Source organism: Procambarus clarkii, chromosome 43 (assembly GCF_040958095.1).
Source record: "Procambarus clarkii isolate CNS0578487 chromosome 43, FALCON_Pclarkii_2.0, whole genome shotgun sequence".
Classification (NCBI taxonomy): domain Eukaryota; kingdom Metazoa; phylum Arthropoda; class Malacostraca; order Decapoda; family Cambaridae; genus Procambarus; species Procambarus clarkii.
In genome coordinates, this window is record NC_091192.1 from 13114836 (window position 1) to 13181429 (window position 66594).

The following is a 66594-nucleotide window of genomic DNA, read 5'->3' on the forward strand; positions in this document are numbered from 1 at the left end:
TAACAAGGATGGTCCCAGTACTGCGAGCCAGTAACAATGATGGTCCCAGTACTGTGAGCCAGTAACAATGATGGTCCCAGTACTGTGAGCCAGTAACAAGGATGGTCCCAGTACTGTGAGCCAGTAACAAGGATGGTCCCAGTACTGCGAGCCAGTAACAAGGATGACCCCAGTACTGTGAACAAGCAGAGAATGCCAATGCTATAATCAAGTAATAAAAGGTAAGTTCCACACCACACTCCCGGCATGGTGGATGGTTCCATCCTAACAACTGGACCAGAGTAGGATGGTCTTGTACTCAAGGAACAACAGGTGGCACAAGGACCAGGAACAAAGGCTGGTACAAGTATAATATTCCAGGAACCCCCTCCCCCTCCCCCCCTTTTCAGAAAGAGCAGATTGCATCAGAATTCATGACAATAATACACTTTGTTTTCATCTTCATGGGCCCGTGGGAGCTCCTCTCAGGTTCGTCTGAAATATATATTTAGGGACTTACGATGGAATCGAACCTGCGTCTCTCGGCTCCGAGAGTCTCACTGTTTATTCGTTATCTCGTGTTCTAGTGATTTTATTGTGGCTCGACTAGAGGTTTTGCCCGACAGCGTTTGGGCATGACACTATCTATGGGGAAACATTTCTGGGTTACGTGTTGCATGTTAAGAACGTGTTGCATGTTAAGAACGTGTTGCATGTTTAGAACGTGTTGCATGTTTAGAACGTGTTGCATGTTAAGAACGTGTTGCATGTTAAGAACGTGTTGCATGTTAAGAACGTGTTGCATGTTAAGAACGTGTTGCATGTTAAGAACGTGTTGCATGTTAAGAACGTGTTGCATGTTTAGAACGTGTTGCATGTTAAGAACGTGTTGCATGTTAAGAACGTGTTGCATGTTAAGAACGTGTTGCATGTTAAGAACGTGTTGCATGTTAAGAACGTGTTGCATGTTTAGAACGTGTTGCATGTTAAGAACGTGTTGCATGTTAAGAACGTGTTGCATGTTAAGAACGTGTTGCATGTTAAGAACGTGTTGCATGTTAAGAACGTGTTGCATGTTAAGAACGTGTTGCATGTTAAGAACGTGTTGCATGTTAAGAACGTGTTGCATGTTTAGAACGTGTTGCATGTTAAGAACGTGTTGCATGTTTAGAACGTGTTGCATGTTAAGAACGTGTTGCATGTTAAGAACGTGTTGCATGTTAAGAACGTGTTGCATGTTTAGAACGTGTTGCATGTTAAGAACGTGTTGCATGTTTAGAACGTGTTGCATGTTAAGAACGTGTTGCATGTTTAGAACGTGTTGCATGTTAAGAACGTGTTGCATGTTAAGAACGTGTTGCATGTTAAGAACGTGTTGCATGTTAAGAACGTGTTGCATGTTTAGAACGTGTTGCATGTTAAGAACGTGTTGCATGTTAAGAACGTGTTGCATGTTAAGAACGTGTTGCATGTTAAGAACGTGTTGCATGTTTAGAACGTGTTGCATGTTAAGAACGTGTTGCATGTTAAGAACGTGTTGCATGTTTAGAACGTGTTGCCCTGAGAACGTTCATATCTCAACCCGTCCTCCTGACAGAGCGACGTTCACTCTACTCACTAAAGCCAAAAACTGTCGTAATAGAAAATGGAAGAGACTCACGAAACTGACGTAATGTCCCGTTTTCCGTTCGTGGGTCCTGTTATAGGTTAGGATAAGGGCATTTTAGTACGACAGTTTCTTGACGTTGGGAAACCTTAGTTTCGTTAGACGTTGGGGAGGGTGGAGATGAGAGAGATGACGAGGGTGGAGATGAGAGAGATGACGAGGGTGGAGGTGAGAGAGATGACGAGGGTGGAGATGAGAGAGATCACGAGGGTGGAGATGAGAGAGATGACGAGGGTGGAGGTGAGAGAGATGACGAGGGTGGAGGTGAGAGAGATGACGAGGGTGGAGATGAGAGAGATGACGAGGGTGGAGATGAGAGAGATCACGAGGGTGGAGGTGAGAGAGATGGCGAGGGTGGAGGTGAGAGAGATGACGAGGGTGGAGATGAGAGAGATGACGAGGGTGGAGATGAGAGAGATGACGAGGGTGGAGATGAGAGAGATGACGAGGGTGGAGATGAGAGAGATGACGAGGGTGGAGATGAGAGAGATGACGAGGGTATAGGTGAGAGAGATGACGAGGGTGGAGATGAGAGAGATGACGAGGGTGGAGATGAGAGAGATGACGAGGGTGGAGGTGAGAGAGATGACGAGGGTGGAGGTGAGAGAGATGACGAGGGTGGAGATGAGAGAGATGACGAGGGTGGAGGTGAGAGAGATGACGAGGGTGGAGATGAGAGAGATGACGAGGGTGGAGATGAGAGAGATGACGAGGGTGGAGATGAGAGAGATGACGAGGGTGGAGGTGAGAGAGATGACGAGGGTGGAGATGAGAGAGATGACGAGGGTGGAGGTGAGAGAGATGACGAGGGTGGAGATGAGAGAGATGACGAGGGTGGAGGTGAGAGAGATGACGAGGGTGGAGATGAGAGAGATGACGAGGGTGGAGGTGAGAGAGATGACGAGGGTGGAGGTGAGAGAGATGACGAGGGTGGAGATGAGAGAGATCACGAGGGTGGAGGTGAGAGAGATGGCGAGGGTGGAGATGAGAGAGATGACGAGGGTGGAGGTGAGAGAGATGACAAGGGTGGAGATGAGAGAGATGACGAGGGTGGAGGTGTACTCACGTGCCAGCAGGAGAAGCAGCACCACCAGTATAGAGAGGGACGTGAGGGGGACGCTCGGGTGCATCATCATCTTCGTGTGGTCACCGTCGGTGGCGGGAGTCCTACTCCAGCAGGTGGTGGTGGCGCTGGTGGTGCTGGTAGTGGTGGTGGTGGTGGTGGCGCTGGTGGTGCTGGTAGTGGTGGTGGTGGTGGTGGTGGTGGTTGTAGTGGTGGTAGCAGCAGTAGTCGAAGGTAGCCTAGGGGACGTTGCTTTCTGTGCCAGAGTGGTAAGTGGTGTTAAGTTAGACTACTTAATGATCTTAAGTAGTCTATCTTAATACTAACTTAATACTTAAGACCTTAACTCATACTGTTAAAGTTATTGACGCTCGTGTTTCGTGTTTGTGAGTACTCGCCTAGTTGTGCTTGAAGGGGTTGAACTTGCGCTCTTTGGGCCCCGTCACTCAATCTTAAATTGAATGGTTTGCTACTTGCCAGAATCGTTGGCCTCTCAAGTTTACATTTGGGTCCGGGTGTGAAATCAAACTCTACCACAGTCACACACACACACACACGCACACACACGCACACACACACACACACACACACACACGCACACACACACACACACACACACAGAGCTAAGGCTAAGCTCTGTTGAGCACCTGGAGAGCATTGGGTTTGTAAACAAGCACCAACATGGGTTCTGGACAGGGAAATCATGCCTAACAAACCTTTTAGAATTCTATGACAAAGTAACAAGGATAAGGCAGGACAGAGAAGGCTGGGCAGACTGCATATTTCTTGACTGCCAAAAGGCCTTTGATACAGTACCGCACATGAGACTGCTATACTAACTTGAGAGGCAGGCAGGAGTAAGCGGAAAGGCCCTAGTATGGGTGAAGAACTACCTAACAGGAAGGAGCCAGAGGGTAATGGTAAGGGGCGAGAAGTCAGACTGGCGAACAGTAACAAGTGGAGTACCTCAAGGATCGGTGCTGGGACCAATCCTCTTTCTAATTTACGTAAATGATATGTTTACAGGAGTGGAATCATATATGTCAATGTTTGCGGATGACGCAAAATTAATGAGAAGAGTTGTGACAGACGAGGATTGTAGGATCCTCCAAGAGGACTTAAACAGGCTGCAGAGATGGTCAGGGAAATGGCTACTAGAGTTTAACACCAGTAAATGTAAAGTTATGGAAATGGGATCAGGTGATAGGAGACCAAAGGAACAGTACACAATGAAGGGGAACAGCCTACCTATAACGATTCGAGAAAGAGACCTGGGAGTGGATGTGACACCTAATCTAACTCCTGAGGCACATATAAATAGGATAACGACAGCAGCGTACTCTACACTGGCGAAAATTAGAACTTCATTCAGAAACCTAAATGAGGAAGCTTTTAGGGCGCTTTATACTGCCTACGTGAGACCCGTCTTAGAGCATGCCGCGCCATCATGGAGCCCCCACCTGAAGAAACACATAAAGAAACTGGAGAAGGTTCAGAGGTTTGCGACGAGGCTTGTCCCAGAGCTACGAGGGATGGGATATGAAGAGCGGCTGAAGGAACTGAACCTTACGACACTAGAGAAAAGAAGGGAGAGAGGAGATATGATAGGGACATATAAAATACTCAGGGGAATTGACAAAGTGGAAATAGATAAAATGTTCACACGTAATAATAACAGAACGAGGGGACATGGGTGGAAACTGGAAACTCAGATGAGTCACAGAGATGTTAGGAAGTTTTCTTTTAGCGTGAGAGTAGTGGAAAAATGGAATGCACTTGGGGAACAGGTTGTGGAAGCAAATACTATTCATACTTTTAAAACTAGGTATGATAGGGAAATGGGACAGGAGTCATTGCTGTAAACAACCGAAAGCTGGAAAGGCGGGATCCAAGAGTCAATGCTCGATCCTGCAAGCACAAATAGGTGAGTACAAATAGGTGAGCACACACACACACACACACAGAGAAAGGGAATAGACAGGAGGCACTGAACTACAGGCCAGTGTCCCTAACCTGCATACCATGCAAGCTGATGGAGAAGATTGTGCGAAAAAACTAGTGGAACATCTGGAGCGAAGGAACTTTGTAACACAGCATCAACATGGGTTCAGGGATGGCAGGTCCTGCCTCACAGGGTTACTTGAATTCTAAGACCAGGCAACAAAAATAAGGCAAGAAAGAGAAGAGTGGGTGTGCATATTTCTGGATTGTCAGAAAGCCTTTGATACAGTGCCACACAAGAGGCTAGTGCGAAAGTGGGAGATGCAGGCTGGGGTGAAAGGGAAGGTACTCCGGTGGATAGAGGAGTACCTAAGCAACAGGAGACAACGAGTCTGTGTGAGGGGTGAGGTCTCAGATTGGCGAGACGTTCCAAGTGGAGTCCCACAGGGGTCAGTCCTTGGACCTATACTGTTTCTGGTATATGTAAATGATCTCCCAGAGGGTATAGATTCGTTCCTCTCAGTGTTTGCCGACGATGCAAAAATTATGAGGAGGATTGAAACAGAGGATGATAGTAGGAGGCTACAAGATGACCTAGATAGACTGAGTGAATGGTCCAATAAATGGCTGTTGAAGTTCAACCCGAGTAAATGCAAAGTAATGAAACTAGGCAGTGGAAACAGGAGGCCAGACACAGGATACAGAATAGGAGATGAAGTACTTAATGAAACAGACAGAGAGAAAGATCTAGGAGTTGATATCACACCAAACCTGTCTCCTTAAGCCCACATAAAGAGAATAACGTCTGCGGCATATGCGAGGCTGGCTAACATCAGAACGGCGTTCAGGAACCTGTGTAAGGAATCATTCAGAATCTTGTACACCACATATGTAAGACCAATCCTGGAGTATGCGGCCCCAGTATGGAGCCCGTACCTTGTCAAGCACAAGACGAAGCTGGAAAAAGTCCAAAGATATGCTACTAGACTATTCCCAGAACTAAGAGGCATGAGTTATGAGGAAAGGCTGCGGGAAATGCACCTTACGACACTGGAAGACAGAAGAGTAAGGGGGGACATGATCACAACCTACAAAATCCTCAGGGGAATCGACCGGGTAAACAATGATGAACTATTCAACACTGGAGGGACGCGAACAAGGGGACACAGGTGGAAGCTGAGTACCCAAATGAGCCATAGAGACATTAGAAAGAACTTTTTCAGTGTCAGAGTAGTTAGTAAATGGAATGCACTAGGAAGTGATGTGGTGGAGGCTGACTCCATTCACAGTTTCAAATGTAGATATGATTGAGCCCAGTAGGCTCAGGAATCTGTACACCTGTTGATTGACAGTTGAGAGGCGGGACCAAAGAGCCAGAGCTCAAGCCCCGCAAGCACAATTAGGTGAGTACAATTAGGTGAGTACACATACACACACAACTCTGTTACCACTGTAACTGTTACCAGAATTTCCAAAGAGAGTCTCAAGGTTTGGTACACAAATGCTGGTGGGGTATCCAATAAAGCAGAAGAAATAAAAGAAAGAGTTGGTGAGGCAGAACCTGTCATAATTGCAATAGTGGAAACTAAAATAAATTACATGATCTTGAATGCAATCTTCCAGGAGGGGTACCAAGTGATGAGGAAATAAAGAACATAGAGACATGGAGGGGGAGTGGAACTCCTAATAAAGTGTAAATGGAAGTTTGAAGACATGGAAAATCGGGGATACTAATGAAAACACAAGCTCAATACTTAGGACTCTGACAGCAGATGAAAAGAACATTGTGATATTAATAATCTACAATTCCCCCACCAAAAAGTAGAAGGCCCAGACAGGAGTATGATAACAGCAAGGCATGTATAGATGAACTGCAGAGGGCAGCAACAACAGCTCACAGAATGAGATCGAAACTGCTGGTCATGGGGGACCTAAATCACGGAGAGATCAAATGGGAATTAAGGAATCTCCATGGAGTGGAGGAAACGTGGGGAGCAAAGTTAATGGACGATAGACAGGAATTTCCTAACACAGTATGTGAATGAAGACATAAGGGGAAGAGGCGGGATATGCCGAGCCCATTGAACCTGATTTTTAACCAGAACGAAATAGACATCGAGAATTTGGAACATGAAATACCACTAGAGGCCAGTGACCATTGTGTCCTAGTCTTTGACTACATGATGGAACTTAAAATTTTGACCACGGGACAAGAGGTCTGGGAAAGGAGAGTTGACTACAGGAAAGGGGACTACAGGAGGATAAGGGACTATCTGGGAGAAGTGCAGTGGGAGGAAAAATTAGAGGAAAAACAGTGCAAGATATGATGGACCTAGTCGTACGGAAATGCAATGTGGCCGAAGATAGTTTTATACCAACAGTAAAGGAAAAAAGTAGGAGAGAATACAATAATACATTGTTTAATACACAGTGTCAGGCAGCAAAAATGAGAAGCAGCCGGGAGTTCTCTTTCTAATATACGTAAACGACATGTCTACAGGAGTAGAGTCCTATATGTCGATGTTCGCGGATGACGCAAAATTAATGAGACGAGTTGTGACAGAGGAGGAGTGCAGGATCCTCCAAGAGGACTTGAACAGGTTGCAGGGATGGTCAGAGAAATGGCTACTGGAGTTCAATACGAGCAAATGAAAAGTTATGGAAATGGGATTAGGTGGCAGGAGACCAAAGGGACAGTACACAAAAGAGGGGAACTGCCTAAATGTGACGATTCGAGAGAGAGAGACCTGAGAGTGGACGTAACATCTAATCTAACTCCTGAAGCACATATAAATAAAATATCGACAGCAGCGTACTCTACGCTAGCAAAAGTTAGAACATCATTCAGAAATCTAAGTGAGGAGGCTTTTAGGGCGCTTTACACTGCCTACGTGAGACCCGTCTTAGAGTATGCCGCCCCATCATGGAGTCCCCATCCGAAGAAACACATAAGGAAACTGGAAAAGGTTCAGAAATTTGCAACGAGGCTCGTCCCAGAATTATGGGGGATGGGATATACAGAGTTTAAGCGTGAAGCGAGTATCTGTCTCCAAGTGAGTGAACGCTTCCTGCTGGCGAGTGAACACTACTTGCTGTGGAGTAAACACTATCAGCTGGCGAGTGAACGCTACCTGCTGGCGAGTGAACTCTACATGATGGCGAGTGAACGCTAACTGCTAGCGAGTGAACGCTGCCTGCTGGCGAGTGAACGCTACCTGCTGGCGAGTGAACTCTACCTGCTGGCGAGTGAACGCTACCTGCTGGCGAGTGAACGCTACCTGCTGGCGAGTGAACGCTACCTGCTGGTGAGTGAACGCTACCTGCTGGCGAGTGAACGCTACCTGCTGGCGAGTGAACGCTACCTGCTGGCGAGTGAACTCTACATGCTGGCGAGTGAACGCTAACTGCTAGCGAGTGAACGCTGCCTGCTGGCGAGTGAACGCTATCTGCTGGCGAGTGAACTCTACCTGCTGGCGAGTGAACGCTACCTGCTGGCGAGTGAACGCTGCCTGCTGGCGAGTGAACGCTACCTGCTGGTGAGTGAACGCTACCTGCTGGCGAGTGAACGCTACCTGCTGGCGAGTGAACGCTGCCTGCTGGCGAGTGAACGCTACCTGCTGGCGAGTGAACGCTACCTGCTGGCGAGTGAACTCTACATGCTGGCGAGTGAACGCTAACTGCTAGCGAGTGAACGCTGCCTGCTGGCGAGTGAACGCTATCTGCTGGCGAGTGAACTCTACCTGCTGGCGAGTGAACGCTACCTGCTGGCGAGTGAACGCTGCCTGCTGGCGAGTGAACTCTACCTGCTGGCGAGTGAACGCTACCTGCTGGCGAGTGAACGCTACCTGCTGGCGAGTGAACTCTACCTGCTGGCGAGTGAACTCTACCTGCTGGCGAGTGAACGCTACCTGCTGGCGAGTGAACGCTACCTGCTGGCGAGTGAACGCTACCTGCTGGCGAGTGAACGCTACCTGCTGGCGAGTGAACGCTACCTGCTGGCGAGTGAACGCTACCTGCTGGCGAGTGAACGCTACCTGCTGGCGAGTGAACGCTACCTGCTGGCGAGTGAACGCTACCTGCTGGCGAGTGAACGCTACCTGCTGGCGAGTGAACGCTACCTGCTGGCGAGTGAACGCTACCTGCTGGCGAGTGAACGCTACCTGCTGGCGAGTGAACGCTACCTGCTGGTGAGTGAACGCTACCTGCTGGCGAGTGAACTCTACCTGCTGGCGAGTGAACGCTACCTGCTGGTGAGTGAACGCTACCTGCTGGCGAGTGAACTCTACCTGCTGGCGAGTGAACGCTACCTGCTGGCGAGTGAACGCTACCTGCTGGCGAGTGAACGCTGCCTGCTGGCGAGTGAACGCTACCTGCTGGCGAGTGAACGCTACCTGCTGGCAAGTGAACGCTGCCTGCTGGCGAGTGAACGCTACCTGCTGGCGAGTGAACTCTACCTGCTGGCGAGTGAACGCTACCTGCTGGCGAGTGAACGCTACCTGCTGGCGAGTGAACGCTGCCTGCTGGCGAGTGAACTCTACCTGCTGGCGAGTGAACGCTACCTGCTGGCGAGTGAACTCTACCTGCTGGCGAGTGAACGCTACCTGCTGGTGAGTGAACGCTACCTGCTGGCGAGTGAACTCTACCTGCTGGCGAGTGAACGCTACCTGCTGGCGAGTGAACGCTACCTGCTGGCGAGTGAACGCTGCCTGCTGGCGAGTGAACGCTGCCTGCGAGCGAGAGGATGCCATTTAGAGTGAGTGAATGTTACCCAGGAAAGAGTCATCACTTACTAGTGAACGCTGCTCCAAAGAGAGCGATCGCTGACCCGAGGGAGAGTGAAAGTTCGCGAGTGATGTTACTTGTGAGAGTGAAAGCTTGAGACAGATGTTATTCATACGAGTGAAAGGGATGTTACTCCTGAGAGTGAATCCGTCAGTTAAGAAGGTCGCCCTTAACTGCGTCATTGTGACGCGTGAACTAGCTCACAAACATGGAAATGGGTAATAGTAGTTTGCTTCATGTAGTTCCTGGACGCAAAACAGCACCTGACGCAATACACCCAACAGCTTAACGAAATGTACTCAGAACCTTGACGCATCGATTACAACTCTGACAAGCCGCCGGGTGAGCAGAGCGTACGATACCCAGACGCAGTACGATACCCAGACGCAGTACGCAAGCTTTCACGTAGCTCACACCCTTGACGCAAAGCGTGACGCATATCCCGGTAATGAGCAGCCGGTATGTTAGCAGCTATGTGAAAAATCTGGGTAAGGTCCAATCATTCTTAGCAAGGAGGGAAGGTTCAAGGTGTTGGGCGTGCTGGAAACGATAATTAATTTATTTTTTCGTGTGAGTTTTTATGTGCGTATGGCAGGTGGCGCCAGAGGGCGCCAGCTGGTAGCGTGGGAACATATGTATATGTGTCTCATGGGGTCTGATACGTGTAATTGTGTGTCTCAGTTCTACGGTGGGTGTGGCGTGATTATTCTCCCACGGGATATTGGTCACATCCTGGGATGGGTTTGGTGACGCCCACGCTGCCTGTCCCAGGGCGTGTGCCGTGGGAGTGGTGACCCAGGGCGTGTGCCGTGGGAGTGGTGACCCAGGGCGTGTGCCGTGGGAGTGGTGACCCAGGGCGTGTGCCGTGGGAGTGGTGACCCAGGGCGTGTGCCGTGGGAGTGGTGACCCAGGGCGTGTGCCGTGGGAGTGGTGACCCAGGGCGTGTGCCGTGGGAGTGGTGACCCAGGGCGTGTGCCGTGGGAGTGGTGACCCAGGGCTTGTGCCGTGGGAGTGGTGACCCAGGGCGTGTGCCGTGGGAGTGGTGACCCAGGGCGTGTGCCGTGGGAGTGGTGACCCAGGGCGTGTGCCGTGGGAGTGGTGACCTGGCGGGGTGGTAATACTCACCCACCGCTCGGATCCGGAGAGCTCTTGGTGTTTTGGTCTCTTCCGCATTCTTGGGCGAGGCGGTGCGGGTGTAGCCTCGGAGGCCGGCCACCACGCACCCCCCCCTGCAGTGTCCTCAGTGGCAGGACGAGTCGAAGTTTTCCTCTATCGGGGTTCGAGGCTATCGATAATATCCTGTGTGAATCTGAGTCCTTTGATATCATTCGCCTTTGGTCATCCTGCTCTCGTGCTGGTATCCTGAGTGGTGGCCGTGGTTATCTTGAGATGGTTTCGGGACTTAGCGTCCCCGCGGCCCGGTCCTAGATCAGGCTTCTTTTTTGTTACACGCCCCCCCCCCAGGAAGCTGCCCGTAGCAGCTGTCTAACTCCTTGGTACCTATTTACTGCTAGGTGAACAGAAGCATCAGGGTGAAAGAAACTACCCATTTGATCCTGCCTCCAGCAGGGAATCGAACCCGAAATCTTAGGACTAAGAATCCCGAGCGCTGTCCACTCAGCCGTCAGGCCCGTGGCGCCCTGTAGGGACCCGGAGACTACCCAATATTCAGCAACACCTTCACCTTCTCTTCACTTGCCACCAAGTAAAGAGCCAACCTTTTTGCCTAATCGCAAACGTACAAACTCAAGCATCCCGCCTGCACTATTGAGTCCGATGCTTAGAAAACGAGGATATCTGTGAGCTGTTATATATGTAGGTTGGATTTGTAAAGTTAGTTACTATAACGTTAAAAACGTGACTTGTTAGCTAAGAGGATGGGTCGGCCACAGTGCTATATAGATTTTTTAGCCTAGCGGTTTCTTTTATTTAATACCCTCATTGTCAGAAATATTTACCTGAGTTTCCCCAAAGGCCACTATCTCCAGTATAGATAGTGGCTCCATTTGCCCTGATAATTTTATCGAGCTGGATGCTGAAATTCCGTAAAGCATTTACGGCTTCGGCGGGTAAGCGGTTCACCCTGTGGGTGAAATAGCATCTCCACTACTCAGTCCAACACTGTGGCTTGTTGAGCTTGAAACCGTTGCTCCTTTTTGAAGAAGTTGTTGTATGAATCAACATCCTCCAAATTGTTCAGTATTTTAAAAGTTTCAATGAGATCCGCCCTGTCATGTCTGGTATTGCCAGCCCTGTGGCCCTCATCCTGTTCTGATTCGAGAGATGACTTAGTTCTGAATTTATTTTTGTCGCCCGGTACTTGTACTTCCTCCAAACCAGACGCCTTTTTGTAGACGAGGTCTCCATACTGGGATACAATAATCCAAGTGGGGGCGCACCAGAGACGAATACTGTAGAATACCTGCTTTCTTTTCCCTGAAATCAAAGTTACGTCTGACTTTTGCTAGGTTTTGGTTGGTTTTTTTTTAATTGCAGCTCCCACTTGTTGTGCAACGTTCAGCCATTTATGGATTCTGACTCAAAGTTCTTTTGCTCATCAATCTGGTGCAAGGTAATGTTGTTGACTTGTTAGCTATGATGCGCATTGTTATGCCCCGAGGTCTTGCATTTATCGATAACAGGAAGCATTTGCCAGTCTTCTGACCATTCGCGGAGTTTTTGTAGGTCTCTTTGCAAGAGACCTACCTCAATATCTCATTACTCAATATCCTCAATATCATTTTCACTGCCTATTTTACCATAAATCTTAGTTATCTGCAAATTTTTAGACCGTGTTTGTAATATTTTCATCTATGCCATTGGTGTATATGACAAAGAGGATTGGCCCCCCAAAAAGGACCATTGTGGTACCCCACTTACCACATTTCTCCAGTCAGATTAATATCCGTTTAAGACGATGCATTGCTTTCTCTGTGTTAACCATTGTTTTATCCATTCTTTCTTCCATTTATGTTGTATGCTTGTAATTATCTTGTCAGTCTTTCTTGTGGTGCCTTACCAAAAGGTTTAGTGAAGTTCCCGTATTTACTACAGTTTGGTGGTGTTTCTAGCTATGTTTCAAGGAATGGACAAAGTTGTTCCTTTAGTCTATTTCCGTATTGCTAAAGGATGAAGTTTCTAAGGCGTAGGTTGACTGATGGTGAATCTTTTTTGCAGTGGATTGAATGTTGGCGAAATATTTGAGTGGTAGATAGAATGAGAGTGACATTTTTCGTTGCTAGATGGAATGATAGTGAAACTTTTCGTTAGTAGATGAAATGATAGTGAAATTTTTCATTGGTAGATGGAATGATAGTGAAACTTTTGAGTGGTAGATGGAATGATAGTGAACTTTTTCGTTGGTAGATGGAATGATAGTGAAACTTTTGAGTGGTAGATAAATTATAGTATATCATTTAAATGATAGATCAATTATAGTGAAGTGTTGGTATTTGAATGTTGGAATGATTTTTACGGATTTGAGTGATAAGTGGAAAATAAATGTGAAGCATTTAAGTGGGAGATTTGTTTACGGTAAAGCATTTGAGAGGTAGATGAAATGATGGTAAAGCATTTGAGAGATAGGTAAAACAATAGTGAAATATTAGTGTGGTAGATGGAATGACAGTGAACCATTTAAGTGGTAGATTGAATTATACTAAAACACTTAAGTAGTTACTGGAATGACATTGAAGAATTTGAGTGGCAGATGGATTCACGGTGAAGCATCTAACTGGTAGATAGAAGGATGGTGTAATATTTGCGTGGAAGATGGAATGATGGAATGATGGTGAGAACATTTTTGAAAAGAGAATAATTTTAAGTTGAGTACATCCACTGGACCCATGACCTACGGGGATACAACACCCACTGGACCTGTCAGTCTGTCAACTGTACGACAGTGTTGTTGTCAGTCTCTTTCTACTAAGGTGGAAACTTAGTGCCCAAATGAGCCACAGAGACATTAGAAAGAATGTCATAGTAGTTAACAGATGGAATGCATTAGGCAGTAATGTGGTGGAAGCTGACTCCATACACAGTTTCAAATGTAGATATGATAGAGCCCAATAGGCTCAGGAATCTGTACACCAGTTGGTTGACAGTTGGGAGGCGGGACCAAAGAGCCAGAGCTCAACCCCCGCAAGCACAAGTAGGTGAGTACTGACACACCTGTAGTGACTCTGACACACCTGTAGTGACTGACACACCTGTAGTGACTGACAACTGCAGTGATTCACTGACACACCTGTAAGTGACTCACTGACACACCTGTAGTGACTCACTGACATACCTGTAGTGACCCACTTGTAGTGACTCACTGACACACCTGTAGTGGCTCTCTGACACACCTGTAGTGACTCTGACACCTGTAGTGACTCACTGACACACCTGTAAGTGACTCACTGAAATACCTGTAGTGACTCACTGACACACCTGTAGTGAACCACTGACACACCTGTAGTGACTCACTGACACACTTATAGTGGCTCTCTGACACACCTGTAGTGACTCACTGACACATCTGTAGTGACCCACTGACACACCTGTAGTGACTCACTGACACACCTCTAGTGACTCACTGACACACCTGTAGTGACCCACTGACACACCTGTAGTGACTCACTGACACTCCTGTAGTGACTCACTGACACACCTGTAGTGACCCACTGACACACCTGTAGTGACTCACTGGCACACCTGTAGTGACCCACTGACACACCTGTAGTGACCCACTGACACACCTGTAGTGACTCACTGACACACCTGTAGTGACTCACTGACACCTGTAGTGACTCACTGACCCACCTGTAGTGACCCATTGACACACCTGTAGTGACTCACTAACACACCTGTAGTGGCTCTCTGACACACCTGTAGTGACTCACCTGTAAGTGACTCACTGACACACCTGTAGTGACCCACTGATACACCTGTAGTGACTCACTGACACACCTGTAGTGACTCACTGACACACCTGTAGTGACCCACTGACACACCTGTAGTGACTCACTGACACACCTGTAGTGACTCACTGACACACCTGTAGTGATCCACTGACACACCTGTAGTGACCCACTGGCACACCTGTAGTGATCCACTGACACACCTGTAGTGACCCACTGGCACACCTGTAGTGACCCACTGACACCTATAATGACCCACTTGTAGTGACTCACTGACACACCTGTAATGACCCACATGTAGTGACTCACTGGCACACCTGTAGTGACCCACTGACACCTATAATGACCCACTTGTAGTGACTCACTGACACACCTGTAATGACCCACATGTAGTGACTCACTGGCACACCTGTAGTGACCCACTGACACCTGTAATGACCCACCTGTAGTGACTCTACTGACACACCTGTAGTGACCCACTGACACACCTGTAGTGACCCACTGGCACACCTGTAGTGACCCACTGACACACCTGTAGTGACTCACTGACACACCTGTAGTGACTCACTGACACACCTGTAGTGACCTAATGACACCTGTAGAAACGTTTCTATCAAATTAAACATTAGATCAAGTTATGACAAGACGAGGTCTGTGGGGTAGAATAACTATCGAAACCCACTACAGGCAAATTCCAGGTAATACCTTCTTCAGCCTAACGAACACAATAAAGATGTAGTGTAGTCCACGTAAAGCTAAGGTTCTTCATATTCAATCGGGTTTGGACATTTCAAAGGTGAGGCTGTTGTGTCAATTCCATCAATTTCTGCTATATATATGTAGCAACTCTGCTAACTTTAGCGCATCAGGCTGTCTTCAATTGTATACAGTAAATGCACTATGTGTCTTAACCGATTTCGTTGCAAGATAATTTTAAGTAATTTTTATTTATTTGACGTGAAATACCTGTATACATAATATATATTAAAATATATAATTTTAATAATAAAACCGTTTTATATTAAAACTGGCAGATACTGTCTTTAAAAACAAATAGTTATTATGTGTTAGTTATCTGTGGTATGATTAATGTTTCTTGTAGCCAATTTAGGTAAGTTTATTCTCACCGTATATAATTACTGCTGTTCTTACCACCACATAACTAATGTTGCACTTGAGTGTAACGACCGCCAACCACCCTTTAGAAGCGTTAATAAGACCCATATATAATTAATATTTTTACAGAACAAAAAACTCATGAATGCAAATGTCATGCATTAATCACTTGGCTCACCACGCTTATATATCACTGAAAATCCCTCCGTTCACAACAAAGAAATCACAATCACGTGACTCGCGCGGGGGAACACCCACCAACCTCTCGGCAGGACTGACAGACACTAACTGAAGGCACTCTCACCGCAGGACCCCCATCCCACGCCTCGCGTCCACATCCCGGCCAATCATAGAGCACCTGACACTCCCTTCGCTTCCCTGATTGGCTATCCTGACCATGAGCAGCGTTACGTCAGCTCGCCGATTGGCTGTCACGACCATACGCAGTGGTAGGACGCAACGGGTCATTTTGCCTCGTGCCGGCGGGAGGTTATGGTGTTTGTGTAGCTCGTCCGGCGTCAGAGTATCTGTTCCAGATTTATCTGATCTGTTTCTCTCCGACCGCTCCTCTCAACGCACTATAATGCGTATATATATATATAATTTTCTATATACAAATAATCTATATTCAATAATCTATATACAATAATCTATATATCTAAAATCTATATACTTCTATATATCAAATAATCTATATACAATAATCTATATACAAAGGTGATACGCAATTTCTCCTGACGCTACATAGCAAGACTGGCGGGGGGGGGGGGGGGGGGGGGTAAGTATACCTACATACACACTTAGAAAAGGATTCGACCACACACAGAGGACAACCATAAACAAAACAAAACCATGACAACACCACACTACCACACATGACAACACTCCACACTACCACACATGACAACACTCCACACTACCACACTACCACACATGACAACACACCACACATGACAACACTACCACACATGACAACACTCCACACTACCACACATGACAACACTCCAGACAACCACACATAACAACACACCACACTACCACATATGACAACACACCACACTACCACATATGACAACACTACCACACTACCACACATGACAACACACCACACTACCACATATGACAACACACCACACTACCACACATGACAACACACCACACTACCACACATGACAACACACAACACTACCACACATGACAACACACCACACTACCACACATGACAACACTCCATACTACCACACATGACAACACACCACACTACCACACATGACAACACTACCACACTACCACACATGACAACACACCACATTACCACACATAACAACACACCACACTACCACATATGACAACACACCACACTACCACACATGACAACACACCACACTACCACACATGACAACACACAACACTACCACACATGACAACACACCACACTACCACACATGACAACACTCCATACTACCACACATGACAACACACCACACTACCACACATGACAACACTCCATACTACCACACATGACAACACTCCACACTACCACACATGCAACACTCCATACTACCACACATGACAACACTCCACATTACCACACATGACAACACTACCACACTACCACACATGACAACACACCACACTACCACACATGACAACACACCACACTACCACACATGACAACACACCACACTACCACACATGACAACACACCACACTACCACACATGACAACACACCACACTACCACACATGACAACACACCACACTACCACACATGACAACACTCCATACTACCACACATGACAACACACCACACTACCACACATGACAACACTCCACACTACCACACATGACAACACTCCATACTACCACACATGACAACACTCCACATTACCACACATGACAACACTACCACACTACCACACATAATAACACACCACACTACCACACATGACAACACGCCACACTACCACACATGACAACACTCCACACTACCACACATGACAACACACCACACTACCACACATGACAACACTCCATACTACCACACATGACAACACACCACACTACCACACATGACAACACTCCATACTACCACACATGACAACACTCCACACTACCACACATGACAACACTCCACACTACCACACATGACAACACTCCACACTACCACACATGACAACACACCACACTACCACATATGACAACACACCATACTACCACACATGACAACACACCACACTACCACACATGACAACACTCCATACTACCACACATGACAACACACCACACTACCACACATGACAACACTCCATACTACCACACATGACAACACACCACACTACCACACATGACAACACTCCACACTACCACACATGACAACACACCACACTACCACACATGACAACACACTACACTACCACACATGACAACACACCACACTACCACACATAACAACACTCCACACTACCACACATGACAACACTCCACACTACCACACATGACAACACCCCACAGTGCCACACATGACAACACACCACACTGCCACACATCACAACACACCACACTACCACACATGACAACACTCCACACTACCACACATGACAACACTCCACACTACCACACATGACAACACTCCACACTACCACACATGACAACACTCCACACTGCCACACATGACAACACTACCACACATGACAACACACCACACTACCACACATGACAACACTCCACACTACCACACATGACAACACCCCACAGTGCCACACATGACAATACTACCACACATGACAACACACCACACTACCACACATGACAACACTCCACACTACCACACATGACAACACTCCACACTACCACACATGACAACACTCCACAGTGCCACACATGACAACACCCCACAGTGCCACACATGACAACACTACCACACATGACAACACACCACACTACCACACATGACAACACTCCACACTACCACACATGACAACACTCCACACTACCACACATGACAACACCCCACACTGCCGCACATGACAACACACCACACTACCATACATGACAACACACCACACTACCACACATGACAACACACCACACTACCACACATGACAACACTCCACACTACCACACATGACAACACACCACACTACCACACATGACAACACACTACACTACCACACATGACAACACACCACACTACCACACATGACAACACTCCACACTACTACACATGACAACACTCCACACTACCACACATGACAACACCCCACAGTGCCACACATGACAACACACCACACTGCCACACATCACAACACACCACACATGACAACACACCACACTGCCACACATCACAACACACCACACATGACAACACACCACACTACCACACATGACAACACACCACACATGACAACACACTACACTACCACACATGACAACACACCACACTACCACACATGACAACACTCCACACTACCACACATGACAACACACCACACTACCTCACATGACAACACTCCACACTACCACACATGACAACACGCCACACATGACAACACTCCACACTACTACACATGACAACACGCCACACTACTACACATGACAACACGCCACACTACTACACATGACAACACGCCACACTACTACACATGACAACACGCCACACTACCACACATGACAACACTCCACACATGACAACACACTACACTACCACACATGACAACACTCCACACTACTACACATGACAACACGCCACACATGACAACACACTACACTACCACACATGACAACACTCCACACTACTACACATGACAACACGCCACACTACCACACATGACAACACACCACACATGACAACACACTACACTACCACACATGACAACACTCCACACTACTACACATGACAACACGCCACACTACCACACATGACAACACTCCACACTACCACACATGACAACACGCCACACTACCACACATGACAACACTCCACACTACTACACATGACAACACGCCACACTACCACACATGACAACACGCCACACTACCACACATGACAACACACCACACTACCACACATGACAACACGCCACACTACCACACATGAGAACACTCCACACTGCCACACATGACAACACACCACACATGACAACACACCACACATGACAACACACCACACATGACAACACACCACACATGACAACACACCACACTACTACACATGATAACACGCCACACTACCACACATGACAACACTCCACACTGCCACACATGACAACACACCACACTGCCACACATGACAACACACCACACATGACAATACACCACACTGCCACACATGACAACACACCACACATGACAACACACCACACTACCACACATGACAACACTCCACACTACCACACATGAAAACACTCCACACTACCACACATGACAATACACCACACTACCACACATGACAACACTCCACACTACCACACATGACAACACTCCACACTACCACACATGACAACACTCCACACTACCACACATGACAACACTCCACACTACCACACATGACAACACACCACACTATCACACATGACAACACTCCACACTACCACACATGACAACACTCCATACTACCACACATGACAACACTCCATACTACCACACATGACAACACTCCACACTACCACACATGACAACACTCCATACTACCACACATGACAACACTCCACACTACCACACATGACAACACTCCACACTACCACACATGACAACACTACCACACATGACAACACACCACACTACCACACATGACAACACTCCATACTACCACACATGACAACACACCACACTACCACACATTACAACACTCCATACTACCACACATGACAACACACCACACTACCACACATGACAACACTCCACACTACCACACATGACAACACTCCACACTACCACACATGACAACACTCCACACTACCACATATGACAACACTCCATACTACCACACATGACAACACTCCATACTACCACACATGACAACACACCACACTACCACACATGACAACACTCCATACTACCACACATGACAACACACCACACTACCACACATGACAACACTCCACACTACCACACATGACAACACACCACACTACCACACATGACAACACTCCACACTACCACACATGACAACACTCCATACTACCACACATGAAAACACTCCACACTACAACACATGACAACACACCACACTACCACACATGACAACACTCCACACTACCACACATGACAACACTCCACACTACCACACATAACAACACACCACACTACCACACATGACAACACTCCACACTACCACACATGACAACACTCCACACTACCACACATGACAACACTACCACACATGAAAACACTCCACACTACCACACATGACAACACTACCACACATGACAACACATCGCACTACCACACATGACAACACACCACACTACCACACATGACAACACACCACACTACCACACATGACAACACTCCATACTACCACACATGACACACCACACTACCACACATGACAACACTCCACACATGACAGCGACATGATGACAGAAGAATTAGGATAACAAGAGCACTGCCTAGTGATGACGAATATGGGGAACCAATCACAGCCCAAGAAGTAAGGGGCGCTATGAAAAAGGGTAAAAGTACAGCACCTGGTGAAGATGGCGTCACCTACGACATACTCAATGCACTGTGTGAAGTGTCTGGGAATCCACTACTCCACCTATTTAACAAGTCATTCCAAAGTGGAGTGTTGCCCACACAATGGAAACACGCAATAATTGTTCCCATACCGAAGCCTAATGACCCTGGTAATTACAGACCTATCAGTCTCGTGTCATGCACTTGCAGGATGCTTGAAAAGATCATCCTAAACCGACTGTTGCACAAAATAGGCAGGTTAGGGGAGGGGGTCAATGGATTTGTTAAAGGACGGAGCACAGCAAATTGTATAGTTGATTACTTGGCTAATGACACAGGTAGGTACTCTGTATTTGTTGACATCAAAGGAGCCTTCGACAAAGCACAGGGGATTGCGATCCTAGACGAGCTTGCATGCATGGGTGTCAGGAGGAGACTCATGAAATGGGTTGAAGACTACCTCACAGGAAGGAAAGCCAAGGTTTGCTTCAATGGAGCAGTCTCCAGAACAATGAATATGGAACTCAGGACCCCCCAAGGCGAAGTCTTAAGGCCAACACTATTCAATGTACTTATGAACGCCATTGCAAATATTGATTTTCCGGAAGGAACACAACAAGTGGGATATGCAGATGATGTCCTAATACAAGCTCTCACTTTGGGAAAAATTGAACAGTCCATTGAACTCCTTGGAAGGAAATGTATTGAGCTCGGTTTCACTCTCTCCACAAACAAGACGAAGGCATACTCCCATCACAAGAGGAGAGCAAATGAAGAACTGCAAATTAATGGTGTAACATTTGAATGGGTTGACCACTATCGGTACCTTGGCGTCACTGTCGGCTCTAACAAGAGAAAGAAAGAGGAGCTCAATCAACTCATAGGAACATGCAAAAGTCGACTCAGGGCACTGAAAGCTATGATCTGGAAAGGACATGGAGCCTCTATTGCCGTGCTTAAAATGATGTACACAGCCTATGTGCGCTCCGTCATAGACTATGCCGCACCAGTTCTGTGCACCTACTCCTAAAGCGATATGAAAAGGCTTGAAAGCATTCAAAATGAAGCCATGACAATCATTCTTGGAGTTCCAAGGACTTTCAAAACGTCTAATCTACGAGAGGAGTTATCCCTTCCTAGTGTTAAAAGCAGAATTCAGGAGCTGAATGCTACGTTTGCAATTAGGATAGCCAGAGATCCCCATTACAATGATATTGCTAAGAAAAAACTGAGCTCTGTGCTACTTTCAGGGGAAAACAGGAGAAGCAAAAAATGGCATCACAGATCAGTCTGCTACTTCGAAGAGTTTCATCTGCTTGAGCAATCCCGTGAGCTCCTGCCTGTAGAGAGGTTACCTCCCTGGGAGGATGACTCATGCAAGATCATCATCAATGAAATGGCAACGAAAAAATTCAACATGATACCACAAGAAATGAGGCACAAGTATCTCGAGGAAATTTATAAAGAAGCCGGAGATGAACTAGATCAAATCTACACTGACGGGTCATCTAATCCTGTCAATGGCAGGGCTGGTGCAGCATACACGGTAAACAAGGATAATACTTTCCAACGCAGTAATGAAGAAAAAGCACGTAATGAGAACTATGTCTGTTCAACGCAAGCAGTTTTAACCGCCATTGTTATGTCGTTAACGTTTCTTGAACGGAACACTAATGGTGCAGTGATTTGCACCGATTCAAAAGCAGCACTGCAAAGCCTAAGTAAAAATCGGGCAGAAAATCTTGCAGTAGTCGCTGAAATTAAGAGAGCTGTGAGAGTACTTACCAATCAGGGAAGAGTCATCAAGTTTCTATGGATCCCCTTCCATGTTGGAATATGTGGGAATGAACGAGCAGATGTGCTGGCTGCTGAAGGAGACCATATTGAACACTTCCTACCCAAGACTTTACTACAAATTAGAGGTATTGTCAGGCAACATCACCGTGACAAGGTAACTGAGGAAAGGAGGATAGACGCACAAACTAGTGAATCTATACGATGGTACAACATGGTTGCAGCTGGCAATCCCAATCATTATGGCGAAAACGAGGGAGAGAATCAGTAATAGCGAGAATCCGTTTTGGATACAAATATCCTTGGAGATATATAATGGAAACAACAGTAGGTCAGCGAAGTTGCAGAATCTGTTGTGAGAGTGATGGACACCGCCTTGACCACTATCTACGTGAATGTGAACACCTTAGAGACATTAGAAATATGTGTAGAATAATAAACCCCTTATTGTTTGAGTTAGGAAAACACTATTTGTCAAATATTGATACTGTTCTTAAAAGATTTCCCTATTTTGCACCCGCAAGAAAACGTAAGCTTTTAAGGGTTGATAGATGTTAATCTTCTTGTTTGAGGAGCTGTTTACTAAAGACAGTTAAGCAAGTCCCAGCTGTGTCTGAGTACAAGTACCAGGATGACCAACCCAGCAGGTTTTCTTCCTATTGGGGAGTGTTGTACATGCTGCTATGGCGGTGTCTCCACTCACAAGATGAGTGGCGCTGCCCAATAAACTCGCCCCTCGGGGCAAGATTTAAAATTTAAAACACACCACACTATCACACATGACAACACACAACACTACCACACATGACAACACACCACACTACCACACATGACAACACACTACACTACCACACATGACAACACACCACACTACCACACATGACAACACTTCACACTACCACACATGACAATACTCCATACATGACAACAATCCACACTACCACACATGAGAGCACTCCACACTACCACTCATAACAACACTCCACACTACCACACATTACAATACTCCACACTACCACACATGACAACACACCACACATGACAACACTCCACACTACCACACATGACAACACACCACACTACCACACATGCCAACACTCCACACTACCACACATGACAACACTTCACACTACCACACATGACAACACTCCACAATACCACACATGACAATAATCCACACATGACAACACTCCACACTACCACACATGACAACACTCCACGCTACCACACATAACAATACTCCACACTATCACACATGACAACACTCTACACTACCACACATGAAAACACTCCACACAACCACACATGACAACACACCACACTACCACACATGACAACACTACCACACATGACAACACACCACACTACCACACATGACAACACACTACACTACCACACATGACAACACTCCATACTACCACACGTGACAACACACCACACTACCACACATGACAACACACCACACTACCACACATGACAACACTGCACTCTACCACACATGACAGCGACATGATGACAGAAGAATTAGGATAACAAGAGCACTGTCTATTGATGACGAATATGGGGAACCAATCACAGCCCAAGAAGTAAGGGGCGCTATGAAAAAGGGTAAAAGTACAGCACCTGGTGAAGATGGCGTCACCTACGACATACTCAATGCACTGTGTGAAGTGTGTGGGAATCCACTACTCCACCTGTTTAACAAGTCATTCCTAAGTGGAGTGTTGCCCACACAATGGAAACACGCAATAATTGTTCCCATACCGAAGCCTAATGACCCTGGTAATTACAGACCTATCAGTCTCGTGTTATGCACTTGCAAGCTGCTTGAAAGGATCATCCTTAACCGACTGTTGCACAAAATAGGCAGGTTAGGGGAGTGGGTCAATGGATTTGTTAAAGGACGGAGCACAGCAAATTGTATAGTTAATTACTTGGCTAATGACACGACTAGGTACTCTGTATTTGTTGACATCAAACGAGCCTTCGACAAAGCACAGGGGGTTTCGATCCTGGACGAGCTTGCATGCATGGGTGTCAAGGGGAGACTCATGAAATGGGTTGAAGACTACCTCACAGGATGGAAAACCATGGTTTGCTTCAATGGAGCAGTCTCCAGAACAATGAATATGGAACTCGGGACCCCCCCAAGGCGGAGTCTTAAGCCCTACACTATTCAATGTACTTATGAACGCCATTGCAAATATTGATTTTCCGGAAGGAACACAACAAGTGGGATATGCAGATGATGTCCTAATACAAGCTCCCACCCTGGGAAAAATTGAACAGTCCATTGAACTCCTTAGAAGGAAATGTATTGAACTCGGTTTCACTCCACAAACAAGACGAAGGCATACTCCCATCACAAGCGGAGAGCAAATGAAGAACTGCAAATTAATGCTGTAACACTTGAATGGGTTGACCACTATCGGTACCTTGGCGTCACTGTCGGCTCTAACAAGGGAAAGAAAGAGGAGCTCAATCAACTCATAGGAACATGCAAAAGTCGACTCAGGGCACTGAAAGCTATGACCTGGAAAGGACATGGAGCCTCTATTGCCGTGCTTAAAATGATGTACACAGCCTATGTGCGCTCCGTCATAGACTATGCCGCACCAGTTCTCTGCACCTACTCCCAAAGCGATATGAAAAGGCTTGAAAGCATTCAAAATGAAGCCATGACAATCATTCTTGGAGTTCCAAGGACTGCCAAAATGTCTAATCTACGAGAGGCGTTGTCCCTTCCCAGTGTTAAAAGCAGAATTCAGGAGCTGAATGCTACGTTTGCAATTAGGATAGCCAGAGATCCCCATTTCAATGATATTGCTAAGAAAAAAACTAAGCTCTGTGCTACTTTCAGGGGGAAACAGGAGAAGCAAAAAATGGCATTCCAGATCAGTCTGCTACTTCGAAGAGCTTCACCTGCTTGAGCAATCCCGTGAGCTCCTGTTTGTAGAGAGGTTACCTCCCTGGGAGGATGACTCATGCAAGATCATCTTCAATGAAATGGCAACGAAAACATCCAACATGTTACCACAAGAAATGAGGCACAAGTATCTCGAGGAAATTTATAAAGAAGCTGGAGATGAACTAGATCAAATCTACACCGACGGGTCATCTAATCCTTTCAATGGTAGGGCTGGTGCAGCATACACGTTAATCAAGGATAATACTTACCAACGCAGAAATGAAGAAAAAGCACGTATTGAGAACTATGCCCCTTCAACGCAATCAGAGCTAACTGCCATTGATATGGCGTTAAGGTTTCTTGAACTGAACACTAATGGTGCAGTGATTTGCACCGATTCAAAAGCAGCACTGCAAAGCCTAAGTAAAAATCGGGCAGAAAATCTTGCAATAGTCGCTGAAATTAAGAGAGCTGTGAGAGTACTTACCAATCAGGGAAGAGTCATCAAGTTTCTGTGGATCCCCTCCCCCATGTTGGAATATGTGGGAATGAACGAGCAGATGTGCTGGCTGCTGAAGGAGAGCATATTGAATACTTCATACACAAGACAAGAGGTCTTGGATCCCTACTTCCCCCCCTCTCATTTTTAACCGGCCATAATAGTTCATATAGTCATAATTATAGGTTTAAGTATTCAATGAGAAAAGTTTTTGAAGTTTTTACCCTTTTCCTTACCTAAGATCATTTGATGGGATAGGTGTTCATGATAATGACACGAGGTGTAAACTATGTGGTTTGTTAAGGTCTCACACCCTTGCCCATTATGTTCTTGATTGTCCGTTGATTAATGTGTATAGAAACACTGAGATAAGGACTGTTCCTGAACAAATAGCCTGGATGTGTCACAACGGAAAGGTTGATGACATTCTTGAGAGATATAAGAATTTTGCACCAAGACTGTAATTTTTTGTTGAATGTCTCTTGCAAATTGTCTATACAGTATACCTAGGTCATAAAAGTATTTGTGTACGTCTGGTACCATACTACTTGTGTAAAGGTCGAAATGTAGATGTTTATCTCTCAGAATGTTTGGTAATATGTTTATTGTTTGTGATGTGTTTATATGTATGTATTAACACGATGTACTGAACGGGGTGAGAATAGCTTGAGCTACCTCATCCCTTTGTGTGTATTTTACCCCAATAAACTTATTTCAATTTCAATTTCAAGATCATTTTGGAAGCATATTTTTCTTTTATGTCTCATCCAGATTTAATTTAAAAATAAAACGAAACAAAAATTAAAAAGGGGTGTGAATAGCTAAGGTACACCCCTAGCTATACTTATTACTAGGTGAACAGGAGCATTTGGTGATAGAAATGCTCCCACCAGCCCAGGTTCATCACCTCTCATATTTTATGTTCACCAGTGTTTATTTACTTAATAACTACTGGTATAATATCTTGCTATTATAAAACTAATTCTAATATCATAAAAGACATATTTACTACAAGTTTCAAGCAGAGAATGCATATATAGTTAATAGTTAACATGAAGGACTCCGTTTTGAAACTCTGCTAAAATAAACAGCTAAAATGTTTTGTTTATAAGGAAAGCTATCCTCCGTGTTGTGCAGTAGAGAAAAAATGAGTTATATCCAGTTCACGTAAGGCTACGAGTGGTCGAGGCCGTCCTTAAATCGAGGCGGTGTACTTACGAAGATTTTCCTTCTTAAATGCTTACCTGAATACTAATGTAGTTGCTACGAAGGTGTTAAGAAGAAAAACATTCGTAAGTACGTACGTACGTAACTGCTTCGTGAATCTGGCCCAAGCTCTGATCAGACGTATGATATACATGAGATTTAGGTCGTGTCCTTGCTAAGGTTGCTGAAGGCTGTCTGAATGTAGGCCAGTTTAGCCAACGCAAGCTAATGTGACTGTATTGATGTGCATCCAGAGTCTCGGTGATATGACTTCTCCAAGATCTTTTACCCTCGTCTACCAGCTGATGGGTATAGTGTTGGTATTGGTGGTGTACGGAATGGGAGTGGTGCTGGTGAAGAGTAATAGTGGTGGTGAGGGGTGATAGTCGTGGTCCCCCACCTAGCTCCTAGCCTTGTGGCAAGTCCCCGCCTAGCTCCTAGCCTTGTGGCAAGTCCCCACCAAGCTCCTAGCCTTGTGGCAAGTCCCCGCCTAGCTCCTAGCCTTGTGGCAAGTCCCCACCAAGCTCCTAGCCTTGTGGCAAGTCCCCGCCTACCTCCTAGCCTTGTGGCAAGTCCCCACCAAGCTCCTAGCCTTGTGGCAAGTCCCCACCAAGCTCCTAGCCTTGTGGCAAGTCCCCACCAAGCTCCTAGCCTTGTGGCAAGTCCCCGCCTAGCTCCTAGCCTTGTGGCAAGCCCCCGCCTAGCTCCTAACCTTGTGGCAAGTCCCCACCTAGCTCCTAGCCTTGTGTAAAGTCCCCACCTAGCTCCTAGCCTTGTGGCAAGTCCCCGCCTAGCTCCTAGCCTTGTGGCAAGTCCCCGCCTAGCTCCTAGCCTTGTGGCAAGTCCCCACCAAGCTCCTAGCCTTGTGGCAAGTCCCCGCCTAGCTCCTAACCTTGTGGCAAGTCCCCACCTAGCTCCTAGCCTTGTGTAAAGTCCCCACCTAGCTCCTAGCCTTGTGTAAAGTCCCCACCTAGCTCCTAGCCTTGTGTAAAGTCCCCACCTAGCTCCTAGCCTTGTGTAAAGTCCCCACCTAGCTCCTAGCCTTGTGTAAAGTCCCCACCTAGCTCCTAGCCTTGTGTAAAGTCCCCACCTATCTCCTAGCCTTGTGTAAAGTCCCCACCTAGCTCCTAGCCTTGTGTAAAGTCCCCACCTAGCTCCTAGCCTTGTGTAAAGTCCCCACCTAGCTCCTAGCCTTGTGTAAAGTCCCCACCTAGCTCCTAGCCTTGTGTAAAGTCCCCGCCTAGCTCCTAGCCTTGTGGCAAGTCCCCGCCTAGCTCCTAGCCTTGTGTAAAGTCTCCACCTAGCTCCTAGCCTTGTGGCAAGTCCCCGCCTAGCTCCTAACCTTGTGGCAAGTCCCCGCCTAGCTCCTAGCCTTGTGTAAAGTCCCCGCCTAGCTCCTAGCCTTGTGTAAAGTCCCCACCTAGCTCCTAGCCTTGTGTAAAGTCCCAACCTAGCTCCTAGCCTTGTGTAAAGTCCCCGCCTAGCTCCTAGCCTTGTGTAAAGTCCCCACCTAGCTCCTAGCCTTGTGTAAAGTCCCCACCTAGCTCCTAGCCTTGTGTAAAGTCCCCACCTAGCTCCTAGCCTTGTGTAAAGTCCCCACCTAGCTCCTAGCCTTGTGTAAAGTCCCCGCCTAGCTCCTTGCATACAATCCGCCAACCAATAGGCGAGCCTTGGCCTCCGTAACAGGCAGTTTAATAACAGCTTGTGTTCTACACACAATCCCTTGTGTAGAGAAGCTGTTCAATTTAAGGAAAGTTTAATACACCTTGAAATTGTTGTATTTCTTTATTCACTGGAGTACAACACAATCAACAACCAATGCACATTGTTTTGAACCAGTTGCCTGAATGCAGAGAGAAAACATATTTAACAAATGTATATATGTAAGTACACATATATACATGTAACATGCGTATACATGAGTGGCTTTAATTATTGGTTTTCAGCTACATTATTGTAACGTATTCTCAGAATCAGAAGATACATGTGCTTAGCAAGCGCCTATGTGTTAAAGTTGGACTCACATAAATTTTAACAGTAATTGCCGGTGGGTGCGTGCTGGACATTAATGAATCGAGGTTGGCATTAACTTAGTGACATATAAAGTCGTGACATATAAAGTTTAATCCATCAATTAAACACTAGTTATTTAATGATGATGTATGATGCAATAAAGAAAAACACTGAAACTGTCACAACAGTTAGATCGGATGGTTAGGTTGTAGTATGTAGCCACATGTAGTATGTGACCATACTACATGTGGTTACATACTACACATGTTGATGCCTCTGACGAGAGAGCAAAGAGCAAGGAAAGCATTGCAGAGGCCAGCAGGAGGTGAGGTTAGCGTTTGAGGGCCAGCAGGAGGTAAGGTTAGCCCTTGAGGGCCAGCAGGAGGTGAGGTTAGCCCTTGAGGGCCAGCAGGAGGTAAGGTTAGCCCTTGAGGGCGGTGTGAGGGCCCGCGCAGATGTCGCTTCCCCTGCCCGCTCTACTTCTCATACTTGAAGCTCTGGGTGCCGCCTCGCCCGTAGCCTGCAACAGGAGAGTCACAATGATAAGTAAGCAAGCCTTCCGTTGATAGCTTGTGACAATATTTAGCGTGTCCTGTGGCATAATTATGGTGTATAAGATTTTGCAGTGCAACTTCGTGGCATTTTGGTTTTAATTTTTATCGAGGATTGTGTATGGGATGGTGCACGTTTTGTGGGGTTCGTTCCTTCCCGTTCATGTGTATATCCTAGCTCCCATCCTGTTTTTATATCCTTTCCATTTACTATATAATGGAACTGGCTTAGCGCTTTCTCCTGATAATATTCTATCTATATTTCCCTGAAGCAGATGCACTCGATGCAGCAGTCGGATCTGGCACACATGCATCTCAGCAGCTGCTGCAGAAGCCGCAGAGTTTGACTCTTGGCCGCTAATTACTGACAGCTGGATAACACAGCTGAAACATTAATTTATAGTCGTGTATAATGCGCCTGTTGCTGCTCCTTTGGTTTTCCATTGTCTGAATCTGGCAGTTAGTTGGAACAGTCATTACCAAACTTTGTTGTACTTCTTCCCTTTTGGTTCTAAAAGCATCTCCAGTGCCCCTACTGAAGCCAGTCCACGACCCACAAGCACTCAGGTGTTTGTGAAGTTGGGGCGTGAGGTGTGGGTCACTCTGCCCTGCCACCCGAGTGCTTGTGGGTCAGACGTTAACACTTGGGCTGGCTTCAGTTGGGATCTCCAGACTTCCTGTGATTTCAGTAGAATTCCGGTTGTATGACGTATACAAGTTAGTAAGTAATTATCAAAAAGAAGGCACCAAACCGGGAAGGTTATGTAGCACCATCAAATGTGCGGGATAATCAGAGGGTGCTAAATATCACCAAAGACGCCAATATGAGAACAGAAACGCATAAGGCGAACGATATCAAAGGTATCCGAGTCATCGAGATTACTATCGAGAGACAAGCGACCACGGGGGATGGTCGGAAAACAAGACACATGCTCGTCCCGGAAGGCAGGACACTCAACAAGGATATGCACGACCGTAAGAGGGACAATGCAATTAGGACAATAAGGAGCAGGGCGGCGCTCCATCAAGTGACCATGAGTTAAGCGAGTATGGCCAATACACAAACTCGCCAGAGCCGTTTCCCATCGCCGGTTACGATGGCAGGAGGACGGCCACGAGGACACACAACTTTTAAGAGAACGTAGTTTGTTACCAGTAGCAGACGACCAACAAGCCTGCCAACGGGTAAGAATGGAGGAATGGATAATCGGGTAAAAGTCAGAATAAGGAGTGCCTTTACGAGAGATGGGACAAGAGTGGACAGTTTCCCTGGCGGCAGCATCCGCACACTCATTTAAAGAGACACCAATATGGCTGGGAACCCAACAAAACTCAACCGACTTAAATTTACTGTGAACAAGAAACAGCCAATGCTGGATCTCGACAACCACTGGATGAACCGGATTAAAGGACCCGAGAGCCATGAGGGCACTACGAGAGTCAACAACAACAACTACAAAGGAAGATTGACAACAAGAGAGCAGGAGACGAAGAGCATAGAGAACAGCATAAAGCTCCGCTGTGAAGATGCTAGTCTCCGGAGGTAAGCGACACATATAAGTGTGATCAGGAAAAACAACAGAGTAGCCAACACCGTCCACAGACTTAGACCCATCAGTGAAGACAGAAACGGAGTGCGAGTGAGAAGAAAAGTGCTCAAGGAAAAGGAATTTTAGAACCACAGGAGGGGTAAAAGCTTTAGTGATGTGGGTCAAGGATGTACAAAACTGCGGAAGGGGGACTCTCCACGGGGGCAAAGAAGGAACAACACGGGGAGAAATATTAGAAATACGAATGGAAAGAGAATCCTGTAAGCGAGATAACCAGACAAAAAGAGGGAGTTGGTGAAGTGGAACAGGAACCGCAGGAGGGGTAAAAGTTAAAGCACGACAGAGGCGAGAGGAAGGATGTTGCAAGGATCGTGCAACATAGCGAAGACAGTAGCGATCACGGCGGTCCTGGAGAGACAGGAAGCCAGTGTCACCATACAAGCTGAGGACGGGAGTCGAACGAAAGGCACCAGAACTGAGGCGCAACCCAGTATGGTGCAAAGCATCAAGACAGCGAAGAGTAGAAGGAGAGGCAGATGAGTAAGCAGGGCAACCATAATCGAGCTTAGACAGGACGAGAGAGGAATGTAAAGCAAGGAGAGTGAGCCTATCCGCTCCCCAAGAATTATGAGACAATACCCGAAGGAGGGAAAGGGGCCTTAGTGCACTCAACACGGAGGTAAGAGATATGGGGAGACCAAGACAAACGAGTGTCAAAGAATAACCCCAAAAGCTTCGCAGAATCTTTGTACTCGAGGGGATGACCATAAAGTGACAAAGAGGGACGAAGAACGACCCGTTTCCGAGTAAAAGTCATGGCACAAGTCTTAGTAGAAGAGAACTTGAAGCCATGATTGGTGGCCCAAGACGACACGGAATCAATCGCAAGTTGAAGCCGGTGTTGAAGGAGAGGCGAATCATCACCCTGACAGCAAAGGGTTAGATCATCAACCTAGAGAGCGGAGAAGACACCTGAAGGAAGAGAGGAAAGAAGACCATTGAGGGCAACCAGAAAAAGAGTAGTGTTCAGAACACTGCCTTGGGACACACCTTCGTATTGCTGAAAAGAGGCAGAGAGGAAGGACCAAGCCTCACCTGAAAGAAACGACGAGAGAGGAAGCTGCGGAGAAAGAGAAGGAGATGACCACGAAGGCCAAAAGAATGAAGCTGGGATAGAAGATGATAACACCATGTGGTGTCTAAGCCTTTTCCAGGTCAAAAAAGGACGGCAACAACAGAGGTCTTCGCAGCAAAAGCAGTACGAATATAGACCTACAAGTTCACCAGGACATCTGTTGTGCTGCAGCACTTGCGGAAACCAAATTGAGAAGGGGAGAGGCGGTGATGGTGTTCCAGGAACCACATCAGACGAACGTTAACCATACGTTCAAAGAGTTTGCAGACACAACTTGTGAAGGCAATAGGGCGAAAGTCCTTAGGGGATGTTCCCAGAGACCCTGGTTTGCGAACAGGGAGGACAACAGCATCGAGCTGTTGTCGAGCCTCAGGGACTGACGACGACTCCCAGATCCGATTATACAGATCCGATTATACAGATTATAGACTCAGTAAATACTGAGACATGCATGGAGGGAGATGGCGAAGTATCTCATAATGAATGCCATCGGAGCCCACTGCCGTAGAACCGCAGAGGGCCAGGGCAGAACGAAATTCAGAGAGAGAGAAGGGACCGTTATAGGGAAGTCGAAGACGAGTGTAGAAATCTAATGGACGTGATTCAAGGACAGGTTTACAAAGAAGGAAAGATTGGGGAAGATGAAGAGCAGAGCTAACAGATGAAAAGTGGGAACCCAGTTCAGTAGCTACCTGCATCGGGTCCGCCACAAGAGTACCAATGAGGTGAAGGACTGGTGAAACATCGGGAAGGAACATACCCGCTATCTTGCAGATACGCTTCCAGATCTGTGGCAGAGGAGTTTTGGACGTAATGGTGAAGACATAAGATGCCCGACATTCACGTTTAGCCATACGGATGGCTCAATGGGCCCCCGCACTCGCTTTCCGAAAGAAAAGAAAAGAATCGGCCGTCTGCGGTGTTTCTTCCAGGCTGTACGCTTACAGCGGACAGCCCGAGCACAGTCTGCATTCCACCAGGGAACGCACTTCCATGGACTCCGAAAGGAAGAGCGAGGAATAGAGCGGAGGGCAGCGTCGAAAACAGTGTCATGAAAAAGGAGGCGAGAGCGAGGGAGAGGCAGAAGGGAGAGGTCAGAGAGAGAAGCACTGAGGGTAAATAGGTTCCAGTCCGCTTTAGCAAACTGCCACCTAGGAAAGGAGAGGGGAGGGCGAAAAGAGGAAAAAGGTAACAAGGATGGGGAAACGGTCACTGCCATGGAGGTCATCAAGAACCTGCCACGTGAAATGTAAGTAAAGAGAAGACGAGCAAAGAGAAAGATCAAGACAGGAAAGGGTGCGAGTTCTAGAGTCCAAATGTGCGGGCTCACCAGAATTCAGAAGAGACAGGGAAGAAGAGAGAATAAACGGCTCAAGAAGGTGACCTCGGGTGTTCCTCAGAACATCACCCCAAAGGGAATGACGACAATTTAAATCACCCAGCAGGAGCACAGGCTCTGGCAAGGAGTCCAGTAGGTGTTTCAGATCAGGAAGAGAAAGCAGGACACCCGTGGGGGGGGGGGAGATAAATGGAACAAACTGTGTGCCATTTCCCCACAAAGATACGAGCAGCAGAACAATGGAGAGGCGAAGGAAAAAGTAAGGGGACAAAGGGAACATCAGAGCGAATCAAGAGAGCCAGAAGAATTAATCAAGAAGAATTAGGAGCCCCAGCAGCAGCTGGGGGGGGGGAGAGAAAGGAATAGCCACGAAAGCGACCAGGACGAGCACCAAGTATCGGCTCCTGGAGACAGACACAAAGGGGCGAAAACTGCGAAATCAGAAGTTGGAGTTCGAGAAAATTGGCGTAATAACCTCGAACGTTCCATTGAAGAATGGACATCGACGAGAAGAGAAAGGACAACAACAGAGAACAAGGAAGAAACAAAGGCGAAAGAGCAACACAGCACGTTAAAGAAGATCAGGGTCAGCAAAGTCAGGGTTAGGGGGCATGGGTAAACTGAGCACAGACGGAGGGAAGGAAGTGGGAGAACAGACCAGAGGTAGGCGGGCGGGGTCCGGAGGAGGAGGAGGAAGAAGAGGAGGAGGAAGAGGAGGAGACAACAGAGAGGAGCATTCAAGGACAGCAGCAGGAAGACGGGGAGTAGAAAGAGAGGAGCGCACCTCAGCAAGGGCAGCAACCGAGAGGGAATCAGGGGCCAAAGAAACCTCCATAGCAGGAACAGGGAGCGCAACCACCGAAACGGGAGGGGAAGGAGCAATAGAGTCAGTAGTAGGGGCCGAGGAAGAAAGAGAAGCCTTCTTACCCACCGGGGAGGAGGAAGGAGAGGAGCCAGGCTTACGCTTCTGAGGACAGCAGCAGGAAGAGGGGAAGTAGAAAGAGGGGAGTGCACCTCAGCAAGGGCAGCAACCGAGAGGGAAGCGGGGACCAAAGCGCAACCACCGAAACGGGAGGGGAAGGAGCAATAGAGTCAGTAGTAGGGGCCGAGGAAGAAAGCGAATCCTTCTTACCCACCGGGGAGGAGGAAGGAGAGGAGCCAGGCTTATGCTTCTGACTTAAATAGACCGGTGTCCCAGCAACTACGTACCGGGCAACGGATTCCAGCGTCTCAACAGGAGAAGCTGAACGAGAGCACAGATGACGGCCGTTAGGAGAGCGATGGACATCAGCCCGCGCCGACAGGCGGCGGGGAGAGTCAATAGATGGAGGAGAAGGATGGGAAGGAGGATCGGAGGGAGACAAGGAAGAAGACACAGGATACATGACAGACCGGGTAGAAAGAAGGGGAACCCCAGACAGAGGACCAGGAGGGGGACCCTTCGGGACAGAACTCAAAAGAACAGAGGAGGGGGCAGTGGGCGTATCAGGGTCCACAGGCCAGAAACGGTTGTGAGTCTGAGGAAGGTGGGAAGGACGAGTAGAGGAAGAGCGCAACACGTGAGCATAAGAGACGTTAACATAAGGCGGGAGCCAGCGAACCTGGCGCCTCGCCTCAGGAAAAGATAAACGCTCCCGGTGCTTCAAGGTGAGGACGGCTGCCTCAAGCTTGTAAAGGATACATGCATGGGAGAAGGTAGGATGGGCCTCACCACAGTTGAGGCAGTGAGCCTGGGGAGAAGTGCACTCCGACTTAGAGTGACCTTCACCCCCACACAAAGGACAGAGAGAGACAGTCCCAGAGCAGCGGAGGGCACCATGCCCAAACCTCCAGCACTTGTTACAGAGCCTAGGAGAAGGAATGTACTCCTGGATAGAGCACCTGGCACCAGCAAAAATGACAGAGGGTGGAAGGGTCCTACCATCAAAGGTAATCTTCACAACCCGAAGGGGTTGACGGCGACGACCACGAGGGGGACGAGTAAACGTGTCCACCTGGAGGACAGAATGGTCCTGGGCATCGAGGATATGCCGAATATCATCGTGGCAGTCCTGCAGATTCCGAACACCGGTTGCAACATGGGGCAGGAGGAGAATAGTGCCAACACTGGCATTCATCTGAACATTCTTGGAGACCCGAACAGGGATCTCGCCAAGGCAAGACAAGGCTGCCAAGCGGGAAGCTGCATCCTGAGAAGGAGCAGCAACGAGTACCGAGACGAGTGGGGTTGAAAGTAACAGACGCATCCACAGAATCAACAAAATGTCGATGGAGGGAGAAATCGTCAGGAGGCGCAGAATCAAGCGGGAGGAGATCAAAGTTTTTGGCCCACGAAGCGGGACCAAACAAGGCTTGATAGGCATCAGAACGATAAGGAATCATGCGAGTGCTGCCATGTCGAGGAAGGCGTTGAGAACTCCCAGAGAGAGAGGGGTTAAAAGGCGCAGTAGTTACAACAAGAGATTGAGCTGTGCCAGGGGACGAGGTAGTCATCACTGGAGGCTTGGGGCTCGACCCAACCACAGAGGAGGGAGGGGGAGCCGAGGGGAGTAGTCAGAGAGACCAAAGGAGGAGCAAGGTCGGGGCCCAATGCAGTGGAGGCCACAGAGCCTGGTCTTCCAACACGGACTGACTCGGGGGCTTGGTCGCCCACTCCACAAGCCTGAGAAGGTAAAGGAGGAACAGAATACAACATAGGTACGAAAAAGAAACATTCATTCACGGATGTGCCCCCACACCCACCATGGAGCCACAATTAGAGGCAGGACACCCAACAAGAAGCTATCACTGATCATGCAGGGGCCTCCTAGGGGGTGCGTCGTGAGTATACGCCTCACAAACGCCACCTTAAGAACCGACAGTCCGTCGAGATCAGGTTCAGCGACGAAAGGGAGATTGACAATAAAAGGTTCCCCTCGCTCTCGACATTGGGTACTACAGTTCTACGGGTGCAAGAGTATGCCTCCTCAAGCACCCGGGCGTCAAAATAGAAGAAGTCCAAACGAATAACCAAAACAGCTAAAGGTCGGCAGGAAACGACAAGCAGATAGGAGAAGAGGGGGGAGAAAAATGAAACAGAAGAAAAAGGAAAAGTTGTTCAGCACAATTTGAGAGGACAGCAGCAGGAGCACAAGGATACAAAAGGACAGAGGACTGTCCCAAGAAGCATCACACTCTGGCAGCTGCCCACTAAGCCCCCCTTCATGGCATCAACGAGCTGAATGGGGTGGGGGGATGACGTATACAAGTCAATAGTGGTCTAGTGGCAGAGTACGCGACTGGCAATGCCGGGGTCGTAGGTTCGCGCCCACCTCATAGCACTATGTGGAATATTTGAGAAAAAACTAGGCGTACTGTTTATTATTTATATGAATTTACCTGACAGCTACCATCTGTCTAGTGGCCTCGGCGGACACAGGAAGCTGGCAGCTTGTTGAATGTCCATCCCAAATCCTTATCCTGATCCCTTAGCCGTAATGACTTAGCGCTTTCTTCTGATAGTTCCCCTTCCGTTTTACAACTGTCACGGTAAAATCTCTATGAAGAGATTCGGCCTGCTCCATCATCACCTATTCTACCCATATCACGTCTATGGGTAGACTAAGTACTGCAGCCACAAGAAGAAGAAGAACGACAACTACTTCCAGAGGTCTAGACAGTCTATCATGCAAGAGGAGCCACACATCTATGGATCATCCAATAAAATCAGCAGACTTCTAGATGTTACTACTGCTCGGCTTAGACTCGGTTACAAGTATCTCTGGGAATTCTCATTATCTGCTGATGTAGACCTGACCAAATGTAAACTGTGTCAACAAAATTATTCGCACACCCTTCGTCACTATGTGATGGAGCGCAAAAAGATACGTGAATTTAGAGACAATTCTATAACCAATGTTCCAGCGATGTGTAAATATTTCATTCAAAATGATCTGCTACCAGAAATTTTAGCCAAATATCCCCAGTTTGCTAACTGTAGGTAGTAACTGAGTGATTGTAACCTATCCACCGCTGCCCACTGGATGGGGGGCGGTGTGCAGGACAAACATAAATTTTGACACTAGCTCTCCACATATGTCAGTTGCTTAATTTAGAACCTGTACTTGAGGTCGATCTCGAACCCATTGTTGATGTGACGACTTATATTGAATTTTGTAACTAGTTCATCAAGATTGTAACTTGCTTAGCTAAATGAATTGTGGGGTTCAGTCCCTGAGCCCATTATGTGCCTCTGTAACCCTATCCACTACCGCCCACAAGATGGGTATGGGGTGCATAATAAATGAACTAAACTAAACTCTAGACAGTACCTCCAGTCCCCCCCATACACCAATGCCCGTCACCCCACCTCGCACCTGGGTCGCTGGGAGCTCACCCCATATCAAAGAAGCAGTTAAAAGTGAGCTAGTTCATAGTTACCGAAGTCACCAGCGCCATCTGCATGGCCATCATCGTATATATATATATAGGGCTACCTAACCCACTAAAATTCAGATTACTCCTGAGTGCTCTACTGAGTAGACCTTTTGACATATCTTGGTATGGTAACAGAGTTATTCAGTCTGGCTAACAGTATTCCCTCACCATATTTTATTTTGCACCTTAACATAACGTAAATTTGATTGTCTGTTTATCTTGTTCATTTTGTATACTTAGAATATAGCCAAGTTTTGGATATTATTTTTATTTTCATGTTAAGTATTTAAGTCATTTGTTTAAGTAAACTATTTCAAATGTTTGTTCTCTTTTGTGCTTTATCCTACAGTCGTCACACAGTAAAAATTCAACTTGCAGTTTAACTTTTTTTTTGTTCTTTTTGTTGCTTTTATGTGACTGGCATTCCATCTGCCTAGAGAGACTGCGCTACCATCTATTTTTCTCGTCATACAACATAGTGGGGACACACAAGTCCTGGAACGTATCAGTGGTAGAAAAGAATCAAAGATGTACACGCGTGGTGATGGCTCCGTGAATCTCCATCAAGGATGGGGTTAAACGGTGCAGTGGTCAAAACGAGAGACGTACCCACCCCAGGAGACAAAGTAGTCACCACTGGGGGGCTCAACCCACTGGGGGCTCAATCCACTGCGGGCTCAACCCTCCCAAAGAAATGCAAGGAGTAACGGAGAGGGTCAGTTGGGGTAGTGTGAGTCAGAGCCTAGTTTGGTCCTACCACAGCTATTGTAGAGCTGAGTTGAATATTGTAGAGCTGAATAGGATCTGAGTTGGGGGCCTGGTCGCCCACCCCACAAATCTAAGGATATAGGGTTCAGAATCTAACATGCTGTTTAAAGAAACCAGAGAAAAACTACGCTGCCAAGCACCCCAGTCACCACCGGGGGCCACATTTGAGGCACTAGCACACAGACAAGCACCCTCAGGGGAAACCGGAACAGTACACGTGAGCCTCCATTGAAGAGCTGAATGGTACCCCAGGGACCAATAGAGGCACCAACCCTACAATGACCCACTTGATCCAATGTCTAAGTGGCATTAACCAGACGAGCCGATTGGTTCAGGTGGACAGCACTGATCTTTTCTTTTTACCCCCGTCCCCCTCACCAGAGAAGTTTGTTAACCCTTTTCCCCCAGGTGTCACAGTCACTGGGTAGGTTCAACTCCCAGATGAAAGAACATAAGGGAATGTATAGGCCTTCATACACAGCTAATATACGAGGAGGGGGGGGGGGCATATTACCCTTGTGGAACGCCCCAGCAAGCAGGAACCACTGGCCTCTCCCACCCCAGGAAGCAGGAACCACTGGCCTCTCCCACCCCAGCAAGTTAGGAACCACCCCCTTCCACCCCAGCAAGTTAGGAACCACTGGCCTCTCCCACCCACGGGCGGAGGACAAGAGCCCCATCACCCCGTCAAGACACCATCCACTGAAGGGGGGTGACTGCTCTAAATCAGACACTTACCTTGGAATGCTATGTACTCCGCCTACCTGTAAATTCTTTGTTTTACTATTAACAGGTATAACACACACATTTCTGTAAAGGAAAGCATTTTAGAAAACCTGTTCACAACATTGCTTATATCAATGATTTTAAAAAGTTAATTGAAAAATATCATCATTAAGAAAGTAGTTTTATACCTGATAAGCATAATAAATATGAGCGTGAAATTATTAACTTTCTTTGATTCTTATTATTAAATTTGGTGCTCTGGGACTTTTTTTTAATTTTAATTGATTTATTAACAAGCTTAGATATAAATAGCACTGTGCTGGTAGCCCATGGCTGACAACTGGGGATCCCGGGTTCGATCCCCGGGAGGACAGAGAAGGCTGGTCACGTTTCTCTTCACCTAATGACTGTTTACCTAGCAGCAAAGAGGTACCCGGGGCAACTGTTGTGAAGTTGCAGCATAAGGAAGGTCAGTAGTTCCACCTTGCGGGACCTCTGTACAAGCCTATTCCAACAAACGATTTGACGGGTCGTATTCCGGGAAACCAATAAACGATTCCCAAGTCCCAAGAAGGGGACTAGTTCCCCAAGTTCCCTAAGTCCCAAGGATTAAGAACTTGCCCGGATCGCTACGCGTGCTGGTGGCTGTACAAGAATGTAAGAACTCTTGTATATATAAATAAAATAAAAAATTAAAAGAACAAAAAAATGAATTAATCTACAAAGAAATTAGTTTTCATTAGTTAATCCTTAAATCTATTTTCTTCAATAATCTTAAAATAGAAAACGAACATTTCTATTTGCTGCATTTAACATTAACTAAAGTATATTGAATGTTACACACAGTATTGATAAACTAATATTAACATTACGCAAAAAATGCCGATAAATTGTAAATATATATGCAATTTTTGCGCTAATGTGCATATATAAATTTCCTGATTTTATCCGAGACAAAAACCCCGAGACGCGTCAAGGGTCCCCAGGCCCCGCCTGCATTTTGTTTATTTACAGTTTTTATTTCATTAATTTATTTATTTATATATACAAGAGTTCTTTCATTCTTGTACAGCCACTAGCACGCATAGCGTTTCTGGCAAGTCTTTAATCCTAATTTTCACACACATCCCCAGGAAGCAGCCCGTAGCAGGTGTCTGACTTCCATGTACCTATTTACTGCTGGGTGAACAGTCGCATCATGGTGAAAGAAACTACTCATTTGTTTCCGCCTCCGCCAAAGATCGAACCCGGACCCTTAGGACTACAAACCCCGAGTGCAGTCCACTCAGCCGTCAAGCCCCCCCAGTTGGATCGTTTTGTGTGGGCTGGGAACACTGACTGCCTCAGGGTGCTCCGGCCTCCTGAACACACACAAGCCGCCACACTCAGCACTCGCCTCCAGAGGCGCCGTAGCACAGGGCAGTAGTATTATCCCTAGTGGTGGGACTCTTAAGACTCAGCAGGTGTTACTCCAGGACCCAGCAGGACTCACCTCCAGGGCCGAAGAGGGCGCCGTAGCAGGGGGTGGTGCAGTAGGGCTTGCCCTCGTGCTCGGCGTGGCTCCCCGGCGTCAGTGTCTTGCTGCACTTCTCGCACTTGAGACAGAATGAGTGCCAGTCCTTGCCCAGTGATGTCTTCCTCTCAGCTGTGGACACACAGTTGGCAAGTTATTTTTATTTATTTATTTATTTATATACAAGAAGGTACAGTGGGTTTATTAGAGTACAGAGCCTTCAAGTTTTACATTCTTGTAAAGCCACTAGCATGCATAGCGTCTCAGGCAGAGACGGTAGAAAGCACAGGCATGAGTGATCCGGTGGACCTTCACCTTCCCTACCTAACACCACCTTCCCTCTTCTTCTCCACCTTCAATACCTTTCACCGCCTATCCTACCCTTCACCCACCTCTTTAATTAAACATCTCCCCTCTCCTTCACCTTACCTATTCCCTTCACCATCTTCTTTACCCTTCAACACCTTACTTTCCCTTCTCTCCAACACCTTCCCTACCATTCAACACCTTCTCTTCATCACTGTAGCCATCTTCACTACACACTGCACCATGAAATCACATTAACGTGATTTATCAGTAAGAAAATCAGTAGGAGCCATAAGGAGTATTCGAACCCGCACATTTTTTTCACTATGCACTGTCTTCATCAATAAATAAAGGCAATACATAAGACAAACTAAGATTTAATCACCACATCGAAAATAATATGTTGGATAAATCTTAGTAAGGATAGAATCCTTACTATATAATGATAGACTCCCCCTTATGACCATCCCTTAACAACAACCAGTGGCCCTGCAGAGTTTGATGTCTCCAGCCTTAAGCATCTGTGTAACGGCCGGACATGTTACGTCTCTCCTCTCTCTTCCCCCCTTCTCCCTTCTCTTCATGGCCTTGCTTAACAAAGCAGCTCTCAGTCCCAGCTCTCGGCCAGTGGTTGGAAGTCATATTTTTGTAATTGTTTTCCTCTCCTCTGGGCAGCGAGGGCGTAACTTTTCCAACCGTTTCGAATTACAGAGAGGCCTGTTGATTACGTCACCCCTCTGTAGGCTTTTGTCAGTAGTATCCTGTTTTGTGGGATAACTCCGCCTTCTGGAGTTTTAAAGTTTGTTCATTGGACAAGGGACCAGGTATAACTTGCCACTGGTAGAAGGTGCAGACACCCAGGCCTGGTTCAAATGGATTGGACGTAGGCCTAGGAAAGGGCGAAGCTTCTAGAGCAAGATAAGCTTTAGGGGGTGGAGCCGAACGTCACCTTGAAGGATACAGAGGAAAAGATTGTTAGCGTGAACTGGGAGTACTACAGGGGGGGTGGGATGATCAACCAGTAGGGGGGGGGCACAACACCGCCTGAGAGGCAATGATAAAGGTAATTGTCTGAGTTTCCTGTACAATCCGTAATCCACTCTTAAGGAATAGGAGGTTACTAGCTTAGGGTAAATTAATCCCCAATATTAAATAAAATTACCGTTAATTATCTACTGTGAATTTTATATATTATTTCACTTAATTAATTCTGAGACATTGATCTTGAATTGCTTTTGGACATTACCTGTGATCTGATGAGCATTTTTCTGAGTAAAAATATTTCCCTTGTAATTCATGAAGTAAATGTAAGATAAATTCCATTACCCAATAAGTATTTAAAAGGATAAATTCCTTGAGCACTCGGCGTTAGTTGACTATAGTGTCCTCCCGAGGCAATTAGCCTTATTATTAAAGGTTAAGAAGAAGAAGTGGTTGCAGCATTTATATCTTTGAAAAGAGTAACCTTATCTTTCATCCAGTCTGTAATTGATTTTAAAGATATTTTTAACCCCTTAGTCATTTCTCCCTCCTCCCCCCCCCCCCCTGATAACTGGGTTAAGCATTTTCTGCTGTGAGGGCGAAATCTTCCAGTTCTTTGGGATTATATCAATGCAAGTCATTACAGCTGTAGGGTTACAGGTTACTAGCAATCATTACAGTGTTACCATAGTTGTGCAATAACAGCAGAACTTGATTGTCATTAAACGTTACTATGGTAGCAGCGATGTGTTCACCAATGTTAGCATCTGGACCAATCACCAATCGTTACATCTGGACTCGTATCGCGATTAGTGTGAGATTTTTATCCTATTGATATTACGTTAGTGTAACTACCTCTCGTGGAAGGCAGACCTCAAACAGAGAGGACTGCTTAGACGCAGATTTTACTTTAAGCCTGAGACCATAGGAATGCGGGAGCAAACCGCAAGGATTCCACTTAGGGTGAAATCCCATCCGCTTAGATCGCTGGCTCCTCCTAGTGATAACACACCATTCAGGGTAACCGACGGTAACTTCGTATTTCTGGAAGTGTGGCGCTATGAATTTGATTCAAGACTCACGAACAGATTTACATAAAGATTCATAAGGAAGAAAGACTTTGCAGAACATTGGTAAGTGGGACAATATTATCGTCTGACTGAACGTAACGACCGTTTCTTATGAACAATAACAGTTTATTCAACAAAAGACTAACACTACTACAACGACGAGTTTACGTTACTTTACTGTCTTCCAGTGGTACGATAGATACAGCTAATTCAACAGCCTAGTAGAACCACGGCATCCTACCCGTAATCGCGTGCTGAATAATGACACTAACTGAGCAGAAGTGTTCCCACTGTTGACACAAGCTTGCCACCAATATTCCTCATAGTCCTCCCCGCCAGATAAATACTATAATCACAACTTGCTCTGCCTCTCGCAGCCCTCCCTGCGAGATAACAAAAGTAACTAGGTGGGTAATCCAACACTGATAACCCCTTATCAAGTTTTACGTTAACACTTGTCTCTCAAGACACAAACAACAATAGTAAAAGTACACTACTTGAATTTAATAACAATGTCGTTAATTGACTGTCCACAACAGTCAGCAACAATTCAAATACTTTAACACAATCGAGTCTCAACGACACTCGACTGACAACAATACCACGAAGGCCCTTAATTACACCACACTTGACCCGTCAAGCATTCTGTGAGTAATTCCCAATTAATTACTGTCACACCGACAGCCTATTAATTCAGACAAGTTGTGATCGACACTGCTGTCACCCAATCGACAGGTGTCTCTCCGGTTTTATGACAAAATTACATTAACGAGGGTTAATTACTCTAATTTACTATGTACGATAGTACATCCTGCATCAGCGGGCAACATCAACACTGAATTTACTTGGTGGCGGGCGCTAATCCCCTTGATTAACTTTGAGTGCTTAATCAAGTGTCCTGCAGACAGATATAATTAATCCAACGAGTTATGCCAGCTCCATCTGACTTCACTCATGACAGTCAACCCTTGATAAATCATTATCCTAATTGACTATGAGCCACTAATTTGCCGTGCCACTGGCGGTTAATTAATCTAGAGCAACTTATGTTCACTACTAACGTCGCCCTCGCGACAAATCCCTCATCTCTGTGAACTCACTATGAACTGATAGTCAACTAACTGTCCCACAGACACTAGTTTCTTGCAACACAGCAGTACCCTCATTAAGCAATGTGCTCCCCCGGGATGACGTTAACGACTTCTTAAATTCTCACGGAATCCTTCACAAGATCACCACGTACTACACCAAGGACATTGTCAACAGATATCACAACACGGTACACCTTTGCATCCCAGTGCAATTGAAAGTCACACTTTCAGAGTGAATTACATCAATAATAATTCCCAGCCCCAAACACACAACACACAACTGTATAAAATGCCCTGGACAAGATATATATGTATCAATTAACCACCAGGGAAATCTCCCGTTACAAACTTCTCTACCGGAACTGGTTACTCTGGAAAGATAACCCATACATGGCATATATGGACATAGAGCATGAAAGAATAAAACAGACCTTCTTCCGCCCTTGGATATACAGTAATTATCCGTCACAACTCCACACAGTGAACTGTGTATCTCGTGTACTCGTACGCACGTCCTCTCTCACAGTTGGGCCCTCGCCTCAACTTGACGTTAATCCCGGTGTAACTCATGCGTCTACAATTACAAACCTCACAGGTGTTAATAGACAATGTCAAGATGGACCACTGGCTTCGAAGCCATCTTCTGAGTCTGATGCACCAAAACAGAATTCAGGTACTAACTCTCTTTCTCCAGACCGGTCTCACTCACACGACACTCCCATACATCCCTACCCCACTGGAGCTGAAGTAGACTGGAGCTGAAGTAGACTGGAGTGGAAGCTGTCCCACATACCCACCACAGCCCGGTGGCGTATGTGGGCCTGCGGGCCGCTCCAAGCAACAGCCTAGTGGACCAAACTCTCACAAGTCAAGCCTGGCCTCGGGCCAGGCTTGGGGAGTATAAGAACTCCCAGATCCCCATCAACCAGGTAACGTCCTTCACGGGGTCAGACAAGACCCCAGGACTGGCCCGGTGTCAAGACACAGGACACAAGGTGGGTGGGAGGTGCCACAAGTGCACAAGGCTTGGCACTTTGGAGCGAGACAACAAGCACGGTAGGCCTTCATAGCTAGTGATGGTTCGTGCACGCCCTCAGTACGGCGCGGTACGAAACTGCACGACGGCGGCTTGGATAAAGTCACGTAATGAAGATATCCTTCAACACTAGAAAACCTTCCTGAGTTCTTCTCTCACAGGTACCTATGAGAGAAGGTGTCTATGTAGGCAATATTTCCAATCCTTGGCCTAGGATTGGAAATGATCTCATATGATCTTTGCTTGGAAGTCACAGACTCTCCAAGCAAAGACACGACAAGAATGAATTTTGGGGCCAAGCGAGGGGCCCACCCCGGCCGGATAATCCTCAGCTTATATGTACCAATCACGGACAAGCATCTCCAGAGGCCTGATGCCTCGCCGAATCACGACTCTCCTTGAAATGGCGCAATCTACTACGTCATGGTACGAGGTGGCTGGTGTTGTGGGGGGGGGGGGGGTGGGGGTGGTGGGAGCCTATGACCGTTGACCCCCCCCCCCACAACCCCCCTCCCCCCTCCCTCTCCTCTTACACTTGTACAAAAATTCACATGACATAAATTCATGGCAATAACTTTCCTTACAGACATGCCACAGCGACCCCTGAAGGCTTGTCGAAAAGCTCTTGTCAGGGGCTGCCTGTAGACACCCATCAAGACTATCTAGGGTGAGTACTACTCAAAGTTGGGCCCCGTGCACACACACTGTGCACTGGCCTCTCCTGACATGTTGTACACCCACACACTGTGCACTGGCCTCTCCTGACATGTTGTACACCCACACACTGTGCACAAAGGAGCTGGAAATCCATCTCCCCACAATCAGTCAGACATTCTCTTGTCGTTAAACAGTGTAGCATCACGTTGGTCAGTATCCAATTTTGTTCCATCCAGAGGGCCTGTATGCAAATGCTGCATAGCCTCCTGCGCCTCTATCCAAATGTAGCATAGCCTCCAGCGCCTCTATCCAAATGTAGCATAGCCTCCAGCGCCTCTATCCAAATGTAGCATAGCCTCCAGCGCCTCTATCCAAATGTTGCATAGCCTCCAGCGCCTCTATCCAAATGTAGCATAATGTCATGGTCTGTTTGCAAATATTGCACAGCCCTCCATGGACCTTTATCCAAATGTTGCACAGCTCTCCATGGACCTTTATCCAAATGTTGCACAGCTCTCCATGGACCTTTATCCAAATGTTGCACAGCTCTCCATGGACTTTTATCCAAATGTTGCATAGTCACCATGGATCTTCATTTAAGTGTATCAGTTAAAAAGTAAATATTTCAAATTGTAAATGTTTCATTTAAATTGTAAATGTTCATTTAAAGATACAGGCCCTCATAGGCCTGCATGCAAATAACACAACAGCCCATAGGTCTCTTATTCAAAGAGCGCAGCGGCAAGCCTGGCAACTGGCGACGTTGCCACGGGTCACTGGCATTACCTGTAGACACTTTACATCAGCCACACACCTACCCAGTCATACACCTGCCCAGCCACACACCTGCCCAGCCACACACCTGCCCAGCCACACATCTGCCCAGCCACACACCTGCCAAACCACACACCTGCCAACTGCCATCACCTACACATATAACCTGCATGAACCTCAAAAGGGTCAAGCCACACTCGCCTCACACCTGGAAGGTGAGGCGTGGCTTGCAGGTAGGCGTGGCAGGCGGGCAATAGGGCAGGCGGGTTGACAGGCAGACATGCGGGTAGCTATGTAGGTAAGTGGAGTATGCGGGTAAGTAGGGAGGCAAGCATGCACGCAAGTAGGTGGGGCCCGCAACTTGATTGGAAAGGCAGGCAGGCAGACGGGTAGGCAGGCAGGCAGACGGGTAGGCAGGCAGGGAGACGGGTAAGCAGGCAAGCAAGCAGACGGGCAGGCAGGCAGGTAGACGGGCAGGCAGGCAGGCAAGCAGACGGGCAGGCAGGCAGGCAAGCAGACGGGCAGGCAAGCAAGCGGGCAGGCAAGGAGACGGACGGGCAGGCAGGCAGGTAGACGGGCAGGCAGGCAAGCAAGCAGACGGGCAGGCAGGCAGGCAGGCAGGCAAACGGGCAGGCAGGCAGGCAGGCAGGCAGACGGGCAGGCAGGCAGGCAGGCAGACGGGCAGGCAGGCAGGCAGGCAGGCAAACGGGCAGGCAGGCAGGCAGGCAGGCAGACGGGCAGGCAGGCAAGCAGGCAGGCAGACAGGCAGGCAGACGGGCAAGCAGGCAGGCAGGTGGGCAGGCAGACAGGCAGGCAGACGGGCAGGCAGGCAGGCAGGTGGGCAGGCAGACAGGCAGGCAGACGGGCAGGCAGGTGGGCAGGCAGGCAGGCAGGCAGGCAGGCAGGCAGGCAGGCAGGCAGACGGGCAGGCAGGCAGGCAGGCGGGCAGGCAGGCAGGCGGGCAGGCAGGCAGGCAGGCAGACGGGCAGGCAGACAGGCAGGCAAGAGGGGCACTCATTTATGCAGGCAGGCAGGCAGGCGGGCAGGCAGGCAGGTGGGCGGGCAGGCAGGCAGGCGGGCAGGCGGGCAGGCAGGCAGGTGGGCAGGTGGGCAGGCAGGCAGGCAGGCAGGCAGGCAGGCAGGCAGGCAGGCGGGCAAGAGGAGCACTCATTTATGCAGGGAGTGAGGCAGGCGGGCCAAATAGGGCCGGCCATTCCCCTCTGATCTCACAAGACATTTCCAGTTTAACAAAGAAGGTCAGGGAGCCTTCCTCTCGTATGCCTCCCTCACCTCTCCCCCCCCCCTTCCTTTAACAAGTCCTTCTCTAGCTCCTCTCTGTAACGTTGTTTGTTGTTTTAGATTTTTTTTTTTTTTTTTTTTGAGATATATACAAGAGTTGTTACATTCTTGTACAGCCACTAGTACGCGTAGCGTTTCGGGCAAGTCCTTAATCCTATGGTCCCTGGAATACGATCCCCTGCCGCGAAGAATCGTTTTTTCATCCAAGTACACATTTTACTGTTGCGTTAAACAGAGGCTACAGTGAAGGAATTGCGCCCAGTAAATCCTCCCCGGCCAGGATACGAACCCATGACATAGCGCTCGCGGAACGCCAGGCGAGTGTCTTACCACTACACCACGGAGACTGCTAATTTAGCTACTCGGAGCGACGTGTCCATGTAGCACGGGCTATGGTGAGCCCGTAACTCTCTGTAACGTCTCTCCTTCCTTGTATAGTCTCCATCATACCACCACTTTCCCTCCCAGCTTTGTTCCCTCCCTCACCTCCTCTCCTTCACCCCTGACCAATTACCTCCTTCCCTCCCCCTGACCACCGGAGCAGGTCAAGGAGACACTAGCGAGAATGACTTCATGGAGAGAGTGTAGTGAGGTGGTGACCGCCGCCGCCCACTACGGCACGTATTGGCTGACACCAAACACGGATTTAAGTGTGTACACTCCACGGCCCTTGTGGGGTGTATTTGTATTTATCAAGCACATAAACCTGAACTAAAAGGTGTAGAGGCTTCCCAGTAGACTGGTGCCGGCCTGAGAGGGTAGGATATATGGGTGGAAAGATTATCTGAGATATAGTAATGGTGGTTGTGGTCATGATATAAAATATGTTGAAAGCCGTGATGAGGGGTAGTTGGGGGGATGGTGGTGGTGATGGGTGTTAGTGAGTCAGAGAGGGATGAGGAGTGTGGCCAGGGTCGGGTCGGGTAAGGGAGTGGGGCGAAGTGCGTACATGGGTGAAAGTTGACTACATATATGGGTAACAATGTGTAACAGAGTGCAACTATGTTAGTTCAGTAACGCTCCACACACGAACACATATAGCTGCGTGAGCACACACGCACACGCGCACACAAGAGCTAGAGTTCGATCCTGCCGGTACTAACAGGTGAGTACACGCACACGTAGCAGCCGCTGTATTTTATTTATTGATTTATTTATTTATTTATTTATATACAAGAAGGTACATTGGGTTTGTGAGAATACATAGCATAGTATTTACAGTCTTGTAAAGCCACTAGTACGCGCAGCGTTTCGGGCAGAAATTTCGGGCTGTTGAGATAAAAAAACACATGGGGTGGGGGGGGGGGGGGTTGGAATTACATACAACAAAATCAACAGGACCAGACTTAATATCACCGTGACTGTTGCAGAAGGCTGCAACAGGTAGCTTGTCACCTGCTGACTGAAATAAAAAAACTTTTAAGACTGGAAATCTCCCATAATTCGGGAAAAGGCGAAATTTGTCCAATATTGCAAAAAAAAAAGAAAATGGAGAGACAAGAGTCACTACACACCGGCGTCACTGGCAAGAATTCCATGTAAAGTGATGGACCAAAAATGATGAACTGAAAATAACAAAGGCTGAGGTGAAGACCATGTATAGTGAACATCTTCACATTGTCCAGCGCTCCTGTCGGCTCGTGGAGCCAGCCTACAACCCTTCATGAGTCAGGAGGGCCTCATAGAGGCCAGGGGTGTGCCTGTGTATGCCCTCTGGCCCTCCCTGGGGGCCACTCACGTCCTCCCTGGGGCCACTCAGGTCCTCCCTGGGGCCACTCTGTCCCCCCCTGGGGCCACTCAGGTCCTCCCTGGGGCCACTCAGGCCATGTTTCCTTAATTCCGTTCAAGGAGGGTGGGGGGGGGGGAGAGGGTGGTTCCGAATGCCTATCAGACACAGACCCACACGCACTTTCAGACCTACTCATATGATCTATTGGTTCAAACCTCTCCTCAGTGCTGGTCGACGTAGTGTATAGGGTAGAGGGAACCTACGGTCGTACCGTAGATGGAAGGTACACTATGTACCTTCTGAATCAAACAACCCAATCCACACATATTCAGACCACTTAATTTAAAAGGTCAAATGTAAGACGTACAAGGGGCCACAACTTCCTGTTCAACAAGCAACAATGTTGGACAAAACAGAAGATACTTTATTAACCCATAGGGTTATAAACCCGTGGAGTAGCCTATAGCCTAAACCAAAGCCATGAATACCAAACTGATGTTCAAAATCCAGAATTAAAAAAATATCCAGGACCAATGAGGTGGGGGGGGGAGGTGTTTGACAAGCCACCTGGTTTCTGTCGCTGTCGAGGCCACTACAGAGATAAGTGGTCTCATGTTAAATCAATTACAAATCAACTGAAAGCGACAACGTTTCGGTCTTTCCTGGACCCTTATCATGGTCCGAAACGTCGTCACTGGCTTTTCAGGGCATATGTGGTTTGATTGATTTATTATCTTATAATAACATTAATAAGACTTGCGCTATTGACTATATGAACTATAGTAGAAATCGGTACTATTGAATTTCAGCAAACCGGAAAACGATTTTCTACTTACGTTACAAAGACAAACTAAACTAACCTAATTTTCCCACACCAACTGTGTCCCTTCCCACACCAACTGTGTCCCTTCCCACACCAACTGTGTCCCTTCCCACACCAACTGTGTCCCTTCCCTCACCAACTGTGTCCCTTCCCCCACCAACTGTGTCCCTTCCCCCCACCAACTGTGTCCCTTCCCCCACCAACTGTGTCCCTTCCCCCACCAACTGTGTCCCTTCCCTCACCAACTGTGTCCCTTCCCACACCAACTGTGTCCCTTCCCCCACCAACTGTGTCCCTTCCCCCACCAACTGTGTCCCTTCCCCCACCAACTGTGTCCCTTCCCCCATCAACTGTGTCCCTTCCCTCACCAACTGTGTCCCTTCCCACACCAACTGTGTCCCTTCCCCCACCAACTGTGTCCCTTCCCCCACAAACTGTGTCCCTTCCCACACCAACTGTGTCCCTTCCCCCACAAACTGTGTCCCTTCCCTCACCAACTGTGTCCCTTCCCCCACCAACTGTGTCCCTTCCCCCCACCAACTGTGTCCCTTCCCCCACCAACTGTGTCCCTTCCCCCACCAACTGTGTCCCTTCCCACACCAACTGTGTCCCTTCCCCCACCAACTGTGTCCCTTCCCCCACCAACTGTGTCCCTTCCCACACCAACTGTGTCCCTTCCCACACCAACTGTGTCCCTTCCCACACCAACTGTGTCCCTTCCCACACCAACTGTGTCCCTTCCCTCACCAACTGTGTCCCTTCCCCCACCAACTGTGTCCCTTCCCGTGACGCAGGTGGTGTCCAGGACGCCAATCCTGCTGGTGACGGGGATTTTATTTATGTCGTATATGGCAGACATGATGAAACCCTCCCCCCCTCCCCTCCCCTTCCTGGGTTTAGCATTGTCACTTTGTTGATGGTATGACACTGCAGCATTATCAACCAGTGTGTGTGTGTGTGTGTGTGTGTGTGTGTGTGTGTGTGTGTGTGTGTGTGTGTGTGTGTGTGTGAGCGAGGGTTGAGGCTGCCGGAAACTGAGAGCATCGTCAACATAATCACTCCTTATCTCCTTTCCTGCATGAATGGTTGATGGACGCTCTAGAGAGAGAGAGAGAGGGGGGGGGGAGACAGACAGACAGTACCCATTATAACATACGCATATAACACATATAAATCACAATAGCGTGATGCATCAGGCTATTGTGATTTCTGTGTTTGCGGGTCCGGGTTCGGAGCTTCCAGGCATAGAAGGAAAGCACATGAATTCAGACACTTTCTGGTTTCAACACACTGGACTACACTCAAACATTGGGCTACAACCTCTCTCATAAACATTGGGCTACAACCTCTCTCACAAACATTGGGCTACAACCTCTCTCATAAACATTGGGCTACAACCTCTCTCACAAACATTGGGCTACAACCTCTCTCACAAACATTGGGTTACAACCTCTCTCACAAACATTGGGCTACAACCACTCTCACAAACATTGGGTTACAACCTCTCTCACAAACATTGGGCTACAACCTCTCTCACAAACATTGGGCTACAACCTCTCTCACAAACATTGGGCTACAACCTCTCTCACAAACATTGGGCTACAACCTCTCTCACAAACATTGGGCTACAACCTCTCTCACAAACATTGGGCTACAACCTCTCTCACAAACATTGGGCTACAACCTCTCTCACAAACATTGGGCTACAACCTCTCTCACAAACATTGGGCTACAACCTCTCTCACAAACATTGGGCTACAACCTCTCTCACAAACATTGGGCTACAACCTCTCTCACAAACATTGGGCTACAACCTCTCTCACAAACATTGGGCTACAACCTCTCTCACAAACATTGGGCTACAACCTCTCTCACAAACATTGGGTTACAACCTCTCTCACAAACATTGGGCGACAACCTCTCTCACAAACATTGGGTTACAACCTCTCTCACAAACATTGAGCTACAACCTCTCTCACAAACATTGGGCTACAACCTCTCTCACAAACATTGGGCTACAACCTCTCTCACAAACATTGGGCTACAACCTCTCTCACAAACATTGGGCTACAACCTCTCTCACAAACATTGGGCTACAACCTCTCTCACAAACATTGGGCTACAACCTCTCTCACAAACATTGGGCTACAACCTCTCTCACAAACATTGGGCTACAACCTCTCTCACAAACATTGAGCTACAACCTCTCTCACAAACATTGGGTTACAACCTCTCTCACAAACATTGGGTTACAACCTCTCTCACAAACATTGGGTTACAACCTCTCTCACAAACATTGGGCGACAACCTCTCTCACAAACATTGGGCTACAACCCGTCACTGGTACAAACGGTGTAACAGACACCATCTACTAACTTTCAATAGAATAGGCAGATAATTTGCTGCTGATTTACTACTAACAAATTTACTCAAAGAAAACGAGATTGCAGTGAAATTTTCCTCGAGAGAAAACGGGGATATGATTGCTATATGTCACTATTAAATTCACTAGCTATTAATACTGGTAATTCTTCTCAAACCATCAATCTCTGGACTGTAAACATCATAAAAATATTTACCTTCAATGAACTTAATTATCATTAGTAGTAGAATAGATTAAATATGAGTTCTCTTTCCACTTCTTGATAAAACGACATCTGGTGTTGACACCGGATGTGTGAGTGGCAGAGCAGCAGACGCCATTAACATTTAACGTAAATGAACATCTCGCTGGAGCTCCACACTCATTTCCTTCTGTACTCGGTGTTGTGGAATGTAAACTGTTCCCATCATCAGCCCAGCTTCGTCTATAATAAGGGAAGAGTTCTGTACCCGATAACCTGTTAAATCTACCTATTCCTGGCCAGTAATAGATTAGGTATATCGGTTATAACCCATGACAAGGCACCCAAACAGGGTAATTATTAATTAAATCTTATCCAATAAATTATAATAATTTTCCCTGATATAGCCGTCATATATAGGTTACGATTATTATTGTGAGTCCCCTTTGACAGGTGAAATTGAAGGGGGAAGAAGAATTAACAATCGACTACCTGGTACAACACGTGACCAGTGATTACACTAGCCTCGCCCACCAGGAGGATGGGGATTGGTGGGACCATCCGTGTTCATGTGTGGTTGTCCAGGCCATGAACAACTGTACAGATAAGGCTTCCTCATGTGTTATCTAATTATTTGTAGTCTTAACACCTAGTAACATTGTAGTGAATGTCTACCAATCGATAATTTTGATTGATAGACAATATAATTTAATTAACTACCCCAGCTTGTGTAGGAAACGATTTGTGGGAATTTCAATCATACAGTCCACTTTAAATTCATGCAGTTCGCTATCAAAATAAATAAACGTAAGAAATAAATTAATATATAAATTAAATATAAATTATTCATTCAATAAATTAATAATTGTATTAAAATAAATAAATCTCACGAGTCAGTTTTCCCCACACTCACTCACAAACATTGGGCTACAACCTCTCTCACACATTGGGCTACAACCTTTCTCACACATTGGGCTATAACCTCTCACACATTGGGCTACAACCTTTCTCACACATTGGGCTATAACCTCTCACACATTGGGCTACAACCTTTCTCACACATTGGGCCACAATTCATTTAGCTAAACAAGTTACAGTCTTGATGACCGAGTTACAAAATTCAATACAGATCGTCACATTAACAATGGGCTCGAGACCGACCACAAGTACAGTTTCTAAATTAAGCAACTGACATATGTGGAGAGCTAGTGTCACAATTGATATGTTTGTCCTGCACACCGCCCCCCATCCAGTGGGCAGCGGTGGATAGGTTACAATCACATAGTTGCTACCTACAGTTAGTAAACTGGGGATATTTGGCTAAGATTTCTGGTAGCAGATCATTTTGAATTAAATATTTACACATCTTTTGGGCATTTGTTATAGAATTGTTTCTGAATTCACGTATCTTTGCGCAGTTCTTCAGTGACGGAGGGTGTGCGAATAATTTCGTTGACACAGTTTACAGTTGGTCAGGTCTACATCAGCAGATAATAAGAATTCCCAGAGATACTTGTAAGTCTAAGCCGAGCAGTAGTAACATCTAGAAGTCTGCTGATTTTATTGGATGAACCATAGATGTGTGGCTCCTCTTGCATGATAGTATGATGATAGATGGAATTACTGCTGACAATTTCACTTTGCCTCAGATCTACAAGATTTTGTTGAAGTTCTTGATGTACTGCTGCTCTCAGACTGCTTATTGACAATCCAAGGTTTTCTCATAGGCTCCTTTAAAGGCAGATTCTTTGGCTAACTCATCAGCTCTATCATGCATTCGGAGGCCAACATGAGATGGAGTCCACATGAAATGGACTCTGTTACCATCATTAATTTTTTTTTGTATTTGTGTCTAGCTTCGGACACGAGTATGTTACAGTTATGTCTTAAAGAGTTGAGAGCTATTAAAGATGATAAGAGTCACTTACATTTAATGTATCAAGTTTGGAGACTTTTACACATTTCAGTGCAAGGATCAAGGCAAATAGTTCGGTCTGAAGGGTAGAGGCCCAGTTGTTTATACGGACTCCCCACTCAAAATATAAGCCATCGCCCATTGTCAGGACAACTGCACTTCCAGCTGCACCCGTGGGGCGGTGTAGGGAACCATCAAATCAGTGTATATCATTTGAGAGAGAGAATGCTCCATCATATACACTGCATCAATATGGCTTAAGGAGTTGAGCTTTGCCTCAAGACGAAGCTTGGGCTGATCTCTAATTTGCTTCTTGGGTGGAAAGGGAGGGATTAAAATTGGAAAGGGTGTAACCTCCCACGGTGCAGGAAAGTGCCGTTGTTGTTTCTCTTGGTACAAATTATAAATTTGTTACATTCAGTTCCAGTTTTAGTTATCTATTTGGAACATTATTGACCTTCAATAAATAAATTCTGGAGGTCTTCAGGGTTAGGATGAGCTAGCCTAAGCATTTTTATACCAATTTGACAGTTAAATTCAGTACCTACAACCTTCCTTTTCTTTAACAATAGGCAACAGCCTCTCTCCTACATTGTGCTACAACTTGTCTCTCTAACATTGGACTACAACCTTTCACTCAATCTAGGTGTTACGACCTCTTTGTCATATATAGGCCTACAACTTTTCTTTCAAGCATTATGGACACGTCGATAGACGTTAGTTTTAACACTGGTGTCATTTCATTTCATTTGCAAATTCAACATCTCGGCTTTGGAAGGTCTGCGAGTATTGAAGTTTGACGAGGCATATAGACTAGCGTTAGGTTCCGTGGATAGAAAACTAAATTCTTCAACGAAAACGTTTTCAACATGTACATTTTTATATTTTACACTAACGACTTATATTACAATAAAGTTATAACTTGAGAATAATTTTTGTTTAAGGCAAAGGTTCATTTGCCAGTTTAGATTGTAACTATTACTGGAACTGTAATATGCTTTCAGACCATCACAAATATCTAGATGATTGGAGAGAGAGTGGTTTCTCTTGGTAATGGATTTGGCCTGAGGAAGGGCTCTCTAGTAGATATGATGTCGAGTCAGTAATGCACTGTTAGAAAAGTGGGGTCCAAGAGCTAACTACTCGATCCTGCAGTAACAAATAATAAACACACACACACACACACAACCCAATTTTGAAAAAAAAACAAAATATCCAATCAATGTATCCTGTAAAATAATTTAATAATTTATAACCTGGAAGCTTCAGATTAAAACGAAATCGGCAATACAAATGTTTACATCTTGGCTTCACGCTTAATGCACCACATTTTGCCCGCTAACAACCACAGCCTCAAAATTCCGGTGCCTTTCTGAAATTAAAAGCACTTCTATATAGACGCTTCCTGGAACTACAGAGCCTCAAGACTGGTAGGTGTAAAGGATTGACTAGGCCAGAACACCCCCATCATATCTCACGCCTGTCAGCTCGTGAGAACGGCGCTAATAAACAAACGCCAATTAATCAGATAACATAAAGTGCGAGCCAATCATAATGCAGCTTTATGAAGGCATCGCAGTTAACAGAGACAAATACAACCACTCACCGAAGTACACTGGCTTGCTGCACTTGGGGCAGTTCGGCATGTTGGAGATGGTGAACACTTGATTCCTTGAGGGTGGAGAGGGCCGCGAGCGTTCTCCTGGGCGTCTGACGGGCGAGTGAGCGGCCAGTCAGGGAACCCCGCCTCTGGGGCCCGGAGGCTGGCAAGGTTGCCAGTAATTGACAGCTACGTGTTTATTGACACCTGAGATAACATCCAGCCATGGCTTCATCCACGGTCAAGACTGGGTGTTGTGATGGGGGCAGTGACGATGGCGACCATGTTGTCCGGAGTGGTGACTGGTGTTGCTGGGGTTGAAACACATAGTGAGCATTGCAGCGTTGCAGTTGCTGCAATGTGTGTGTGTGAAACACTTATCAACAGTGTTTGCCCCGCGAAAAGCTTCATATGTGGCACATGATATGTAATGGTTGTTTCTGCACGAGCTGCGGTTACATAATGATTTACATAACAACATAGTCAGCCCAGTAGCAATGCAGGACCACAGTACTTGTATTGACGTAATGCACAATTAGAAACTGTAATCTGGTACTAATGAATTTGGACAAACCTGAAAAACTTTTGAATTTATGTTGCTTATAAAATCTAACAACCAAACCATCCTAGGCCTATAGGATGAGGCCTATAGTACATATATGTGCTATACTAGGCCTAGAAATATTTAAGTTTGGCTTTTAGCCTCATTTCTTCGGGACTCTATCAAGTAAATAGTACCGAATTCTACTATCTAATTGTCCATTACAGTCGATATGTGTCGGATAGTACACATACTTACACAGTGGACTAGGTTTTACTAACACATAATTAGTCTCTAAATATTACCAACGAAAATGTTTGATTATTTGTATATGTTTCTGTATTAAAGGTCAGAACTTTCACTTTATAGTTACAGTTGACTGTTGGTAAATGTTTGTCAGTAATTTGTGTCGAAAGTCAGCATAACATGTCTTGTTACACTGCCCTCTGTGGTGACGTCACACTGCCCTCTGCGGTGACGTCACACTGCCCTCTGCGGTGACGTCACACTGCATTCTGTGCTGACGTCATATATGGAGAATCATCCATATTTGGAGAATTATATCTAATTGACGATTTCCTGTTTCATTGTCAATTAGGGGGCTAATGAAGGCGAAGCAGGACCAGGTGGTGGCAGGTAAGAAGGTCTCAAGAGTACTGCTAGGGGCGCAGTACAGTTTTCGTGTTTATAACATCTAAGGCGATCAACTTTCTAAGATCACGAAGAGTGGACTGAAGGCTATAGTAGATGTTGTTGTTATAGATTCAGCTACTCGGAACAAGTTCCAAGTAGCACGGGCTATAGTGAGCCCGTAACTTACCTGGCACAGGAGCGGGGCAAGTAGCACGGGCTATGGTGAGCCCGTAGTGGACTTACCTGGCACTGGAACGGTGGGTGGCTATAATAGAGCTCTGGGGTCTTTAAATATAACTAAGGGCTGGGTAGTGGACGAAGGAGAGACATTACCCCAGACCCCCGTTACACTAGCCCCAAGCCTCTGACCTAATTTACAAGCAAACATTATATAATATAAATACTAGAAGGAGGTATACTCAGTGGTACCCGGGGTAGTCTGTTCCTTCTGCTGACCCCCCATTCCACCCCTCTTCTTTCCCTTTACCCATACATCTCTCTTTTCCATCACCCTTTCCAGTCCATATATTTTCCTCCCCCTCCCCCTCCCATTTCCAATTTCCCCGTTTCCCTGCCCCCTTGAAAATGTAATGAGTCGGGTGCCGTAAGGATCCATTTTGGGGCTCAACCCTCTTTGTCATACTCATAGGAGGAGACATAGAGGACATAGAGGAGATTATTACAAAACCACATCATCAAATCTGCAGATGACACTAAGATTTATTGTAAAGCTGGTAATGAAAATGATATTCAAACCTTACAAAGAGATCTACATGACCTCCATTAATGGCCGGAAGATTGGCAGATTTGTTAATATCGAAAAATGTAAGACCCTGGTTCATAATGTACATTATAACTACGTATGATGTGCGTCAACAATCAACAACATCTTGCAGCAGATAGATGAACAAAAGAATTTTGCGTCAGAATCCATAATTCGCTGAAAGTTGCACAAGTGGGAGTTGCAGTGAAGAAGAGCCAACTAAATCCTTGGATAGTCAGACGTAAATTTGATTTTAGGGAAACGACGGCAGTTATTCTACTGTATAAGTCTCTGATACACTTGGATTATTGTATCCCAGCATGGAGACCTCGTCTACAGAAAGACATATCTGGTTCGGAGGAAGTACAACACCGGGCGATAAAAATAATTTCAGAACTAAGCTATCTCGAGCCGGGAGGTCGACCGAGCGGACAGCACGCTGGACTTGTGATCCTGGGTTCGATCCCAGGCGCCGGCGAGAAACAATGGACAGAGTTTCTTTCACCCCTATGCCCCTGTTACCTAGCAGTAAAATAGGTACCTGGGAGTTAGTCAGCTGTCACGGGCTGCTTCCTGGGGGTGGAGGCCTGGTCGAGGACCGGGACGTGGGGACGCTAAAAAGCCCCGAAATCATCTCAAGATAGATCTCTCATACTAGGAACGGTTGAGGGCCACAGGGCTAACAACACTACAAACCAGACATGACAGGGCAGATCCCATCAAAGCTTTTAAAACATTGAACAACTTGGAGGAAGTTGATCAATTCCATATGTCTTCAAAAGGTCAGCTGTAACACAAACAAGGAACAACGGATTCAAGCTCAACAATTAGCTACTTTATTAGCTAATAAAGAGGGTAATGGGGTTAAAAAGATAAGATTTTTAAAATTAGATTAAAAAGTTAAGAAATAAGTCATTCCATTTTGATTTACAAGACCAAGTTTTTTTAACTATTAAAACTAATGGATACTTTAATTTAGTTTATATGTGTTCTTTAATTCTGTCCTCCTAATAGAAATTCGTATGACTTTGAATTGTCTAATGCAATTATTTGAAACAAATTAAAGAAAAAGAAATTACTTCAGATTTAGAAGAACTAAGAATTGCCCAGAAGCCTGAAAGCTGCAGTATTAAAAGCTATGACAATTTTTTTAATAGTAGGTATTTGTATGGTCAGCACAGTAACCGGACCAGGCAATGTGATGTAGTCATTGCGCGAATTCGCCTTGGCTATAGACACGTCTGGCAGGTTAGTGAGGCTGAGCCACTACCAGAATACTCAGATTGTAAACTGTGATAAACCTTTAAAGCATTCACTAGAACACTATACAAAACCGTAAAATACTTTAGACCTCCTGGGGCCGGATTCAGGAAGGTACTTACGAAGGTTTTTCCTCTTAGCTAAGAGCGTTTTCCGTCTTAGCGCCTTCGTGGCGGCTACGTCCGTATTCAATTAACTACCCTAAGTGGAAAAATCTTCGTAAGTTCATTCCGGGATTTAAGTGTGGTTTCGACCACTCGTAGCTTTATGTAAACTGGATATAAGTCATTTTTTCTCTACTACATAACACTGGGATCGATTTATGATATTGGAACATGACCAAAACATTATAGCTGGTGAATCTAGTGGAGAGTAATCCTTCGTGTTAGTTATATATGCATTCTCTGCTTGAAACTTGAAGTAAATATGTGTTTGATGATAGTAGAATTAGTTTTATAATAGCAAGATATTATACCAGTAGTTATTAAGTAAATAAACACTGGTGAACATGAAATATGAGAGAAGGTGATGAGCCCTGCCTGATGGGATCATTTACTATCACCAAATGCCCCTGTTCACCTAGTAGTAAGGGTGTACCTTAGCTATACATACCCATTTCTAATTTATTTAGTTTGGTTTTATTTTGAAATTAAATCTGGGTGAGACATAAAATAAAAATATGCTGCACAAATGATGTTAGGTAAGGAAAAGGGTAAAAATGTCAAAAACTTTATTCATTGAATACTTAAAGCTATAATTATGACTATATAGACTACTAAAAAAGAGAGAGGGAAGTAGGGGTCCAAGACCTCTTCCTGTTATACAATTTGGGTGTGGAACAAGTAATTATCAAAAGAAGGCACCATGCCGGGAAGGCTATGTAGCAGTAAGGCAGTGAGGTGAGGCAGCTACTTATTTGAGAAATGCTTATTTTATTTACCTTATAAGCTGAGGCAACTTATTTTATTTGAGGAATACTCAGCTGATTCCTCTACATTTAGCATGGAACAAATTTGTGTCCAAGACCTCTTCCTGTTACACAATTTGGCTGTGTGTAACCAAACTAGAAGTGCTCTACAAATCAAGGGACCCAGAATGTGGAATGACCTCCCAAATCATGTCAAAGGCTGTACCTCTCTCAACCAGTTTAAGAGTTAAACCAAGTACTGCCTAATTAACTCCATGTAACCTAACTTACCTCCTAAATGTCAACCCATGTCTTGCTATTTTTTAAACAACGCTGTTCACCAACATGTGCAATTGCTGATTTATGCTATGTTAACCCCCTTTTTGTATTTTTTTATTCCTTCTTTCAACACAATTTATACCTAATCTCGATTGCTATTAAGTTTTAGTCTGTGTTTTTTTCCCCCCACACCTTGCCCGAAATGCTATGAGTATTAGTGGCTTTAGGTATTGTATGTACTAGCTCTGCCTATAAATCCAACATTATGTTTGTAAATCAACTGTATGTACTTTTCCTGAATAAAATGTATTTATTATTTATTTTTTAATCAGTAAGTATTAAAAGAAGGCACCAAGCTGGGAAGGCTATGTAGCACCATTGTGTGTAACAATAAACCAAATTTTTTTTAACAAATAATGCACCTGTATGGGAAAACAAATCCTGTCAGCTGTAAAAATATTGATGCAGTTATTTAAATGAAAAATATAATGAAAGAAATATTACTGGTTTATTTTTATCCTATCTTTTTGTACTGTACAGTATATCCAAGGAAGTGAAAAATTAAGACATAATGCACAATTTAATGAATGATTAGCATGGATTAGCAGTTCAAAAGAAATATGACTTGTATTACATATCAACATGAGATCTTAATGATCCATGGTCAACATGATTTAATAAGGATAATACAGTACTGTATTTGTAATAATACAAACTATAATTTAAAATCTTTATTACTGATTTTTTTTATTAAGAAGATTAGGTATACACAGCAATGTGCTGCTACCCTATTCTATATGGAATATTACACAGTGTAGATAAAAAACTAGCTATAAGTTTATCTAATACTCCCATCTCACAGGATGGTTAGACATACTGTACATGGAATCAATTTAGAAAATACCAGCCTCAATACAAAAAACAAATCAACTCTGACTAAACAACTCTAAGCAATTTTCACAAGAGGTAAGCACTGAACCATGGAAACATTATATTATAATTACTCTTACCAGTTTCTTCAAAACTCCTCTCAAACAATGTATTTTTAAACATGTTTAGGTATACACAGCAATGTGCTGCTTCCCTATTCTGTATAATGGACCACACAGTGTAGATCAAAAACCAGCTACAAGCTCACCCAACATCCTCACCTCACAGGATGGCCAGTCATACATGGAATTAGGAGAGAACAAAATACTTAATGCTGATCTATTAGCCTCCACTGGCAAAATCTGGGTGCAGCACAAGAATATCTTCCAATATTCCTGAGTGTATGAAGTAATTACAGAGCTCAAAGTACCTCATACCATTTGGTATGAAGTCACTGATAACAGGACAATCACAGATATAGTGTTGGAGAGTATGTTCTCTCAAGTAGGACTGAAAACAGATGTTTTTTTTTTCCACCAAGAGGGCTATAAACCCATGGAACCGTCTACCCGCTGAAGCCGTAAATGCCAAATTCCAGCTAAAAAATAACATTAATTCAATTGGCGGGTTCTTTAACAAGCCGCCGGCTTTCTGTCCTCTTCGAGGTCACTAGATAGTTAGTGGCCCTTGGGTAAATTCAGTAAATATATACAATAATTGTCAGCGCATCTTCCGAGCAACAAGGACAGCAACACAGTATCTCTTAGAATTACGTAGGTAAACAACAAATGTAACATATTTGTTTACTACAATGTCGGTGCTGGCTGTAGAAGTTGAAAAAACATTGTTTTACTTCGAAATATACTAATTTTATAAGAAAATTCGACGTAAATAGGAGGCAGTAGAGCTCCTATAAGCCAGCGCTAAATCTTCAATATGAAGAATGTTGCTGCTCTCTGATTGGCCAAACGAAACACAGTAGTGACCTCTATCGGCACGCAGGTGAACCAACAATTTTCTTCCTAAGTATACCTTATTGAATCGCACCTAAGCATCATCTTAGGGCGCACTTAGGAACCTTCGTAGCAAACCCACTTACGAAGAAATACACAGAGCTTCCTGAATCTAGGTCCTGGCCTATTGTACCACCAACTGTGTAACTATTTCATTGACTCAGGTGTTCTGGACGACATCCTAACAATTTATCCAAAATTTGCTTGTCCATTTTAAAGAATGAAGAACAATTTTTATATATATTACTTCTAAGCTGTATCACTTATGAACCCATCCCTGCCCTTGTGTGGCAGTGCACATCCCTGCCCTTGTGTGGCAGTGCACATCCCTGCCCTTGTGTGGCAGTGCACAATAGAAAGTTGTGTTCACATATCCATACATTAAAACATTGATTGTAACCAAGATATATATGTGCTTCAGCCTACAGTTTAGACCTATTGTCTTGTGTATGACCCTCTGTCCTGCGTGACAGTGAATACTAGCATTATCCTCACTTTAATAAGACTTAATCGAAATCCTCAAATTAGGCAAAATTGTAATTTATTTTGTCAATAAAGATGTTAATAATAATAACTACCACAATATTCAGCTTGTGAACCCTGTCACAAATCTTTAATGCATTCATTACAATACTATATTGTTGAATATGAAACTATACAAGACTTTAGACCTCCTGGCCTATTGTACCACCAACTGTGTAACTATTTTATTGACTCAGGTGTTCTGGACGACATCCTAACAATTTATCCAAAATTTGCTTGTCCATTTTATTTATTTATTTATTTATTTATTTATTTATTTATATGTATACAAGAAGTTACTTTGGGTTTATGCACCCCATCCTCCGAATAGACAGTATGTTTTAATACTAAATGCAATAAGTACAATCCTGACTATCGACATAGTACATAAATACACTTAATCGCCAGCATCGGGACCAAAGGAAACAAATTGTAATAATCGTATTTTTGGTTTATGAAACAGGCATTTTACCTTAGTTCCCCCAGAAATATTTTCGTAGCTGAATAGAAAAATGTGATTTATATATGAAAAGGGCTAACTTTAAATAAAGTTACACCAATTTCTAACGGTGAATTATTATATAATACTAATAATAATGGTGAAGGAAAGACTCGATATATGTGTAAGTGTATTAAAACGAAATGTAAAAATGTAGCAAGCACATTATGTCAGTGGTATACTTGCTCCATATTCTCATTAGCTGCTTCTACGTCTTCTTGATAGTAGGTGCAGGTTGCATGATCTCATTGCTTAACTGCAGATAACGAGAGATGGGTCTTTTAATGCTACTTAGTCCACTAATTACGATTAATACTTCTTTCCAAACCTGGGGTAAAGCTGGATCCACACTGGTGGGGTAAAGCTGGATCCACACTGGTGGGGTAAAGCTGGATCCACACTGGTGTGGTAAAGCTGGATCCACACTGGTGTGGTAAAGCTGGATCCACACTGGTGGGGTAAAGCTGGATCCACACTGGTGGGGTAAAGCTGGATCCACACTGGTGGGGTAAAGCTGGATCCACACTGGTGTGGTAAAGCTGGATCCACACTGGTGTGGTAAAGCTGGATCCACACTGGTGGGGTAAAGCTGGATCCACACTGGTGTGGTAAAGCTGGATCCACACTGGTGGGGTAAAGCTGGATCCACACTGGTGGGGTAAAGCTGGATCCACACTGGTGGGGTAAAGCTGGATCCACACTGGTGGGGTAAAGCTGGATCCACACTGGTGGGGTAAAGCTGGATCCACACTGGTGGGGTAAAGCTGGATCCACACTGGTGGGGTAAAGCTGTATCCACACTGGTGGGGTAAAGCTGGATCCACACTGGTGGGGTAAAGCTGGATCTTACGTTTGTCTCCACCAGTATTTAAGAGTTGTGTCATTGGTCAGTGGATCATGTTCTGACCAGTGACAACTTTGCTACAAAAACAGTTATTAATATAGCACTACCTCCTAGACCTCCAGCTCCTGAGCCCGGATGGAACTTTATCAAAGCAGATTGGACGAAGTTTCAGGAATCTCAATCAATCAATCAATTAAATATAGGTCAAGATACCCTAATGGGTGAGCGTGGAAGTGGGGATAGGGTAAGAATTGGTGGGGGTGAGAGGAAGGGTTTTCAGTATGAGGTAAAGTGCCAGGGCTAGACCCAGCTGTATGGCATTGAAATCGTTATGACCAGACTAGGCAATGAAGGCAAGGAATCGAATCTTTGTGACAGCATTTCGTCTTTCTGAGCACCCACGGAGATAGCAGCCCTCAGCTGGGTGAGCCCTGGAGGCTCACACCAGATGTGGTCTTAGATTTGCTAATCAGCATCGTGCCCCCACCCAAGGCACCAGAAAACGGGAGCTAGCTGGTTCCCCCCATCCCCCCTAAAGAGGGGGGAGAAGAGTTAGGAGGCTATAGTTGGAAGTTTGTGATTTGAGTAGTGATATATTAGAGGAGAGGGGTCAGGAATCTCTCGAAACTTGGCACCAAAACTACACTCCTGACAACACCGAAGAAATGGAAAAAGATTTAGTAAATGCAATACATAGAGCAGCAAATCACGCCATCCCCAAGAGGAAAATAATTACCCAACAACATAAGGACCATTGGTATTACTGTGATAGGATCAAAGAGCTACATAATAGACTAAATTGTGCACGAAAGAATTTTAGAAGAGATAGAACCGAAGCTAATCTAGGACTTCAAGCTGTCCAAGATCATGTGAACGAAGAAACAGCAAAAATCAGAGAAGGAAAATGGATCGAGTTGTGCGCCAAACTAAATCAGCATACGTCCTTGGGTAACATCTGGAGGCAGATCAACAAGGCCAAAGGAAAATCGCCTCCTGCTCCGTCGCATCATGTTCATCCAGAGCAAGAAGCAAAAAAGGTTAGCAAATCTATTTGCTTCAAGAGCCAGTTCC

The 66594-nt window shown here is 45.9% G+C and overlaps 3 protein-coding genes across 3 annotated transcripts in view; all 3 read right to left on the minus strand.

Moving 5' to 3' along the window:
• The window catches only part of LOC123755767 (uncharacterized), a 131399-nt gene extending 115395 nt beyond the window's left edge, over positions 1-16004 (minus strand). Inside the window, exons 1-2 of the mRNA XM_045738543.2 lie at positions 15630-16004; positions 2712-2964 (exon numbers count right to left, since the gene is read on the minus strand). Coding sequence (XP_045594499.1) covers positions 2712-2781 — 70 coding nt within the window. The 5' untranslated portion in view covers positions 2782-2964; positions 15630-16004. The remainder of the gene's footprint in view (positions 1-2711; positions 2965-15629) is intronic.
• Positions 16005-29306: 13302 nt separating this feature from the next.
• LOC123755768 (cysteine-rich protein 1) lies at positions 29307-57556 on the minus strand. The gene is made up of 3 exons (XM_045738544.2): positions 57399-57556; positions 41527-41679; positions 29307-30069 (listed from the first exon to the last, which is right to left on the minus strand). The coding sequence occupies exons 1-3, from the start codon at positions 57436-57438 to the stop codon at positions 30026-30028; spliced, it is 237 nt and encodes a 78-aa protein (XP_045594500.1). The 5' UTR covers positions 57439-57556; the 3' UTR covers positions 29307-30025.
• A 7422-nt stretch (positions 57557-64978) lies between these two features.
• On the minus strand, positions 64979-65563 carry LOC138373635 (gastrula zinc finger protein XlCGF46.1-like). Its single transcript, XM_069339972.1, has one exon. It carries the CDS (start codon positions 65561-65563, stop codon positions 64979-64981), a length of 585 nt encoding a protein of 194 aa, XP_069196073.1.
• Positions 65564-66594: the final 1031 nt, after the last annotated feature.

Excerpts from the sequence above, each read along its gene's own strand:
- LOC123755768 (XM_045738544.2), bottom strand. The coding sequence starts at position 57,438 with ATGCCGAACTGCCCCAAGTGCAGCAAGCCAGTGTACTTCG. Across the intron at positions 41,680-57,398 it reads CAGCAAGCCAGTGTACTTCG|CTGAGAGGAAGACATCACTG; the intron begins GTGAGTGGTTGT and ends GTGTGTCCACAG. Across the intron at positions 30,070-41,526 it reads CGCCCTCTTCGGCCCTGGAG|GCTACGGGCGAGGCGGCACC; the intron begins GTGAGTCCTGCT and ends CTCCTGTTGCAG.
- LOC138373635 (XM_069339972.1), bottom strand. The coding sequence starts at position 65,563 with ATGACACAACTCTTAAATACTGGTGGAGACAAACGTAAGATCCAGCTT.